The sequence below is a fragment of the Triplophysa rosa genome, unplaced genomic scaffold (assembly GCF_024868665.1).
Source record: "Triplophysa rosa unplaced genomic scaffold, Trosa_1v2 scaffold400, whole genome shotgun sequence".
In the NCBI taxonomy this organism is placed as follows: Eukaryota; Metazoa; Chordata; class Actinopteri; order Cypriniformes; family Nemacheilidae; genus Triplophysa; species Triplophysa rosa.
In genome coordinates this window covers 22747-94835 of record NW_026634400.1, presented here as the reverse complement: position 1 = coordinate 94835, position 72089 = coordinate 22747, and the positions used below count along the sequence as shown (strand labels likewise).

The following is a 72089-nucleotide window of genomic DNA, read 5'->3' as shown; positions in this document are numbered from 1 at the left end:
TAAAAATACCATAGTTTCATTATAGTTTATGTTTGTAGTTAAATTATGGTAAGACAAATGGTAATAAATCCAACAAACACATGGCTTCTACACTTAACTATTTACAAGAACCTTACTACTTACTGGTAAATTGCTGCTAAAACTGGTAAAGGGAATATACAAAATAAAAGAAGACTGCTCATAAATACATATAGGCCTAGGGGGCTAATGAGGATAATTAGGCTAAATGATCATACAGGATTATATCTAAACTAAACATATATGTGCTAAACACATAAATCTCTTAAAGGAGTTGCTCACTTCAAAATTTGCCCCCATTGACTTTCCATAGTAGGAATAAAAATGACTGTGGAAAGTCAATGGGGGCAAATTTTGAAGTGAACTACTCCTTAATAGAACTGATACTGTGAGCTACTCAGTGTATTCAGTAGGTTTCTTCAGAGGCATAAGGTATACGACAATAAAACAATGCACAGCTGACATAAAGGAAACTTACTTTTAATACTTGAATACTTTTAAAAGCACATACTTCTGTACTTTTACTTAAGTAAGAATCTGTCTTTACAACTTTTACTTGTAGTGGAGTAATATTTGACCAGTTGTATCTGTACTTTCACTCAAGTAAGGAAGTTGTGTACTTCGTCCACCTCTGGTTGAAAGTGGAAATCATTGCTTTAAAGCCATCATCCTCCACCATGGACAGTGGCAGCTTGTCTGTGACAATCATGTTTAAAATGCTGTCTGAAAACTCAGCTGCTTGCTCAGTGGAACATGAAGTAGCTGTATGCACATATCTGTCCATACGAAGCTGTGATGTTGTTTTACTGAAAAAGAGGAGAAACAATAACTTGATTGATGATATTTATCACTAAGGCAAAATATCATTATCATACAGTAAGTTCATGGTTGTGCATTTCTAAACCCTATTCATTGCAATCAAACTAAAATTACCACACCTGCTGTATTGGAGCACATCAATGTTATTCAACGTTCAGTATTCAAATGAAAGTAAGTTATCAACTGAGTATTCATCCAGGTCATGGTATAAAGTACTGTATGTTTCAATTTTTTTTTAAGATTTATTTTTGGCAGATAGTAATTTGTAGAGAGGACAGGAAGCGAAGTGGATGAGAGAGGGGTTAGGGTCGGGAAAGGACCACGAGGCGGGATTCGAACTCAGGTTGCCCGGGACGCACCGGCGCCATATGTTGGAGCACGAACGACTCGACCACCTGGCTCCGACTGTTTCATTTTTTTTGACAGTAAATTAGTTCCTTTGGTAAATAGCCGTGGAATAAGATGTTAAATAATCTGGTGATGTTATGCCCCCTCCGCATCTGTCGTGCGGTATATTTTCACAGAATTGCACTGGCCGTCGTGGCTTATCCCTTATTAACGTACATTATTTAACAGCCTTCATCTCGACTAGCAATTACATTGATTTAACACTACATTTACCTTGTCTCGGGTGACGGTCCCACGGTCTCCGAGTAGTAGAGTGGAATTGGATGATTTCTGAAGAGATGCTGCAGCATGGACGACATGCTGTTGTGGTATGCTAGCTTGATCTTGCAATGTACACACACCACTGTGTTCTCTGTACTTTTCAATTTGAAATGATCCAAAACCTTGGACGTTTTCTGTCGTTTTCTACCGTTTGTTTCTTCTCTGCTTATCGCCTTTGTTATCGCTCCCTTCCATTTTGCAGCCCGCGCCTGCGACTTCAAATCAAAACACCGCCTATCCTTGCGTCTCCTTCCGCTTTGTGAGTGACGTAAGCGCAATGCTTCACATAAAAAAAAATCATTGTGAAAAACGTCATTTTTTTGTAATCGAGTTACTCGAGGAATCGTTTCAGTCTAGTCCAATGTCAGCTGGAGCAAAAAGAACGAAGCTGTCATACCAACAGCATGTTGATACGCTACGAGAAAGCAACACAGAATCAGTGTGTGGAATAAAATTTGACTCCGTTTTCAACCAACTGCTTTACTTTCATGTCTGCCAGCCTGGTCTCCCACCATGCCTAGGTCAGGAGCTTTTTGAGGGCATTGTTTCCTGTGATTTAGAATTGTACATCAACCACTTGGTAAACAGAGAGAAACACTTCACGTTTGATGAACTGAACAGAAGCATAAGGCTTAATAAAGTTAATTTACCTTGGAAATGATGCTGGTGACAAACCTCCTGAGTTTTGTCCAAACAGTGGAAAGCTGGGTGGACATGCAGTCCAAAATTGGTGCCTGTTGAGGGTCATCCCTTTATTGGTTGGAGACAGGACAAAAAAAAAAAAACGAAAGTAGTGTATGGAAGTTGATTTTGCTTCTGAGAGACATAGTTGTGCATGTGTGTTCGCCAGTCATTACTGCTGATCAGGTTGCTTATTTAAGTGTCCTCATAGAAGAATACATCCAGTCTAGAGTGGAGTTATTTCCAGAGGTTTCCCTTAAACCCAAACACCACTATCTCTGTCACTATCCAGAGCTAATTCTCAAATTGGGACCTCTGATACATCTTTGGACTCAAACAGTGTGCAAGAAAATTGCACAACTTTAAAAACCTGTGTGCTACTCTAGCAGAGAGACATCAGCAGTCGTACTTAAGTGCTGGGACTCTTTTTCCACCTGTAGTTCAAGTGGAAAAGGGGAATGAATTCCATATTGATGACTACAATGAGAGCATTAAGATAGCAACTGCAGCATTTAATTTCACTCACAACTCCACTGTAGCTGCAAATTAGGTAATCTACAAAGGTACAAAGTTAAAAAAAAACATGTATGTTGTACTAAAACGAGATGAAGAAGGTCTGCACATGGGTGAGATTAAACTGATTTTAATTCACTTCAATGATTTGGTCTACTTTGTTGTGAGGGGGCTACTGACAGTGGAGCTAGTTGATATGGGTATCCATTGTCTAACAGACACAGGTCAAGAGTCAAACTACATGTGTGTAAAGCAAGAGAATCTCCTTGATTATTATCCCTTACAAGATGAATGGCTTACAGTACCAGTGATTATTTTTCATCTCTCTTTTCCAGATTTGTAAAGTCATGTCAGCATAAGGGGAGGATGTACGAGATGCTGTGTTGGCAGTCCTACCTGGGCTGCCAGAGGAGAAACTTTCTTCACTCCTGAACAAGCTGGCAAGCATAGGAGTTGAGTCCAAATCTGACCTGCAGTTCATTAAAGAGGAGGATCTCCCTGATCACATCACACCAATACAGTGCCGTCGACTTCTCAGTGCGTGAAATGTAGGAGGTATTGCTATATCATACCTACCTTTCCTTGCCATTATCAGAGAGAAATCTATTGAGTTGTGTGTCCCACTTTCATCACATCCATTATCCTGGGTGAAAGATGCCTTTTGGTGAGGTGCTGCTGATAATGCCCTTTGTATGGTTCCCATCAATACGACCCATTGTCAGTTGTGCACCTCAGCCTCATTGGGTGTTTCGGCCCTTTAGTACACCCTCAGCCAAGGGAGGCCCACCGCAGGTTGATCAGACCCGGGTGTGTGTCGCATTGTTATAAGGTTATCTGGCAGCCCATGCTGTGTCCATCCGCCTAAACCACAGCCATTGGCTTCTTCTTTCTGCACCACTGGCCAGTTCTTGATTATCCTCCACTGGACCTGTCCTCTGAGAGTGACCTATTGTCAGCTATGGTGACCTCTGCATTTAACCCGTCCAGTGAGTAGTGAACTCACGCACAGCAAGTCGTGAACACATATACACCAGAAGCAGTGGGCAGCTATCACTGCAGCTCAAAGGCACCTCAGTCATTACCCGCCGGCCCTGAGAATCGAACCGGCAACCTTTTGGTCACGAGTCCGACTCTCTAACCACATGCTCAGTGCCCCCGGTCCCGTATGGCATACCATTACAACGCATTACCAAAATCAACGCAACCATACGCGCCAACCCTTTGGCTAAGGCTGTTATAGCCCCACTGGCTCCGTTAATGCAAGCTCAGTGCCCCCGGTCCCGTATGGCATAACAATACAACACACAACACCATTTTATTATGTGGTCACTTCGCAGCCCATATTGCGTCCTTCCGTTTCAACGACAGCCAGTGAATGCTTCTCTCAGCAACAGTGGCAAGTTCTTTGACTACCGTCCGTTGGGCCTGTCCTCTGATCCCCACTTTCTTAAGCAGCCTTGTAGTGGAATTGGAAACAAAGCCCCTGCAGCCCACTTCTACCGGGAACACTTTCGCTGTCCATCCCCGATCTTCAGCCTTTTACCACCCCGATTATGGTTTTCAAATGCTTCGTTAATGACCTCTTCCCAAGGTACAGTCAACTCAACTATGAGGACTGTCCTACTGGAGCTGGACTACAGAACCATGTCCGGACGCAGGTTGGTCGCTGCGATTTCCAAGGGGAAAGTAAGTCTGTGGTTTAAATCAACTCACATTTCCCAATCTCTGGCTGTACTCAGCAGACCTGAATCTGGGGTTAAGGGCTTGGCCCGTGGCTTCTGCCCCTCCCGAAAAAAGGGTTGCCATTTTAGTGAGTTAGCTTTGGCGTTTTGAGTATGGCATTTGCTGCCACTCTCTTGGTCTCTAATGCTGCAGCCAAGCACTTTAGTACTTGATTGTGGTGCCATGTGTATCTCCCCTGTGTCAAGCTCTTCTTACAACCCACAAGAATATGTTTGAGATTTGCTGGAGCTGCACATAGGTGGCAGGCTGGATCCTGTCCACACCAAACATGCAGATTTGTTGGTAAGGGCAGCACATCATATTTAGCTCTTATGATAAAACTTAGCCTGTTTGTTTCCATACTCCACAGCTCACTCCAAGTGATTTTGCGCCGTTCAATGCCTTCCCACCTGATCCAATGGCCTTGCTGGGCTTGAGAGAACGCTCTGGCGCATCTACTTGCTTCCTCTTGACGCCGAACCTCCTCCACTACCAGGTGACGCTATTCCTTTGGTGTCGCTTTTCGTCACGTGGGTATGGTTTATGCCAAACCAAGTCCCCCTCTGCCATGTTGAACTTGTCCCACGATGTCCTTATGTCTGAGGGCTGCCTTTGCATCTCCTACCGCTGTTGTTGGGTTCCATTTCCTTCCTGTCACTACTGTTGGAGCAGCATCTCTTACACAGGGATCACAGGATTCTTTGAGCGTCATCTCTAACCTTGTTTTGGTGCATTTATATTCCTCCACAAGGCTTGAAATGGGAAGAGACAGAGCTCCATTCCCGTACAGCCCTATGTTGCTAAGGCATCGTGGTAGCCCAAGCCATTTCCTCACTTGTGTACTTACCAATCTCTCCAGGTTATTGGCGTGAGACACCGTAAACTCATACATTGAAATTGGCCACATCAGGCGAGGCAACAAGCCAAATTGGAAGCACCAGAGTTTCAGCTTCCTAGGAAGAGCTGTATTATTGAGTCCACTGGCTGTCTCTTGCCTGAGTTGTTCCACCTGTTCGGCCTCTTTAAGGTCTGCGGTGTACCACTGTTCAAAGCTTTTGATGGGCTTTTCCGTGACCGTTGGTATGGGCTCACCCTTTATACAGAACCTGTCATTGGTTAGCCGGCCCTTGACAATAGAAATGCTACGGGATTTGCTAGGTTTGATCTCAATTTGTGCCCAACTAATGTTCTCTTGGAGCTTATCCAGCAACCACTTTGTATATGCTTTGGTTGTTGTGATGGTTGTTATGTCATCCATGTATGCCCTGATTGGAGGTAGGCGCAACCCATTTTTCAAACGCTCTCCTCCAACCACCCAACGCGATGTCCGGATTATTATTTCTATTGCCATTGTGAAANCATTGGTTATTTAATTTTACTCAACAGACTCTAAAAGGTGTGGTTTGCAGTAAACAAATTACTTAACTTACATATGTACAGGATTGTCCAAATTGAGGATGCCTGATTCCATCATAGTCTAAAATAAATATACATATTGCTGCCATCTTTTCGGTAATTATAATCAATCAACATTTGTTAGACACAATTAGCAGATTCAAGCAAATGAAATCCTTACCTCAAATGTAACCTGCCATTTTTTAATCCATGTTTTCTTCAACATGCTATTGAAGAATTCAGCTCTCTAAAAATATGTAATAAAAACAATCCACAAATCACTAAACATTTACACAACACTCCTGCCTGGTTGCACAGACAAGGCTTAAAGGGGTCATATGACACGGCTGAAACAAATATTGTGGTTTGTTTTAGATGTAATGCAATGTGTATACACGATTTAAGGTTCAAAAACGCTGTATTTTCCACATACCATGCATGTTTGTATCTCCTCTTTGCCCCGCCTCTCTGAACCACCCAGATTTTTGACAAAGCTCATGGCTCTGAAAAGCGAGGTGTGCTATGATTGGCCGGTTAATCAGTGCATAGTGATTGGTGGAATACTGCAAGCGTGTGAGGGAAATGTAACGCCTCTGACCATATTTGGAACATCAGGTTCCTCTTCAATTGTACTGACAGGTACGCACACCTTACTTAACCTACATTTGGGCGGTCTTAGTCAAATCGGACCACCAACTGATGTAGATTTGTGGGGGTGTGGTTACACGAGGCGTTTCAGGCAGGTCTGGGTGAGCATTCGCTTTTACATAGAATGACTCTTTTGTTCCCACACTTTCATTTCTGCAGTTTTACACATCTAATACATGCATGGGCAACTTATAACACACCAAAGACACAGGAAAAAACACGTGTTTGCACCATATGACCCCTTTAAAGTGATAGTTCTGTCATCATTTACTAACACTCTTACCATTTCAAACCTGTATGACTTTTTTCTTCCGCAGAACACAAAATAAGATATTTTGAAAAATGCTGTTGACCGAACAGCGATGGCAGCCATTCACTTGCATTGGTCTTGTGTCCATACAGTAGAAGTCAATGGGTGCCACCACTGTTCGGTTATCAACATATCTTGTTTTGTGTTGTGGTTTGAAATGACAAGAGTGTGAGTAAATGATGACAGAATTTTCATTTTTAAGATATTTTTATGAAAGTGACTTAAATCTCCTAATTTAACGAAGGCATAGTACTATCTTAAGCTAAACCTTGTCTGTGAAACCTGGCCTACACGTGTTAATTACATTATGACAATCATTAAGGGATAATGTACAGTCAGCACATTGATATTGTAAAATAATACCAACAGGGTGAACTGAACCTTAAAGTGCTGATACAGCTTAGTACTGTAAAGACTACTTCAGTAATTAATTAATTAATTACTCTAAAATGTATTATAAGTAAATATTTGTATACGAGTATATATTTAAGAACAAATATGATATGAACATGTGCCACAAATAAAAGTTTACCTGATTATGTACGGACTTGCCCACTCTGAAGGAGTCTCGTCCTTGATCACTAGCCTGCCTGAAATGAAATGCCACTTGCATCTGTCCAACAATAAGGTTCTCTGTTCCCCTGTCTGCCCTAACGATTCGTGGGCAACCTAAAATAAAAAAAAAGATTTGCAAGATATTTAAACCCCATACAGATGAAGTTTTGGTCAACTAGACAATTTCTAGCAGTCAAAAATACATACCACCGTGTTCTTGAACAGCATCATAGAAGTACCGTGCAATGAAGCTCTGTTTTCGGTTAGAGGTGCCAGCCTTAAGCCAAATAATTTTTCTAGAAAATCTATTAAGACATGGCAAGTATATCAAAGCAAACAAACGGCACGGGTAATAGAAACACTGCAATATAATAAATACATTTTTATACATCACACTTTTATGTACAGGTTACATACCCATCAATTCCAAGATGCACCCATATTCCAAAGAATTTCAATTTATCATTTCCTGTAACCAATATAAACGATTTTCTTAGAAACATTATAGAAGGCATCTATAATTGAAACAAAGCATCAACAGTCTACTAATATGAACTCATGTCTTTAAAAAACAAATATACTTTCTTCTGTGGACACAAAAAGTTTTCATACAATGAAATTAAATGTTTAAAAGTTTCAAGGCTTACATAAATTATTCCTTTTACAGTTATCTATCCCTTTAATAAAATCCTTACCATCAATGTGCCAAGTATAATTTGGTCCACGACTAAAGTACTTCCTACGTTCAATTTTCTTTATTCCAGGACATCTTCTGATAAGACCACTGGCATCAAGCTCTGACATTATTACACCCACATCATTCCTAGAAATAGACAAAACAATATAAGTATTGGCATAAGGAATGTGTCTGGAATAAATCTGACCATGTTTGTTAAGTTTAAATACATGTACCTGTAGCAAGGCTGGATTCCTCTGACATCACGTACCCGTTTATGCATTGCACGGATACCCTGCCAAGGTGACCAGTGTTTTAACTCACTCTGAAAATAAACACAATTTTGTATTAGACCTATTAATTAAATACAAAGGAATTTTATAAAATGTATTTTCAAAATCAAGTATTTTCAAAATGCAGGTTACTTGAAAATGCACACCATTATAGCTTGCCGTAATTCGGTAAGGGGCCGGTTGTTACTCCTCCGCCTCAAACCAAGAGATTTAAATATTCTTCTTAAATGCCTTTCACTGTATGATGAAAAAAATGCTGTGAACATTTGGTGAACAAGCTTATGTCGCATTTTAAGAAAGCTCAATGTATTTTTGTATTATGAATTTACAGCCTATTCAGTATTATCAGTAAAACGATAACAAACAACAATTTAAAAATCACCTGATTTTAAATCCAAAGCACAAGAACAGAGCAATTTCTTGTGTTACATCCATTGCGAAAAGAATTTTATTATTTCATCTACTAAAGTTAAGCAAATTATTTAATTATATAAACTGCCTAGACATTTAACGTTGAAATTTAATGGAAGTAAAAATACAAATAACAAGAATGATCAATATACCTGGGGTACAAGAAAACAAAGTAGCTACAAAGGTAGTATAATAAATAGTCTATACAGTAAATCTGTTAATGTGTAGTTATAGTAACGTTAGCCTTCAACCAAGCTGAAAACGGATACTTCTTCTCGTCTCCATTCTTGATTGACTGTCATAAAAACACACACACAAACATATAGAGAGATAATGAACGTTAATTAAGCATGCTAACTGCATTAAGCAATTTAGGCTAGAACACGTGCGCAATTAATATAGTAATAACTATATATATATATAAAGTGTAACGATTAAAACTATTACAAACTCGTGGACATCCTACCTTTCGCGTGTACCTGTCTGTCTGCCGTAAAAGTGCTGCTCAAAAAGGGTTTGCGGCATTGACGTCAGTCGGGAGGGCGTGGGCCACTTCTAGAGTCATCTGATGCCTTTCGTCTGAGGCCGTTCGCCTGATGCCTTGTTGCGCGAGAGCTGATGCTTTTAGTCTGAGGCCGTTTTAGCCTGATGCCTTGTTGCGCGAGAGCTGATGCTTTTTAGTCTGAGGCCGGTTCGCCTGATGCCTTGTTGCGCGAGAGCTGATGCTTTTTAGTCTGAGGCCGTTTTCGCCTGATCCTTGTTTGCGCGAGAAGCTGATGCTTTTTAGTCTGAGGCCGTTTTCGCCTGATGCCTTGTTGCGCGAGAGCTGATGCTTTTGTTGAGGCGTTGCTGTGAGCTTTCCGATGCTTTTTAGTCTGAGGCGTTTTGCCTGTTGCCTGATTGGTCGAGACCTTAGCCCCGACGCTGTTTTGTTGAGAACTGATGCCTTTTTGTCTGAGGCGCGATGCCGTTTAATCTGATACCGAGTACTGACGCTGGGTCTGACGATGTCCTAATATGTATGCCGTACTCGTGCACGAGAGACGGCTCACAGAAAGAGCGCAACCTGAGATGGAACGAGTCCAAACTGATGCTTTTTTGGTAACTTTAACAGTCACTAGGCAGCGCGGCCGCCATTTTGGGGTGACAATGCGAACTGGATAACAGAAACAGACAGAAAGCCAACGAAAGAGATGTTAAAGTGGAATAAAAGAAAGCAATATTCAGCAATCCATTGCAAAAACTATCAGTGTGACAGTACAAACCTTGCCTTTCATCGTTTTCCCCAAGTCCCTGACAGGTAATTATTCACAAAAGTGTAAAAATATTGTCTTATGCACCTGCTAACTTTTTACGTAGTAAACTACTTTTAGGAACTGCAGGTCCTAGCCGTAGAAACCATAATATTGATTTATATAAAAATGACACTAAATTAGAATGAGGCTTATTAAATTAATTTGCTGAATTAAGTTTTTTCATTGATAACTTTTTTTGTATTTAACATTGTGTACCTTCTGGGAGATGATAACGTTACGTTAGATTAATTTATATCACTTACTTACCTGTCATACTTAATTTAGAGAGAAATCTAATTAAATTCTTGAACAATATCCCTAGCAACTTATTTTACCTCACAAGGTCTGAAATATAAATTGTATGCAGTAATGGACGATATATAATTTTTGCAGATATTTTTCAAGTCATTTTGGCCGATATCAATATACTGTTCGTCTATAAGTGTTTTTTTGATGATAGAACAAAAGGTGCATCTCTTTTAAGTTTTTTTTCTATCATGGCATTTCCAAAAGTGCTTTACTTACAACCACTTATTAGTTATTACCCAAAATTGTTAGCCTGTAATAAAAAAGCAATCATATATTTATATACGTGTCTCTGTTATATTTTACCTTATGTAAATATCTGCAAAACTTTTGTTAAATTTAAAATTTTTACCTAATTATATGAAGTTTGTAAAGGGAGTTTTATGGATTGACAGCAATAAAACAGCCCATAGTAATAATGTCTAATAAAACCTTTAAGGAAAAAAACAAACAGCTTTTAACAAGTACATATAAGTGTTTTACATACAGACTAACTGAGAATCATGATCAAAGAAATCACTTGTTTTAATGGCCAATAGCTTTAGCTGCAGCTTAGCATCAGTGTAAAAGTCTGCTGTGGAAAGCCTTCACACAGCAATCTGCCATAAACAATGAGCTTTTGTCCTCATAATATGCATTCATAAATACCTGCAGACTCTGTGCTGACTGATTATGGCTCACTGATAGAGCGAATTTGGATGGACACGACAGGAGTACAGTACTGTGCTATAGCATTAACATATAGCTGACAAACTAACAACACAGCTGTGAAATAACAAATTTATCGTGTGCTTGTAGAATATGAATCGTGTGTGTGGGCTCATTATATACATTAGACTGACAGATCAGATTGCGATCGGTTTGTGAGATCGGCCAAGTTAGTGAGTACGGATCGAGTCATAAAATGTGATCATCGGCCGATTCCGATCTGTGGCCGATAGATCGGAGCATTCCTAGAAGACATACTGCAAAAACTGTTTACAGTCAAGCTGTTATATTACCGTTATATAATTATTTATTGTCCAACATTCCCAATTTTTCTGATGCATGTCCTTACATTAATTATATATGTTAGTGTTAATTTAGTGTTGTTATTATGCTTATACTTGAACTTAAAAGAAACTTAATCGAAACTGACAGGGTTTTGAAAGCAAAGGTTTTGTGAAAAATGGAAGACTTCTGTAAAATGAAGTGTTAAAATGATTTAATGATTAGTTTAGTAAGTTTTTCTGTGTTGTCATCATTCTGGTTGGATTTCAGTTGTAATGTGCATTATTTTTCAAAACAAAACAGCTGATATTGCCTTAGCGACAGCAAAAAGCTATTGGACTGTAGAGTCGCTTTTACCCCAAAATGGCTTATGCGCTGGTGTTGCAATGGAACGTTCAATTGACTTTCACTTCTTGTCAATATAGTTCTTTGGCGTGGCCATTGAAATAGATGACGAAAGAGCGTGGCTAAGTTATGTCAATTCCAAACAGAAGTGAGCATCCCTATGCCCTACTCCCTTTGAAGGGCAGAGCCATTGAAGTGTGTTCTTTGAAGGGTGTATATAGGGCTGTGCGATTTGGAGGAAATATCTAATTGCGATATTTTTGACAGACATTGCGATTGCGATTTGATTTGCGATTTTAACTTTTCTAATTCAAACTTGAGCTCAATATTGTTGTGTGGAGCACAGTATGGGTATAGTTACCCTGCTGAAAGAAAACAAAAAAAACATTACAGAAATTCTAATTGTTTCCATTAAAACCATTACAAAATTCATTTTTGTAGTGTATTTTGGGCATTATTCAAATAGGGCTTACTGTTGTTCAATTGGTTCCCAACTTCCAGATTACATCACACTAATAGAATCCAAATACCAGTGTACACTATTATAGTTTCCATTAAAACAAATACAACTCCAATTGTAAACCTTAAATCCATAACATTTTCTATTGTGTTAGTGAATTATTAAAATAGTTCATAGGTTACATAGGCTTATTTATAATTTTTTAAGTAGGCCTATGTGGGATTTTTTAAAACAAGTAGAAAATGTGCTGAATGTTTAATTTCATCGAAGTGAAATTAGCAAAACAGTTCGATAGAATTTACATTTGTTTGAAACGGTGAGCTAGGCGTGAGTTGACACAGGGTGCGCGCGTGCGTCAAGCCTCGTCCATATTGCCAGATGCCCGTGTGGAGCCCGACTCAAGTACTATAAACGTCATTACGAAACAGGCTGTGTGTGCGCGTCGAGTTTAAACGGCTCGTCCGCGAGACGCGCAACGCGGGGAAGAGTCGCGCGAGTATGACACAGGCTGTGTGTGCAGTCTTCTGAATTGGACGGTTCTTTAGTATTTATTTGCCTAATATGATCGATCTGACTCTGCAGATGCCATAATAACACACTCTCTCTCCTGCCTTCTGTTTGTTTGTTTTTTAATGTCGGACGTCGGAATGTTAGTTTGGCTAGGGCAGTGCTGATTGGGCATAACGGAGGTGCGCTCACTCAGTTGGTTAGCAAGAATGCCACTCAAAGCGGGCTTGGAACAGACGCGTTTCCTATTTTTCACATCGCAGCCTCTTGCGATTAGCAAATCGCAACGTCTCACATCGCGATTGCGATTCGATTTCGATTAATCGTTCAGCCCTAGTAGGATAGTGTAATAAAAGACCTACCTTCCGGTTACTATTCGTCAATTTTGTTGTGTATTTGCTATTCAGAAATAAGAAATATTAGCATAATTACTACATCGTAAACCTCATTATCATAATGTGTTCTGGGTTCATTTTTTCTAATTATTTCATTAATAAATAACAATTTCAGTAACTTATTTTGTTGCACATACAACTTAATAAAGAATTTTACATTTTAAGGCTTAACTGAAATTAGAATTAAGATCAGTGTCAATTTTGACAGCAAATTTTGATTTAGTTTTAGTCATAGTCTTTTGACTAAAATGCAATTTAGTTTTAGTCATCCCAATTTATCATAGTTTTAGTCTATTTTTAGTCGACAAATCTACATTATATTAGTCCTAGGGCTGGGCAAAAAAATCGATTAATCGTTTTTTTAAACGGATCAATTCAATATCGATTCTCAAAAGCTGTGAATCGATTTTCTTCTTTCATATTTACGCAAGCACTGAACATTCATTTACATTAATGTTATTGCTACTACTATCCACTAGATGTCACTTTTCTTTTTACAACGGGTGGATGTTACAACAGGGAGTATCCTTCATTCATTGCTTCATTAACATGGGATCCGGGTGTGTGTCGTGGAATTTAACATCACCTTCATATAAAAGGCAGCGGTTCACATGATTGCAGCCTCTATTTACAGCTATTATGTGAAATTTTGTTTGTTATACTGCATCTTAAATTTAAAATAACTGTTCTGTTTCAATATACCCAAGTAGGGCTGCAGCTATCGAATATTTTAGTAATCGAGTATTCTACCGAAAATTCCATCGATTAATCGAGTAATCGGATAAAACGTATTTTTGCTTAATTAAATAACAATATTAAATATACAAAAGAAAAAAAGACAGGTCTCTTAATGAACAAGTAATTGATTTCCTTTTTTAGAAAAATCTACATTTTCATTTTTTAAATGCATAGTATGCCATGCATACAACAATATTTTCTATCAAAAATAAACATTGTTATTACCCATTGTTTTACTGTCTGTACTTGTACTGTGAACAATAAAGTTGACTGAGTTGATTTAAGTGCATTTAAGTGCTTTACATTCTGGGTTTAAAATAAAGCATTTTCTGAGAGGCAAAAAACAAATAAAAATAAATAACTATCAAATGACTTTAAAGTATCCAAACTAAGGCCTACATGAAAATAAATAGTTATAATACAAAAGCACTGCCTCTAAGTCATGCAACTTAACTTTCAGAACCAAATGTTTTCAAAAATATACAGCTCAGGCATTACATAAGCCTTTACTGTCTTCTTCTTAGAATGCTTTGTGGCAATTAGGAGGCAAAAACATGTGGACAGGAACTTGGAACAAGAGTCCATGCATGGTTTCACACTGAGTGCTTTAAGCTTATATATTCAGGAGAATATAAATGTCTCTCTGTGTGTGTGCGTGCGTGCGTGTGTGTGCGCAAGTCTTCAAAGGAGCATGGGATTGCAATGAAGAAATGTAAGCATATTAACATGCTCAGAACTGAGGCTTGCCCTGCGCTTTGAAGCAATGTTTCCTGCTGCTGAAAACAGACGCTCTGATGGCGTGGATGTAGCCGGAATACACAGCATGGTCTTTGCCAGCTTTGCCAGCGTCGGATAGCGTGCTGCATTCATTTTCCACCATAGCAGTGGATTCTCCTTCTTGGACAGGGGATGTTCTCCAAAATACATCAAGATCTGTGGAATAATTGTGACAACATAAGAATTAAAAGAGTGTTTTGTTTTTGTCATTTATCTTTTGCAATACTTTTACAAAAGTCATTTTCTGTTTCTGTATTAAAACATTTCTATTATGTATACTGCCTTATTGTAGAAATTGTTAAAGAGGACTAAACCAAACTTGCCTACCTCCCTCTGCACAGTCTGGTTTAACTGCTGCTGATCATCTTCTTCATCACTGGTGCTGGAGTCTGATCCCAGTATGTCGAGAAACGAAGTGACCCTCTTTGCATGTGCTTCTGGGGAGTCGTGTGCTGTGCTGGATGCTCCATTTTCACTTGGAGTGGGCTGCCTTGCTTGCTTTTTGGCAGCAACAGCAAGTGCCATTGTTTGTACTGTGCTTTGGACCTTAAACACTTGGTCAGCAGGCAAGAACTTCAGTTTTCGAAACCTGGGATCCAGAGCAGCAGCAAGCAGGGTGATGTTTGGAGATTCAGGTGTAAATTCCATCAGTCCTTGCCATCTTGCTGTGATCTGTTCTGTTGCATGAGCCTGGAATGACCTCACTGGTGCAGACTCAAGGTCTGGACGCTCTATGTTCTTCTTAAGTTTGTGCACTAGTTGTGGAAGTGCAGAAAGTGTAACATATTGCTGTCCGCTCAGAAACACTGTAGAAGCTTCAAAGGGCTCAAGGACCTGGCTCAGCTCCTCAATCAGGTTCCACTGTTCAGGCTTGAGATCAAGGTAGTGTTTCCCTCGCTGAGTCACTGCTGGATCAGAGAGTGTAGCTGTTACTGGCCACCTTTGTTCCAGCAGCCTGAACAACATATGATACGTGCTGTTCCACCGTGTACATGCATCTTGCACCAGCATGTTTGTCTCTGTGCCCATTTGCTGTTGCTTCTCCTTCAACTTGGTGCATGCCAGTTCACTCTTCTTAAAATGCTCAACAAGGCATCTCACAGCAGCCACACACTTGGAGATAGCTTGGTGGATCTTTAGAGAGCTTTGTACAACCAAGTTGAGTGTGTGCCCTGCACACCGCACTGATGTCCATCCATGCCGTTCATGCAAAATCTTAGCTGCTGCTACAACATTAGCACCGTTGTCATGAACAACAGCCTTGATTTTTTCTGGTGGAATGTCGAATTTGGCAGTTACATCCTGAATCCACTCTGCAATATTGGCAGCCGTGTGTCTCTCCTCAAGGGGCATCGTTGTCAGGCAGTGGGACAACATTTCCCAATCCTCCCCAAGATAGTGACACGTCACCCCCAGATAAGCCTCCGTTGCAACACTCGTCCAAATATCAGTTGTGAGTGCAATGCTGTCAGTCTCCTGCAGTGCTTTCTTCAACTTGCCTTTGATGCATTCATACTTTTTCTCCATCTTTTTCATGAAGAAGGTTCTTGAAGGAAGCTCGTACTTGGGGTTGAAAGTGGAAATCATTGCTTTAAAGCCATCATCCTCCACCATGGACAGTGGCCGCATGTCTGTGACAATCATGTTTAAAATGCTGTCTGAAAACTCAGCTGCTTGCTCAGTGGAACATGAAGTAGCTGTACGCACATATCTGTCCATACGAAGCTGTGATGTTGTTTTACTGAAAAAGAGGTGAAACAATAACTTGATTGATGATATATTTATCACTAAGGCAATACACCTGTATTGGAGCACATCAATGTTAATCAACGCTCAGTATTCAAACGAAAGTAAGTTATCAACTAAGTATTCATCCAGGCCATGGTATAAAGAAAGTATCTATATTTCATTTTTTTGACAGTAAATTAATTCCTTTGGTAAATAGTCATGGAATAAGCTGTTAAATAATCCCTCCGCATCTGTCGTGCGGTATATTTTCACAGAATTGCACTGGCCGTCGTGGTTTATCCCTTACATAATTAATGTATATTATTTAACAGTCTTCATCTCGACTAGCAATCACATTGATTTAACGCTACATTTACCTTGTCTCGGGTGACGGTCCTCCGGTCTCTGAGTAGTAGAGTGGAATTGGATGTTTTCTGTTGAGATGCTGCAGCATGGACGACGTGCTGTTGTGGTATGCTAGCTCGATCTTGCAATGGACACACATCACTGTGTTCTCTTTACTCTTCAATTTGAAATGATCCCAAACCTTGGACATTTTCTGTCCTTAGAGGCAAAAAACAAATAAAAATAAATAACTTCAAATGACTTTAAAGTATCCAAACTAAGGCTACATAAAATAAATATTATAATACAAAAGCACTGCCTCTAAGTCTGCAACTTAACTTTCAGAACCAAATGTTTTCAAAAATATACAGCTCAGGCATTACATAAGCCTTTACTGTCTTCTTCTTGGAATGCTTGTGGCAATTAGGAGGCAAAAACATGTGGACAGGAACTTGGAACAAGAGTCCATGCATGGTTTCACACTGAGTGCTTTAAGCAATATATTCAGGAGAATGTGAATGTCTGTGTGTGCGCAAGTCTTCAAAGGAGCATGGATTGCAATGAAGAAATGTAAGCATATTACATGCTCAGAACTGAGGCTTGCCCTGCGCTTTGAAGCAATGTTTCCTGCTGCTGAAAACAGACGCTCTGATGGCGTGGATGTGGCCGGAATACACAGCACTGGTCTTTGCCAGCGTCGGATAGCTGCTCATTCATTTTCCACCATACAGTATTTTCCTTCTTGGACAGGGGATGTTCTCCAAATCATCAAGATCTGTGGAATATTGTGACACTAAGAATTAAAAGAGTTTTTTGTTTTTGTATTTATCTTTTGCAATACTTTTACAAAACAGTATTTTCTGTATTAAAACATTTCTATTATGTATACTGCCTTATTGTAGAAATTGTTAAGAGGACTAAACCAAACTTGCCTACCTCCCTCTGCACAGTCTGGTTTAACTGCTGCTGATCATCTTCTTCATCACTGGTGCTGGAGTCTGATCCCATATGTCGAAAACGAAGTGACCCTCTTTGCATGTGCTCTGGGAGTCGTGTGCTGTGCTGGATGCTCCATTTTCACTTGAGTGGGCTGCCTCCTTGCTTTTTGGCAGCAACAAATTGCCATTGTTTGTACTGTGCTTTGACCTTAAACATTGGTCAGCAGGCAAGAACTTCAGTTTTGAAACCTGGGATCCAGAGCAGCAGCAGCAGGGTGATGTTGGAGATTCAGGTGTAAACTCTTCAGTCCTTGCCATCTTGCGTATCTGTTCTGTTGCATGAGCCTGGAATGACCTCACTGGTGCAGACTCAAGTCTGGAGCTCTATTTTTCTTAAGTTTGTGCACTAGTTGTGGAAGTGCAGAAAGTGTAACATATTGCTGTCGTTCAGAAACACTGTAGGGCTTCAAAGGGCTCAAGGACCTGGCTCAGCTCCTCAATCAGGTTCCACTGTTCAGGCTTGAGATCAAGGTAGTGTTTCCCTCGCTGAGTCACTGCTGGATCAGAAGTGTAGCTGTTACGGCCACTTTTGTTCCAGCAGCCTGACAACATATGATAGGTGCTGTTCACGTGTACATACATCTTGCACCAGCATGTTTGTCTCTGTCAGAGGTGGACAGTAACGAAGTAAATTTGCCTGAGTACTGTACTTAAGTACACTTTTTGAGTATCTGTACTTTACTTGAGTATTATTTTTTCTGAGTACTTGTACTTTAACTTGACTACATTTGAAAGACAAATATCATACTTTTTACTCCACTACATTTATAAAAAGGTCCAAAAGTAGAAAATGGTTTCTATGCAGCGGGGTTTCCTGTGTGCAATCTGGCTTGCGATCTGCCAGGACCTTTTACTGTTGCCAAGTATTTCAGTTTTTCTAAGCTCGCGGTTTTCCGGCAAGCTTTGAATGGCCATTTGGCAGATTTTTTTAACGCAAATCTGGCAACTCTGGGATCTTCCCCGCTAAACTAATGTAAACGTAGGCGCTGCTACATCGTTGATAGCGCTCTGAAAAGGCAAATAGAACATTAAAAGAGGAAAAAGGCACATGTTAAAGTGTGGTGTAATCATCTGTGGGTTATGATCAGTCAAAGATCGTTGAAACATTGTCATGAAAATGATCGGCATAACGGCTAAACGGTAAATAAGCATCACATACACCTTGAGCTACACGTGCGTGTTAACTTCTGATCTGCTGTTATATCATTTAAAGCGATTTGGAAAATGAATGATGTTTTTACTGAAGTAACTATAGTTGAAGTATTCCTGTTGAAATAAAAACAATAGAACCCTGCCCAAAATACAACATAAAATGTAATGGATTTAATGGTTATAATGGGAATTGTACTATGGATACTTGTTGTCTACTTGTATGTGATGGATTCTATTGCTGGGATGGTAAATCCTATTGGAATAAAACCCAAAACACACTACAAAGAGGAATTTAATTTAAAAATCTCATTCTAATTAAAAAATTCATTGTTTTTTTTCAGCAGGGATGGTATTTGCATTAAAACCACAGTATCCACAAATTTACCATTTTCTAAATATAGGAACCATACTCCAATTAATAATCTTTAGTAAAACCACAGCAACTAAACATACCATAGTTTCATTATATTCTTTATTATACTAGCTATAGTTTATGTTTGTAGTTAAATTATGGTAATACAAATGGTAATAAATCCAACAAACACATGGCTTCTACACTTTACTATTTACAAGAACCTTACTACTTACTGGTAAATTGCTGCTAAAACTGGTAAAGGGAATATACAAAATAAAAGAACACTGCTCATAAATACATATAGGCCTAGGGGGCTAATGAGGATAATTAGGCTAAATGATCATACAGGATTATATCTAAACTAAACATATATGTGCTAAACATATAAAGCTCTTAAAGGAGTTGCTCACTGCAAAATTTGCCCCCATTGACTTTCCATAGTAGGAATAAAAACTACTATGGAAAGTCAATGGGGGCAAATTTTGAAGTGAACTACTCCTTTAATACAACTGATACTGTGAGCTACTCAGTGTATTCAGTAGGTTGCTTCAGAGGCATAAGGTATACGACAATAAAACAATGCACAACTGACATAAAGGAAATTTACTTTTAATACTTGAGTACTTTTAAAAGCACGTACTTCTGTACTTTTACTCAAGTAAGAATCTGTCTTTACAACTTTTACTTGTAGTGGAGTAATATTTGACCAGTAGTATCTGTACTTTCACTCAAGTAAGGAAGTTGTGTACTTCGTCCACCTCTGGTCTCTGTGCCCATTTGCTGCTGCTTCTCCTTCAACTTGGTGCATGCCAGTTCACTCTTCTTAAAATGCTCAACAATGCATCTCACAGCAGCCACACACTTGGAGATAGCTTGGTGGATCTTTAGAGAGCTTTGTTCGACCAAGTTGAGCGTGTGCCCAGCACACCACACTGATGCCCATCCATGCTGTTCATTCAAAAACTTAGCTGCTGCTGCAACATTAGCACTGTTGTCATGAACAACAGCCTTGATTTTTTCAGGTGGAATGTCGAATTTGGCAGTTACATCCTGAATACACTCTGCAATATTTGCAGCCGTGTGTCTCTCCTCGAGGGGTATCGTTGTCAGGCAGTGGGACAACATTTTCCAATCCTCCCCAAGATAGTGACACGTCACCCCCAGCTAAGCCTCTGTTGCAACACTCGTCCAAATATCAGTTGTGAGTGCAATGCTGTCAGTCTCCTGCAGTGCTTTCTTCAACTTGCCTTTGATGCATTCTTACTTTTTCTCCATCTTTTTCATGAAGAAGGTTCTTGAAGGAAGCTCGTACTTGGGGTTGAAAGCAGAGGTGGACAGTAACGAAGTAAATTTACCTGAGTACTGTACTTAAGTACACTTTTTGAATATCTGTACTTTACTTGAGTGTTATTTTTTCTGAGTACTTGTACTTTAACTTCACTACATTTGAAAGACAAATATCATACTTTTTACTCCACTACATTTATAAAAAGGTCCAAAAGAAAAATGGTTTCTATGCAGCGGGGTTTCCTGTGTGCGCAATTTATCTGGCTTGCGATCTGCCAGGACGTTTTACTGTTGCCAAGTATTTCAGTTTTTCTAAGCTCGTGGTTTTCCGGCAAGCTTTGAATGGCCATTTGTCAGATTTTTTTAACGCAAATCTGGCAGCTCTGGGATCTTACCCGCTAAACTAATGTAAACGTAGGCGCTGCTACACCATTGATAGCGCTCTAAAAAGGCAAATAGAACAATAAAAGACGAAAAGGCACATGTTAAAGTGTGATGTAATCATCTGTGGGTTACGATCAGTCAAAGATCGTAGAAACATTGTCATGCAAATGATCGGCATAACGGCTAAACGGTAAATAAGCATCACATACACCTTGAGCTACGAGTGCGTGTTAACTTCTGATCTGCTGCTATATCATTTAAAGCGATTTGGAAAATGAATGATGTTTTTACTGAAGTAACTATAGTTGAAGTATTCCTGTTGAAATAAAAACAATAGAACCCTGCCCAAAATACAACATAAAATGTAATGGATTTAATGGTTATAATGGGAATTGTACTATGGATACTTGTTGTCTACTTGTATGTGATGGATTCTATTGGTGGGATGGTAAATCCTATTGGAATAAAACCCCAAACACACTACAAAGAGGAATTTAATTTAAAAATCTCATTCAAATTCTTTAGTAAAACCACAGCAACTAAAAATACCATAGTTTCATTATAGTTTATGTTTGTAGTTAAATTATGGTAAGACAAATGGTAATAAATCCAACAAACACATGGCTTCTACACTTAACTATTTACAAGAACCTTACTACTTACTGGTAAATTGCTGCTAAAACTGGTAAAGGGAATATACAAAATAAAAGAAGACTGCTCATAAATACATATAGGCCTAGGGGGCTAATGAGGATAATTAGGCTAAATGATCATACAGGATTATATCTAAACTAAACATATATGTGCTAAACACATAAATCTCTTAAAGGAGTTGCTCACTTCAAAATTTGCCCCCATTGACNATTGTTACTTGTTTGTTTCTTCTCTGCTTATCGCCTTGTTATCGCTCCCTTCCATTTTGCAGCCCGCGCCTGCGACTTCAAATCAAAACACCGCCTATCCTTGCGTCTCCTTCCGCTTTGTGAGTGACGTAGCGCAATGCTCACACTAAAAAAAAATTTTGAAAAACGACATTTTTTGTAATGAGTTACTCACATTGTAAATTACCAGAGGCTAAAATAACTGTTCGACCTCTAGAATGTTTCACCCCTTCAGAGTTCTAGCATTTGGAAATGCCTAGTTTATAAAAGCTTTATATAATGGTCTATTCTTAAAAATGTTAAATTACTAGGGCTGTCACGATTATGAAATTTGGTGACGATTAATTGTCTAATAAATCATTGCGATTATGACGATTAATTGTCTGTTTTAGAGCTTTGACTTTAATTCTCATACATTTTTGATTCAGCTTGAAACGACCATATTGTCTGAATATAAAGACTATGTTTTTTTCTTGGAAATACATTGGAAAAAATTGGGTCATCATATTTAAGGTTTAGGCTTTTACCTGTCAATAATACAACCCAAATACTTGTAAATGTTTCCATAGTAGGAATAAAAATGACTGTGGAAAGTCAATGGGGGCAAATTTTGAAGTGAACTACTCCTTAATAGAACTGATACTGTGAGCTACTCAGTGTATTCAGTAGGTTTCTTCAGAGGCATAAGGTATACGACAATAAAACAATGCACAGCTGACATAAAGGAAACTTACTTTTAATACTTGAATACTTTTAAAAGCACATACTTCTGTACTTTTACTTAAGTAAGAATCTGTCTTTACAACTTTTACTTGTAGTGGAGTAATATTTGACCAGTTGTATCTGTACTTTCACTCAAGTAAGGAAGTTGTGTACTTCGTCCACCTCTGGTTGAAAGTGGAAATCATTGCTTTAAAGCCATCATCCTCCACCATGGACAGTGGCAGCTTGTCTGTGACAATCATGTTTAAAATGCTGTCTGAAAACTCAGCTGCTTGCTCAGTGGAACATGAAGTAGCTGTATGCACATATCTGTCCATACGAAGCTGTGATGTTGTTTTACTGAAAAAGAGGAGAAACAATAACTTGATTGATGATATTTATCACTAAGGCAAAATATCATTATCATACAGTAAGTTCATGGTTGTGCATTTCTAAACCCTATTCATTGCAATCAAACTAAAATTACCACACCTGCTGTATTGGAGCACATCAATGTTATTCAACGTTCAGTATTCAAATGAAAGTAAGTTATCAACTGAGTATTCATCCAGGTCATGGTATAAAGTACTGTATGTTTCAATTTTTTTTTAAGATTTATTTTTGGCAGATAGTAATTTGTAGAGAGGACAGGAAGCGAAGTGGATGAGAGAGGGGTTAGGGTCGGGAAAGGACCACGAGGCGGGATTCGAACTCAGGTTGCCCGGGACGCACCGGCGCCATATGTTGGAGCACGAACGACTCGACCACCTGGCTCCGACTGTTTCATTTTTTTTGACAGTAAATTAGTTCCTTTGGTAAATAGCCGTGGAATAAGATGTTAAATAATCTGGTGATGTTATGCCCCCTCCGCATCTGTCGTGCGGTATATTTTCACAGAATTGCACTGGCCGTCGTGGCTTATCCCTTATTAACGTACATTATTTAACAGCCTTCATCTCGACTAGCAATTACATTGATTTAACACTACATTTACCTTGTCTCGGGTGACGGTCCCACGGTCTCCGAGTAGTAGAGTGGAATTGGATGATTTCTGAAGAGATGCTGCAGCATGGACGACATGCTGTTGTGGTATGCTAGCTTGATCTTGCAATGTACACACACCACTGTGTTCTCTGTACTTTTCAATTTGAAATGATCCAAAACCTTGGACGTTTTCTGTCGTTTTCTACCGTTTGTTTCTTCTCTGCTTATCGCCTTTGTTATCGCTCCCTTCCATTTTGCAGCCCGCGCCTGCGACTTCAAATCAAAACACCGCCTATCCTTGCGTCTCCTTCCGCTTTGTGAGTGACGTAAGCGCAATGCTTCACATAAAAAAAAATCATTGTGAAAAACGTCATTTTTTTGTAATCGAGTTACTCGAGGAATCGTTTCAGTCTAGTCCAATGTCAGCTGGAGCAAAAAGAACGAAGCTGTCATACCAACAGCATGTTGAAACGCTACGAGAAAGCAACACAGAATCAGTGTGTGGAATAAAATTTGACTCCATATTCAAGCAACTGCTTTACTTTCATGTCTGCCAGCCTGGTCTCCCACCATGCCTAGGTCATGACCTTTTTGAGGGCATTGTTTCCTGTGATTTAGAATTGTACATCAACCACTTGGTAAACAGAGAGAAACACTTCACGTTTGATGAACTGAACAGAAGCATAAGGCTTAATAAAGTTAATTTACCTTGGAAATGATGCTGGTGACAAACCTCTTGAGTTTTGTCCAAATAGTGGGAAGCTGGGTGGACATGCAGTCCAAAATTGGTGCCTGTTGAGGGTCATCCCTTTATTGGTTGGAGACAGGACAAAAAAAAAAAAACGAAAGTAGTGTATGGAAGTTGATTTTGCTTCTGAGAGACATAGTTGTGCATGTGTGTTCGCCAGACATTACTGCTGATCAGGTTGCTTATTTAAGTGTCCTCATCGAAGAATACATCCAGTCTAGAGTGGAGTTATTTCCAGAGGTTTCCCTTAAACCCAAACACCACTATCTCTGTCACTATCCAGAGCTAATTCTCAAATTGGGACCTCTGATACATCTTTGGACTCAAACAGTGTGCAAGAAAATTGCACAACTTTAAAAACCTGTGTGCTACTCTAGCAGAGAGACATCAGCAGTCGTACTTAAGTGCTGGGACTCTTTTTCCACCTGTAGTTCAAGTGGAAAAGGGGAATGAATTCCATATTGATGACTACAATGAGAGCATTAAGATAGCAACTGCAGCATTTAATTTCACTCACAACTCCACTGTAGCTGCAAATTAGGTAATCTACAAAGGTACAAAGTTAAAAAAAAACATGTATGTTGTACTAAAACGAGATGAAGAAGGTCTGCACATGGGTGAGATTAAACTGATTTTAATTCACTTCAATGATTTGGTCTACTTTGTTGTGAGGGGGCTACTGACAGTGGAGCTAGTTGATATGGGTATCCATTGTCTAACAGACACAGGTCAAGAGTCAAACTACATGTGTGTAAAGCAAGAGAATCTCCTTGATTATTATCCCTTACAAGATGAATGGCTTACAGTACCAGTGATTATTTTTCATCTCTCTTTTCCAGATTTGTAAAGTCATGTCAGCATAAGGGGAGGATGTACGAGATGCTGTGTTGGCAGTCGTACCTGGGCTACCAGAGGAGAAACTTTCTTCCCTCCTGAACAAGCTGGCAAGCATAGGAGTTGAGTCCAAATCTGACCTGCAGTTCATTAAAGAGGAGGATCTCCCTGATCACATCACACCAATACAGTGCCGTCGACTTCTCAGTGCGTGAAATGTAGGAGGTATTGCTATATCATACCTACCTTTCCTTGCCATTATCAGAGAGAAATCTATTGAGTTGTGTGTCCCACTTTCATCACATCCATTATCCTGGGTGAAAGATGCCTTTTGGTGAGGTGCTGCTGATAATGCCCTTTGTATGGTTCCCATCAATACGACCCATTGTCAGTTGTGCACCTCAGCCTCATTGGGTGTTTCGGCCCTTTAGTACACCCTCAGCCAAGGGAGGCCCACCGCAGGTTGATCAGACCCGGGTGTGTGTCGCATTGTTATAAGGTTATCTGGCAGCCCATGCTGTGTCCATCCGCCTAAACCACAGCCATTGGCTTCTTCTTTCTGCACCACTGGCCAGTTCTTGATTATCCTCCACTGGACCTGTCCTCTGAGAGTGACCTATTGTCAGCTATGGTGACCTCTGCATTTAACCCGTCCAGTGAGTAGTGAACTCACGCACAGCAAGTCGTGAACACATATACACCAGAAGCAGTGGGCAGCTATCACTGCAGCTCAAAGGCACCTCAGTCATTACCCGCCGGCCCTGAGAATCGAACCGGCAACCTTTTGGTCACGAGTCCGACTCTCTAACCACATGCTCAGTGCCCCCGGTCCCGTATGGCATACCATTACAACGCATTACCAAAATCAACGCAACCATACGCGCCAACCCTTTGGCTAAGGCTGTTATAGCCCCACTGGCTCCGTTAATGCAAGCTCAGTGCCCCCGGTCCCGTATGGCATAACAATACAACACACAACACCATTTTATTATGTGGTCACTTCGCAGCCCATATTGCGTCCTTCCGTTTCAACGACAGCCAGTGAATGCTTCTCTCAGCAACAGTGGCAAGTTCTTTGACTACCGTCCGTTGGGCCTGTCCTCTGATCCCCACTTTCTTAAGCAGCCTTGTAGTGGAATTGGAAACAAAGCCCCTGCAGCCCACTTCTACCGGGAACACTTTCGCTGTCCATCCCCGATCTTCAGCCTTTTACCACCCCGATTATGGTTTTCAAATGCTTCGTTAATGACCTCTTCCCAAGGTACAGTCAACTCAACTATGAGGACTGTCCTACTGGAGCTGGACTACAGAACCATGTCCGGACGCAGGTTGGTCGCTGCGATTTCCAAGGGGAAAGTAAGTCTGTGGTTTAAATCAACTCACATTTCCCAATCTCTGGCTGTACTCAGCAGACCTGAATCTGGGGTTAAGGGCTTGGCCCGTGGCTTCTGCCCCTCCCGAAAAAAGGGTTGCCATTTTAGTGAGTTAGCTTTGGCGTTTTGAGTATGGCATTTGCTGCCACTCTCTTGGTCTCTAATGCTGCAGCCAAGCACTTTAGTACTTGATTGTGGTGCCATGTGTATCTCCCCTGTGTCAAGCTCTTCTTACAACCCACAAGAATATGTTTGAGATTTGCTGGAGCTGCACATAGGTGGCAGGCTGGATCCTGTCCACACCAAACATGCAGATTTGTTGGTAAGGGCAGCACATCATATTTAGCTCTTATGATAAAACTTAGCCTGTTTGTTTCCATACTCCACAGCTCACTCCAAGTGATTTTGCGCCGTTCAATGCCTTCCCACCTGATCCAATGGCCTTGCTGGGCTTGAGAGAACGCTCTGGCGCATCTACTTGCTTCCTCTTGACGCCGAACCTCCTCCACTACCAGGTGACGCTATTCCTTTGGTGTCGCTTTTCGTCACGTGGGTATGGTTTATGCCAAACCAAGTCCCCCTCTGCCATGTTGAACTTGTCCCACGATGTCCTTATGTCTGAGGGCTGCCTTTGCATCTCCTACCGCTGTTGTTGGGTTCCATTTCCTTCCTGTCACTACTGTTGGAGCAGCATCTCTTACACAGGGATCACAGGATTCTTTGAGCGTCATCTCTAACCTTGTTTTGGTGCATTTATATTCCTCCACAAGGCTTGAAATGGGAAGAGACAGAGCTCCATTCCCGTACAGCCCTATGTTGCTAAGGCATCGTGGTAGCCCAAGCCATTTCCTCACTTGTGTACTTACCAATCTCTCCAGGTTATTGGCGTGAGACACCGTAAACTCATACATTGAAATTGGCCACATCAGGCGAGGCAACAAGCCAAATTGGAAGCACCAGAGTTTCAGCTTCCTAGGAAGAGCTGTATTATTGAGTCCACTGGCTGTCTCTTGCCTGAGTTGTTCCACCTGTTCGGCCTCTTTAAGGTCTGCGGTGTACCACTGTTCAAAGCTTTTGATGGGCTTTTCCGTGACCGTTGGTATGGGCTCACCCTTTATACAGAACCTGTCATTGGTTAGCCGGCCCTTGACAATAGAAATGCTACGGGATTTGCTAGGTTTGATCTCAATTTGTGCCCAACTAATGTTCTCTTGGAGCTTATCCAGCAACCACTTTGTATATGCTTTGGTTGTTGTGATGGTTGTTATGTCATCCATGTATGCCCTGATTGGAGGTAGGCGCAACCCATTTTTCAAACGCTCTCCTCCAACCACCCAACGCGATGTCCGGATTATTATTTCTATTGCCATTGTGAAAGCCAGTGGTGAAATTGTGCAACCTGCCATTATTCTAACCTCCAGCTGTTGCCACGCTGTGGTACTATCCTGTGTGGTAATACAGAATTGGAGATCCTGAAAATATGTCTTAATCAGCTTTGTTACCTGCTCTGGAATGTGCAAAAAGTCAAAGGCTGTCCACAGCAGCTTACGTTTCACTGATCCAAAGGCATTGGCAAGATCTAGAAAAACCACATGCAGGTCTTTCTTCTCCTTTTTTGCCATTTGCAACTGGTGCCAGAGAAACAAACATCCAGAGAAACCCCCTATGTCTGCCTTCTGCACTGAAGTGTCAATGAAGTTGTTTCTCTTCAGAAATCCTGAGGGTCTATTGGCCACAATGCTGAAGAAAATCTTACCTTCTACATTCAAGAGGCTAATTTGGCAAAACTGGCCAATAGTTGATGAGTTTTTCTTCTTGGGGATCAGTATGCCTCCTTCCCTTCTCCAGACCTTTGGTATCACCTGCTTTTTCCATGCCACAGCCATTAATCTCCAAAGGTACCTCAACACCCCAGGGGCTTTCTTGTAGAGCTTGTATGGTATACTGTTGGGTCCAGGAGATGAAGCTGATCTTGCCCGTTTTACTGCACTCTCAACTTCGCTCCATTTAGGGGGCCTTGTGTCCATCTGGTGTTCTGATAGCTGAATTGGTGGCATGTCCTCTGGAATAGAGATTGGCTGATGCCTCTGATTGTCGGTATACATTTTCTGTAGGTGTTCCTCAAGATCTGTTATAGGTACTTTAAGGGTCCCAGTTTTCTCCTTGCTTAAGATGCTACTGACAAACTTGTAAGGATCTTTGTAGAAAGCTGTCCTGGTTCGCTCCTTCTTCTTATGTTGCTTTCTCAAATTCTCTGCTCTTTGCAATGAGGCCAGGCAACTTTTAATATCGCCATGTAGTGCCTCTAGGCCCTGTCACGAATGCGACGTGGAAGAACCCAGATGCAGGCAGCGGCAGTGAAGGGGTTAACAGATTTTATTTAAACACTAAACAGAAACAAAAACCCTCGATGGGGGGAAACAAAACTAGAACAGAAGCCTATAAAAGATAAACAAAAACTTCCCACAATGGGGCAGAACGAGAACTAACAATAATCAAAAACTCAAACTAACTAACACGGGCAAGACAACGCAGGACAAGGCAGGAACTCGAGGAAAACACACACAAAGAACATCAGCACATACATACACAATCCAAGAGCACAAGACAATGAAACATGAGGGCAATTTAAAGGGAAGACAAATTAAGGATAATTGACGAGGGCAGGTGGGAAACATAAGACATGGCAGGGAAGCAATACATGAAACGAGAGGGGTGGGGCCAATGACAAGACACGAGAAAACACATGAGATGTCATAACAAACAACTCATGGCTTTCTCACATAGAACCTAAGGGCTCCGTCCTGATCCTGCCACATGACTAGAAATACAGAACCAAGAATGCAGGACCGTGACAGGCCCTTCCTTTCCTCTTCTGTGGCCTTCTTCCACTGTTTCCTCAGGCTCCACCTTTCTCTCACAAATCTGTCGATTTCATTTTGTCTCCTGGACTTAGGTCGGCCCGTCTTCTCCTTCTGTGACCTTGGGTTCTTGCTTTTCACTTCAAATCTCTTCACCCCATAGGTGTAGATGATCCCCCCATCTTCTCCAGTTTTCTTTCGACATCTCCATTGTGGCCTGCTAAAAACTGGACGAGATCCGAGTCAATGGTTGCCCATTCTTTGTTGCAGGATTGAGGCCAAAGTATCTGAGGTCTTCTTCCATCCATTTTCCTTTCTACTGCTTGCTACGGCTGGATAGTCTTCGGGTTGCTGATTGCTGGTAAGTTTATGCCTGGTTGGGCTTTGTCTGGGGTCCACTGGGCTTCACCTGACTGATTTTCCCTACCTTTTGTGAAGTATTGGTCAATGCGAGGCCCCTCACTAAGCTCTCTCAGGCACTTCTTCCTGCCCTGATGGATTTTAAGACCTTTCTCTAATGTTACCTTTGTCCAGCCGCGAATGCATCTCTGTAGTTTCTGTCCTGTTGTCCCAACTTCTGCTGTGCTGATCTCCTGGTTCCTTGTCATTTCCATTCCGAGGTCTGTTGCCATGTGATCCACAGATGAGTCATCTTGTGCCCCCGCTCTTGCTGACTCCAGGGGTATTCTTTCTCTTGTGTTTTTCGTATCCATAGATGGGTGGACCCATTACGCTTATGGTAACGGATCCTGCCGACATGGGTTGCTACCCCAAGTCTTCCCCGGTGGGGTCTATTCCCACCTGCCAGCAGTCTCTCCAGGCTGTCACCAGGTCTTTCCCTGGTTGTAAACTGCCCTTTCACAGCAGTCACTGGTTTTAACCAGATTATTCAGATTCGCTTAATTGGACTAGGTGTTATAATCCCACTATTTCAGCACAGTTGAATTGCCCAATAGGACATTTCCCACGTCTTATGCATGACAGGGGGAAGCAGTCAAGAATATGAATAGAGGAAAGGAGGTCTGAGGTTTCACTGGGTTCGTCGGGTAGGCATCCTTTGTGTTTGGGGATAAATGATTATAGAAATACATAGCATACTTACGTTTCCTTGCCATTATCAGAGAGAAATCTATTGAGTTGTGTGTCCCACTTTCATCACATCCATTATCCTGGGTGAAAGATGCCTTTTGGTGAGGTGCTGTATGGTGTTTGTATGGTTCCCATCAATGCGACACATCGTTGTGCAAATTTCGGCCCTTTATCACAAGATACTCTCAGCCAATGGAGGCTTTTTGATCAGACCTGGGTGTGTGTCGCATTGTTACAAGGTCATCTGGCAGCCCAGGCTGTGTCCATCCGCCTAAACCACAGCCATTGGCTTCTTCTTGATTATCCTCCACTGGACCTGTCGTCTGAGAGTGACCTATTGTCAGCTATGGTACTGTAACATGTAATACAGGTATGTTTCGGTATTTTTACACAACAATTACCTGTAAATTGCTTTACACTTAAATACTGCAAATGATTTTACAGCAATTAAGAAAAATTTTACAAGACTTTATTGCAACTTTTTTTGCCAGCTAATTCCTGTAAATTCTATAGTACATTTTTTACAGTGTATTTGCAACCTACAGAGGATGTACAGTATGCAGTGATGTAGTCGGGGCCATACACACACATACACCATATGCATACTTTTTACAAAGGGCTGTTTGCGTATAACCACTTCTAAAGATCTATATTAGCGTATACCCACTTGTTCTCCTGCTTAACGGCTCCAAGCTGCTTTTGTGGTTGCTTTACCATTAACTGTATCGCGTTTACAATTTGTTCATACAATTGGTGCATTTCTAAAAAAATACACAATATTTCCGCGGTTCCGCCTCCGACAACCACGTCAAGCGCATCATCTTCAGTGTTGGCAACACGCCAGTGAGGAGTTTGTCCTTTCAGTGACTGAAAGAGTCCTGTTGAAGCCGCTCTGAATCTGTTACGGGACTCCGGCTCGAGAGAGATTGGCTGAATCCGAAATGGCATACTCAATGAGTAGGTACTCAATTTCAGTAAGTACTTACTTAACGAGGGCTAAACGTTACGTACTGTTTTGCCTGAATGGGTGTACTATGAATGCGATCCGGCATACGGGGTACGACGGCAGCTTCTCCAGCCAACTCGACCGCTCTCCTATCTGTATTTTGCCATTGTCAGTCAAAGCAGGATACAGCTCAGTTAGTCGTGCCAAAGAGACATCAGGAAATGCTTTTCCAGGTGGCTCATTCTAAACAGATGGCCGGACATTTAGGGCAGGCAGCGACATTGAATCGTCTAATGACCCGATATTTCTGGCCGGGCATTCACGAGAACGTCCGCAGATGGTTCGCGTCTTGTCGTCAATGTCAGCTGGTAAACCCACCGGCCACCCCAAAAGCACCAATGTGCCCTCTCCCTCTCGAACAGGTCCCCTTCGAGAGAATTGGAATGGACCTGGTCAGGCCGTTAGAGCGATCTGCATGAGGGCATCGCTTTGCATTGGTCATAGTGGACTATGCAACGCGATACCCCAAGGCAGTGGCGCTCCGCAATATTTCCGCGAAAAGCGTAGTGGACGCCCTGTTCAAGTTAATCTCCCGCATGGTAATTCCAAAAAAGGTTCTTAGGGATCAAGGGACGGCGTTCATGTCACGGACCCTCCACAAACTTTACGGGTTATTGGGCATTAAAACGATTCGCACCAGCGTCTACCACCCACAAACGCACGGCCTGGTCGAACGTTTTAACCGCACGTTGAAAACCATGATCCGAAAGTTCGTTCAAGAAGACGTAAAAAATTGGGATAAATGGCTGGAACCCCTGTTATTTGCCGTGCGCGAGGTCCCCCAAGCCTCCATGGGGTTTTCCCCCTTCGAGCTTCTCTATGAACGGCAGCCTCACGGAGTGCTGGACGTCCTAAGGGAAAATTGGGAGGACGGACGGTCCGATAGTAAAAACCAAATTCAGTATGTTATGGACCTGAGAACAAAACTCCACACTTTGGGGCGGCTGTCTATGGAGAATTTGTTACAGGACCAGGACAGACAAAGCCGACAGTATAACAGGGGTGCCAGATTGTTCCAAGTTACACCGGGAGAGAAAGTACTCGTATTGCTCCCAAAATTACTTGCCAAGTGGCAAGGGCCCTTTGTGGTCACACAGCGAATTGGGGATCTCAATTATGAGGTGGTGCGTTCAGACAGGAGTGGGGCACATCAAATATATCACCTCAACCTCCTAAAAAAATGGAGTGAGGTGGATGCGGTGATGCTGGCGACGGCGGTGAGTAGAGAGGAAGATCTCAGGCCAGAAGTGAGCACTAAAAGTCAATCTCTCTCTCTGGCCCCAGGTGGAGATCACCTCTCGCCCTCCCAGATCACTGACGTTGCCAAGTTGCAAGCGGAGTTCACGGATGTGTTCTCGCCCCTGCCTGGCCGCACTACTCTGATCCAGCACCATATTGAGACTAAGCCGGGCGTGGTAGTCTGCAGCCAGCCGTATTGGTTATCTGAACACACAAAAAAGTGGTTCAGACTGAATTAAACAACATGCTAGACATGGGAGTAATAGATGAGTCCAGCAGCGATTGGGCGAGTCCGATAGTTTTGGTACCTAAAACAGACGGCTCGGTGCGATTCTGCGTGGACTTTCACCAGGTGAATGCTGTGTCGAAATTCGACGCATATCCAATGCTGCGGGTTGACGAATTGCTTGATCGGTTTGGTTCGGCTCATTTTTATTCGACACTGGATTTAACAAAGGGATATTGGCAGATCCCCTTATCTCCCTTATCCAAAGAAAAGACGGCCTTCACCACGCCGTTCGGTTTGCAACAATTTGTCACCCGTCCTTTCGATTTATTCGAAGCTCCGGCCACCTTTCAGCGTCTCATGGACCGCATACTGCAGCCGTGGGCAGATCATCCCATAAATGTGGAACCGATCCAGAGAAGGTACGTGAGAGAGATTTTTTACCTTTTTGGGATGGCACCACAAGACGTCGTTTGATCTCACAAATAAACGAGTGTTTAGGGCGCCATCTTGGAAACACCTCTCATTTTTTAAGGCACTTACCATGTTCGAAAGGTCAAGAAATTTGGCACACTTGTCTTGAAAATAAGAAAATTCAATTCAACTTTATTTTTATAGCGCTTTTACAATTTGCATTGCACCAAAGCACCTCTACAAGAAAACCAAAACCAAGAATAATAAGATAAGTTGAACACACAAAATATAAGATAAACCTTTAAAGTAATACGACATAGAGAAGGTAACGGAAAAAATCCAATACATACACGCATGTACACACATACACGCATGTACACACATATATAGACATTGTATACATATATTATACAAATCTCATGGTATTACTTTAAGTCTTACAGAGCTAGAGATACTTTAGATATACAGTATTATCAACAGATCAACAAGAAAATTTGCAATAATATCATAGATTGCAGTTGCAACTAGCAGCTAGCATCCTAGTCTTTACGATTTTATTCTGACTAATATTGTCAGTTACCAGCTGCAGTGCCCCTCATGCTCCACCAGAGAGCACTCTTATCAACAACCAGACTCCAATAATGTGTCATTTTTAAATGTATAATATTTTATATTATCCTAAAATGAACTATTTATGGTCATCCAATGAACACCCATGGGCTCTTTTTATTTGTATATGTTTTATTAAGTTTGGGAACACAGTCAACACACACATAAAGAAGAGTTGATAAGCAGTTCAGTCTATAGTTTTCACTGTTTAGTTCTCCATAGTTGAATACTGAAAGTGACCATCGTGTTATTGACTGTTTTTTTTAAAGGCAAAAGGCAAGGTCACTAACCGCAGGGATAGACATCTGTGCATGTGCTGGATTACCTTTGTGCAACTAGTCATCACTCAGTCTGTATAGAACATATCAACCCTGGGAGGTATCCAAGTATCCAGAATTTTAAGTCTCAAAGGAAAAAGGTAGAATGTGTATAATTACTTAATCTGTAGTTGTGATTTTAAAATAATAGTTTGTATTTCTATTTCTTCATTACTGCATTATTGCTGCAAAATGCAATACATGTACAAAATAATTAAATAATAATAATAATAATGCTTGTCATTCATATTTAGGTTACTAAACACTCTCTTCTTGAACCAACTCTTTATCCAGGTTAAGAAACAATCCATTTGTCCGCCATGTGTACTGGAAAGTGTGCAAAATGCATCGGATGCCTTCTGTTTCCATTGGGTCTCTTATCCATAGTCTCAAACATCTTGCTGTTTTTTCCCAATGGTGGTGTGTGGAGAACTGAGGAAATCACAGAAAAGATCTGGTTTTTTCCTGGGGTTATCGGAGGTGGATTATTGGTAGGTTTATAAGAACCAACATTGAATCATTACCCACAAAACTGTAACATTCATCATTTAGATATTATTCTTCAATAATACTCACTCTTAGTTTATTATTTAAATTACATAATGTCATGATGCTAACAACTACAACAAACGTCTAGTGTGTTTCTTTTACGACATTTACACTGTTTACATTTTTCTGTAGATTTCGTCAAAATTAGAATAAGAACTGCTAAATAAATAAAGAGTAGAATAGATTATGTCTGGACCTGACTTTAAGTGTTAGGAGTATAATAAAAGCTTCTTTCTTAGACTTATTAAAGAAAACATCTCATTTATTTACAGATTTCTTCTCATGTAATCATGTGTGCGATCTACTGTGTGATTAGTAGCACAAAGGTTGTAGGTTAGAAGCGTCTGCCAAATGCACAAATGTAAATGTACTGTATGTTGCAGGTGTTATTACCTGCTTCAGTGATGTTTACTGCAGGGGTGGATAGGAGCTGCTGTGAAAACAGATGTGTGGTGAGTAACTGATCTGTGCACGAGTGTGTGCACAAAGTTCAGCTCTGTGATGAGCCACTGAAGCAATGTGTTTTATGTGTAAGCATGCAAACTATGGTAGGTGTGATTGATTTTGTTATAGCGTGACCTTTTTTCGAATGTAGTAATGTTGTAATGTGAAGCAGTTATCCATGAAGTTACATCTAAAATGTTATTTTCTTTAGTTTTTTTTTCTAAAGCGCACAGGTCACTGCAGAGGTGGCATTGGACATCAGCAAAACAAGAAAAAAATACAGCTGTGAGAACACAGCTGAGACAAAGCATCCAAATTATGTTTGTAACTATGCTTCATACAAAAATGCATATCGCCTTGCACAATGCAGAAAAATCACACAACTGCAGAATAGATTCTTGACGCTGTTATAGGTGTGTCAGTAGTGATATTCACACAGGCACCAATTGTGTAAGCCGCACACAAGACACTAGAGGTGTTGCGAGTTTTGGTCACACGTCACCTCAGGTGTGTGTGTGGGTGTATGTCAGATGACCCCCTTCCTCCTTTTACTGCAGGACACCATTTACATTTATGCATTTAACGACTTACATTTCATTATACTACACATTTGTATCAGAGTATGTGAAATCCCTGGGATCGAACCCATGACGTTGGCGTTGCTAGCGCCATGCTCTAACCACTGAGCTAAAGGAAACGTCTTGGTTACGTATTTAACCTCAGTTCCCTGATGGAGGGAGCGAGACGTTGTGTCGAACCGACAGATTGGGGTTTGTCTTGAGAACCTATCATCTTCTGAGTATTTTGAAAAGGCCAATGAAAATTGGCGAATGAAATTTGCATGTCGGACTCCTCTCCAGATGTCCGGGTATAAAAGGAAGCCGGCGTGCTAATTCATTCACCGTTTCATCTGAGGAGCCTGCCGCATAAAGGACACAACGTCTCCTTCCCTCCATCAGGGAACTGAGGTTATATACGTAATCAAGACGTTCCCTTTCTGTCGGTCTCTCGACGCTGTGTCGAATCGATAGATTGGGATTCCTATGGAAAACGCCACAGCGCTGAGCCGCATCACAATCTATAATGGAGCGACGCTGCTTGGCCTGGGCGAGTCAGACGTAAGCGCTAGCGCGAAATTGTAACCGTCCAGTGGAGAGGTAAGAGGTCCCAGAGCTCTTTGCGAAAAGATGGGAAGCCCCTGCCACCGGCCGTCACAGGCGGAGGCCTTAATTCTCTAACAGTGAGAAGCCGCCCGGCACCGTACGGGCCACTGGGTAAGCATTATTCCCCCCTGGGGGAAAAACACTGCAGAGACCACTACCTACCGTAGGGAGGAATTAGTGGAGACACCACATGGTCTCACCATCAGGGGAGAACTCATAGGAAAATGTGTGGACTGAAGGAGTTAACTGCAAGGTGGAAGTCCACCTAGGGAGGTCATGGGTTGCCGAGGTGGGAACCATTCATGAGGATACATCAGACGGAACCACCCATGGTGGGGGGGTTACCACGTCTGGATCAGTAGGTCCGGTTAGAGCTATGCAGATGGCTCAACTATTCCCCGACCTAAGGGGGCAGGGCTGCTCTGCCCAGCCTGCCCCCAGGAAGGTGCTTAGTGATGGATGGAATTCCTGTTCTTTACCCAGTGGGGAAAGAAGGGAGGCGGAAATAGCCGCTGACCCACCTACGGAAGGGGGGAAGGGCTTTCGCAGGTGTATGCCCTACCGGCTGCCGGTCCTACCTGTTGCCCTGCAGGACGCGGGCTGACACCGGTTCTACGCGGAGGTTGTAAAACCTCGCGAAGGTATTGGGCGTAGCCCAACCCGCCGCTCTGCAGATGTCTGCCAGAGAGGCGCCCTGAGCCAGTGCCCACAAGGAGGCTACACCCTGAGTGGAGTGTGCCCTCACTCCAAATGGGCAGAGGCGATCTTGCGATCGGTATGCCGTGACAATGGCATCCACGATCCAGTGCGCCAGTCTCTGTTTGGAGACAGCCCTCCCCTTCTGCTGACCTCCAAAACAGACAAAGAGCTGCTCAGAGCTTCTGAAGCTCTGCGTGCAGTCCAAGTAGAGGCACAATGCGCGTACTGGACACAAAACGGATGGGGTTGGGTCTTCCTCCCCAGTGGGGAGTGCCTGCAAGTTCACCACCTGGTCCCGGAAGGGAGTGGTAGGAACCTTGGGCACGTAACCGGGCCATGGTCTCAGGATCACGTGAGAGTCTCCAGGCCCGAATTCTAGGCAACCCGTGGACACAGAGAATGCTTGTAGGTCCCCTACCCTCTTGATGGAGGCAAGCGCCACCAGGAGAGCCGTCTTTATCGTGAGGCGAGAAAGATCGGCCTCCCCCAGGGGCTCGAAGGGTGGCCTCTGGAGGCCCGCCAGGACCACTTCGAGGTCCCAAGAGGGTACGGGACGCAGGCGAGGCAGATTCAACCGTCTCGCACCCCTAAGGAATCTGATGACCAGGTCGTGCTGTCCTAGAGACTTGCCAGCAACTGGTTCGTGATGTGCAGCAATCGCGGCAACATACACTTTCAGTGTGGAAGGGGAGAGGTTTTCCTCAAGCCTCTCCTGTAGGAAGGACAGCACGTACCTGATCGAGCATCTCTGTGGGTCTTCTCCGCGAGAAGAGCACCAGGACGAGAAGAGGCGCCACTTGAAGGCATACAGCCTCCTAGTGGCAGGGGCCCTAGCCTGAGTGAAGGTCTCTACCACCGCCAGGGGTAGGCCACTCAGGATCTCCTCGTCCCATGGAGGTTCCAGAGGTCTGGCCTTAGATGCCACAACGTGCCCTTCCCCTGAGAAAGAAGGTCCTTCATCAGGGGAATCGGCCAGGGGGATTTGTTGCCAGAAGCACCAGCTCTGAGAACCAAGTCCGGTTGGGCCAGTAAGGCGCAACTAGTAACACTTGATGCTCCTCTTCCCTGACCTTGCACAGGATCTGTGCAATGAGGCTCACTGGGGGGGAAGGCGTACTTCCGCTTGTTCCGCGGCCAGCTGTGCGCAAGGGCATCCGTGCCGAGGGGACCGTCGGTCAGGGAGTACCAAAGCGGACAATGGGTGGAGTCCGGGGAGGCAAACAGGTCTACCTGCGGCTGGCCGAACTGCTCCCATATGAGCTGGACTGCGCGGGGATGGAGTCGCTACTCTCCGCGAGGCGTCAAGGGGACCCCTGTCCGCAAGAAGGTCATTGAAGACCAGGGGGTCAGGGTGCACCGGCAGAAAGGCGTGATGACCATACGCCTGCTGCCGGTGTGCCACGCTCTCAAGGGAACCCGACTCTGTAGCCAGTGTTGGAGTGGTCGCATGTGCATCAACCCGAGGGGGACCACCCTCGCCGAGGATGCCATGTGTCCCAGGAGCCTCTGAAATTGTTGAGTCACGCTGTCATGGAGTCAGAGTCGAGTTCCATACCGAGAAAGGAGATGCTCTGCCCGGGGGAGAGCTTGCTCTTTTCCCAGTTGACCTGTAGCCCCAAACGATCTAGGTGCCGGAGCACCAGGTCCCTGTGTGTACACAACAGATCTCGTGAGTTAGCCAATATGAGCCAGTCTTCGAGATAGTTTAGTACCCGCACACCTCTTTCCCTGAGGGGAAGGAGGGCGGCTTCCACGATCATCATGACGACCCGGGAAGACAGGGACAGACCGAAGGGGAGGACCCTGTACTGATATGCCCGCCCCTTGAACGCGAACCGTAGGAATGGCCGGACGTCAGGATGCGCTTCTGCATGATCATCCTGAACGGCAGCTTGTGCAGGTGCCTGTTCAGAACACGCAGGTCTAAGATAGGGCGCAGCCCCCCGCCTTTCTTTGGGACAATGAAGTACGGGCTGTAAAACCCATTGAACATCTCGGCTGATGGGACGGGCTCGATGATGGGACGGGTGGTGACCTCGGCCCGAAACTTGGGCGGGTGTCTGGCGAACTGGATCGCGTAGCCGAGACAGATCTTCTTCCCTAGCCAGTCTGACGGTCTGGGAAGCCGAAGCCAGGCTCCCAGAAACCGTGACGGGGGACTAAGGGTTTGATATTCTTCATCGTCCCCCCGGGGGGTGTTTCAATGGCTAGCAGTACAGATCCCTTGCTGGGGGAGACCCCCCGGGGAGGAGATCGGCTCTGCTGTTTTTCCTGCCTGGCGATTACGCAGCTTAACGCACTGTCTGACTGAGAGTGCTGAGGGCTGGTGTTTATACTCAACATTGTGCCTCGCCGTGACGCAATGTCGAGTTGCCGTCCACCGTCGTGCCGAGGGTGGGAGCGGCTGTGATAACCCAGAGAGAGAGGAAACTCTTTTTGTGAGTAGGTGGGCGCCAGCCCCCCGGGGGGCCAGCAGCTGGTGAGACGGGGCAGCAACAGTCCCTATCCGACCCCCCAGCGATGGAGTGGCTGGGGTCAGGGCCCGATGGTAACCTCGATCTCCCTGGGGTCTCTCCGTCAGGGCCGCTTCTGCTTCCGCGACAGCCTGCTGACGGGGAGGTGGTTTTCTCTTTGACGTCCTTTTCCAGGAGGCTGCCTGGGTAGGGGGCACTGGAGCCGGTGTCGAAGAGGGCCGGGGCTGCCGGGAAGCAGACACCGCTCGGGATCTCAAAGGCCTGAAGGCGGCCTAGTCGCGGCGGGGCAGGATGTGTTTGATGGCCTCCCTCTGCTTGGGAGAAGTCCTCGACGGTGTTACCAAACAGCCCACCCTGCGAGATGGGGGTGTCAAGAAAGCGAATCTTCTCGGCGTCCAGCATCTGCGCAAGGTTAAGCCAGAGTTGCCTCTCCTGGACCACCATAGCGGACATCGCCCGACCCAGGGCCCGTGCCGTCACCTTAGTCGCCCGTAGAGTGAGATCGGTGGCGGTGCGGAGTTCCTGCATCACCGCTGAGTCGGTCTTGCCCTCGTGGAGCTCCTTCAATGCCTTGGCCTGGTGGACCTGCAGGATGGCCATGGCGTGGAGTGAGGAGGCAGCCTGGCCCGCAGCAGCGTAAGCCTTCGACACCAAAGAGGCCGAAAACTTACACGCCTTGGATGGGAGTCTAGGCCGAGCTCTCCAGGTGGCCGCCGTCTGTGGGCATAAGTGCACTGCGACGGCACGCTCCACCTGGGGAATCTCGAAATAGCCCCGGGCTGCCCCACCATCGAGGGAAGTAAGGGCGACAGAGCCGGTCTGACTGGAATGGGCCGTGAGGGGCGCGTTCCACGTCTTACTGAGCTCCTCTTCCGGGAAAAAAATGGGACCGGGGCTGGGCGCAGCTTGGAGTCGTGCTCAGACCCCAGGTACCACGTATCCAGCCGCGAGCACTGGGGGAGAGGCGGTGTGGTGCACTGCAGCCCAATGTTCGCGGCTGCCCGGAAGAGCATGGTTGACATCTCGACGTCCGACTCTTCCTGGGCTCAACCTCCCAGGGGAGGGAGCTACGAGGAATCATCGGGGTCGGATGCCAATAGGTCGCCCTCCGATGCTGCAATCGACATTTCATCTTTGTCACGCACTCCCGAGTACGTGGCCGAGGAACAAGACGGGGTAGGACCGTCTCTTGAGGAACGGTCAGACGAGCGAGATGGGGTGTGAACGGTCCGTGAGCCTGTGGCTGATGGGTTAACGTTTACGGTAATCCCCATATCCTCCCCCAGTGCTAGCCGAAGCGGATGGCGGGGCCGTAGCCACCACGGTCTCAGAACGGGTAGCAGACGAGGTGGCGGCTGTGTCCATAAAGAACACAGATACCCGTGACCGCAACGTCTGGATCGCCATCCACCCGCAGTGCGGGCAGGCTGTATCCACAAAGGCTGCCTCAGCGTGCCGGAGACCCAGACACCTGAGGCAGACATCGTGTCCGTCCCCTTCCTCAATGAGCGTGTTGCACCCACGAGAACAGCGGGCCATGCCACGCTGGAGAAATTTGCTCTTTTAGAAAAGGAAATTTGCTCGAACACCTCCGGAACTGCCGAGACGCCTAGGGGAGAGTCACTGCAGGAAGGGACTGTCTGCTGCACCACGTCGTAAATTCCAGCAGAAGTAGATCACTGAAGATCGCTGTATCGCTCATCAGATGCACAGGGGTTATGTAATAAGATACTAGTATATGAAAATGAAGTAATAATATTAACTTCTCAATCGTTGTGTATGATGGTTGGTCAATGTAGTGTTTGTCCCACCTCTTCTCCACTGTGATTGGACGTGTAAAAATGCTCTGCATTTTCATGAATCTGAAAATGTATGTTAGAATGACTTTGCGAATGATTTACACAAAAAATCTTTCTGGGGTGTGTTTCCCGAACAACGACATAACTTGCTGGTTAACCACACTGTAAAAAATTATCCTGTAAAAAAACGGTAAACTACTGGCAGCTGTGGTTGCCAGCTTTATACTGTTAAATAACGTCTTGGTTATGGATGTAACCTCGGTTCCCTTTCTGTCGGTCTCTCGACGTTGTGTCGAACCAACAGATTGGGGTTTGTCTTGAGAACCTATCATCTTCTGAGTATTTTGAAAAGGCCAATGAAAATTGGCGAATGAAATTTGCATGCCAGGCTCCTCCCCGGATGTCCGGGTATAAGAGGGAAGCCGGCGTGCTCATTCATTCACCTTTGGTCTGAGGAGCCTAAAGCATCCTCCCCCGACCGCTGGGGTGGGCGGCCAGTGTTGTGGCATGAGGGACACAACGTCTCGTTCCCTCCATCAGGGAACCGAGGTTACATCCGTAACCAAGACGTTCCCTTTCTGTCGGTCTCTCGACGTTGTGTCGAACCGACAGAATGGGGTTCCTATGGAAAACGCCACAGCACTGAGCCGCGTCACAATCTCTGCGGAGCGACGTTGACTGGCCTGGGCGAGTCAGACGAACACGCTAGCGCGAAATTATGACCTTCCAGTGGAGAGGAAGGGGGACCCAGAGCTTTCCACAAAAAGTTGGGAAGCCCCCTAACGCCGGCCGTCACGGGCGGAGGCCTGATTCTCTAAATGGCGAGAAGCCGCCCGGCACCGTACGGGCCACTGGGTAAGCATTATTCCCCCTGGGGGAAAAACGCTGCAGAGGCCACTACCTACCGTAGGGAGGAATTAGTGGAGACACCACATGGTCTCACCATCAGGGGAGAACTCATGGGAGGAATGTGCGGACTGCAGGAGTTAACCGCAAGGTGGGAGTCCACCTGGGGAGGTCATGGGTTGCCAAGGTGGGAACCATTCATGAGGATACATCAGACGGAACAGCCCACGGAGGGGGGGTTACCACGTCTGGAGCACTAGGTCCGGTTAGAGCTATGTGGGAGATAACTCAACTGTTCCCCGGCCTAAGGGGGCAGGGCTGCTCTGCCCAGCCTGTCCCCTGGAAGGGTGCTTAGTGATGGATGGAATGCCTGTTCTTTACCCGAGGGGAAAGAAGTGAGGCGGGATCGCCACTGCTCCCCCCGGAGGGGGAAGGGCTTCCGCAGGCGTACGCCCTACCGGCTGCCGGTCCCACACCTTGCCAGGATGCGGGCTGACACCGGTTCCGCGCGTAGGTATTAGAACCTCACGGAGTTGTTAGGCATAGCCCAACCCGCAGCTCTGCAGATGTCTGCCAGAGAGGCGCCCTGAGCCAGTGCCCACGAGGGGTGTGCCTCACCCCCAACGGGCAGGGGCGAAATGAGATCGGTATGCCCTAACGAGGGCATCCACGATCCAGTGCGCCAGCCTCTGTTTGGAGACAGCCCTCCTGCTGACCTCCGAAACAGACAAAGAGCTGCTCAGAGCTTCTGGGCTCTGCGTGCGGTCCAAGTAGAGGCGCCGTGCGCGTACTGGACACAACACGGATAGGTTGGGTCTTCCTCCCCGGTGGGGAGCGCCTGCAGGTTCACCACCTGGTCTCTCGGGAGAGTGGTGGGAACCTTGGGCACGTAGCCGGGGCGGGGTCTCAAGATAACGTGAGAATCCCGGCCCCGAGTTCTAGGCAATCTGTGGACACGGAGGGTGCTTGTAGATCCCCTACCCTCTTGGAGGTGAGCGCCATGCGGAAAGCCGTCTTTATCAAGACTGAGAAAGAGCGGCAACCCCGAGAGGCTCGAAGGGGGCGGGGCCTCTTGAGGCCCGCCACCTAGGTCGCAAGAGGGTACGGAGCGCGGGTAAGGTGGTCACCCTCTCGCGCCCCTTAGGAACCTAATGACCAGGTCGTGCTGTCCCAGAGGCTACCCAGCACTTGGGTCATGATGAGCGGCCGTAGCGGCTACATACATTCCCAGTGTGGAGGGGGAGAGGTTACTCCCCCGTCTCTTTTGAGGACGGGACAGCCCGTACCCGACCGAGCAACTCCGCGGGTCTTCTCGCCGAGAAGAGCACCAGGACGAGAAGAGGCGCCACCTATGGGCGTATAGCCGCCCAGTGGCCGAAGCCCTAGCCTGAGTGACGTCCCAACCGGACCGGGGGTGGGTCACTCAGGATCTCCTCGTCCCGTCCAGACATGGAGACCAGGTTTTGCCTGGGATGCCGTAACGTGCCCCTTCCCCTGGGGAAGCTGTCCGCCAGGGGGAGCGGCCAGGGGGGAGTTGTTGTCAGAGCCTCAGCTCCGAGAACCAAGTCCTGGTTAGGCCGAAGGGGCGTAACTAGTACCACTTGATGCTCCTCTTCCCTGGCCTTGCACAGGCCCTGTGCAATGAGGCTCACTGGGGGGAAGCGTACTTCCGCTTGTCCCGCGGCCAGCTGTGCGCAAGGGCATCCGTGCCGAGGGTACCTCGGACAGGGAGTTCCCAAGCGGACAATGGGAGGAGTTCGGGGAGGCAACAGGACCACCTGTGCCTGGCCAAACTGCCCCCAAATGAGCCGGCTGCGCGGGGAGGGAGTCGCCACTCTCCGCAAGGCGTCAACTGACGAGAGAGCACATCGGCTGTCTGGTTCAGGACGCCTGGGATGTGTGTGGCTCGCAGGGAGCTGATCACCTGCTGACTCCAGAGGAGGAGGCGTCGGGCGAGTCATGTTAGCTGCTGTGAGTGAAGAATACGCCACAGCAGCTGTGCTGTCCGACCGGACCAGCACGTGCTTCCCTGCACGAGAGGAAGTCCCTCAATGCAAGTAGCACAACCCACAACTCTAGGCAGTTGAATGCCAACGCAGGCGGGGGCCCGTCCACCGCCCCGACACTGCTTGCCCGTTGCACACGGCACCCCTTAGGGTGTGTCGGCAGAAAAGCGTGTGACCAACGCCTGCTGCCGGTGTGCCACGCTCTCCAAGGAACTTGACTCTGCCGCCAGTGTTGGAGCGGTCGTATATGCATCGACCCGAGGGGGGGCCACCCCCGCCGAGGATGCCATGAATCCCAGGAGCCTCCTGTTACAGGGGGACCGCTGACTGTCTGATCTCAGGCAGTTCAACACTGACCGGGCGCGCTAGTCCTCGCGCCCCCCCCTGGGGGTGAGCGGGGCCGCTCGTGAGGACAGAGTCGAGTTCCATACCGAGAAAGAGGATGCTCTGCCCGGGGAGAGCTTGCTCTTATCTCAGTTGACCTGTGGCCCCACCGATCTAGGTGCCGGAGCACCAGGTCCCTGTGTGTACACCACAGATCTCGAGAGTGTGCCCAAACTTGAGCCAGTCGTCGAGATAGTTAGTACCCGCACACCTCCTTCCCAACGGGGAAGGAGGGCGGCTTCCACGACCTTCGTAAAGACTCGTGGAGACAGGGACAGACCGAAGGGGAGGACCCTGTACTGATATGCCCGTCCCTCGAACGCGAACCGTCGGAACGGCCGATGTCGAGGGAGGATCGAGACATGAAAGTACGCGTCCTTCAGGTCGATTGCCATGAACCAGTCCTGACGCCTGACGGACGCCAGGATGCGCTTCTGCGTGACCATCCTGAAAGGCAGCTTGTGTAGGTGCCTGTTCAGAACACGCAGATCCAAGATAGGGCGCAACCCTCCGCCTTTCTTGGGGACAATGAAGTACGGGCTGTAGAACCCGCTGAACATCTCGGCCGGTGGGACGGGCTCGATCGCTCCCTTCACCAGAAGGGAGGCGACCTCCGCCCGAAGTACGGGGGCATCCCTGCCTCTGACTGAGGTAAAAAGGATGCCCCGGAACTTGGGCGGACGTGTAGCGAACTGAATCGCGTAGCCGAGACGGATCGTCTTCCTCAGCCAGCCTGACAGTCTGGGCAGGCTCCCAGAACTGTGACAGGGGGACTAGAGGTTTGATCTGCTTCATCGCCCCCGCGGAGGGTGGTTCGATGGCTAGCAGTACGGATTCCTTGCCGGGGGAGGTCCCCCGGGGAGGAGATCGGCTCTGCCATTTTTCCTGCCTGGCGACTGCGCAGCTCAACGCACTGTCTGACTGAGAGTGCTGAGGGCTGGTGTTTATACTCGACATTGCGCTTTGCCGTTCACCGTCGTGCAGAGGGTGAGAGCGGCTGTGGTAACCCAGAGAGAGAGGAAACTCTCCTTTTTGAAAGTAAGTGGGCGCCAGCCCCCCCGGAGGGGGCCAGCAGATGGAGGGACGGGGCAGGATCCGTCCCTATCCGACTTCCCAGCGATGTGGCTGGGGTCGGGCCCAATGGTAGCCTCGATCCCCCTGAGGTGTTCCCATGAAAGCATGGCCGACATCTCGACATCCGCTTTTTCCTGGGCTCGACCCCCCGAGGGAGGGAGCCCGAGGAATCGTCGGAATCGGATGGCAGTACGTCACCCCCCGATGCTGCAAGAGACATCTCATCATCACGCATCGTGTCCGAATACGTGATTGAGGAATAAGACGGCGGACCGTCTTTTTGGGGAACGGTCAGACAAGCGAAACGAGGTGTGAACGGTCCGTGAGCCGTGGCTGGCGGATTATCGCTCACAGTAATCCTCATATCACCCTCGCTGCTTGCCATAGCGGACGGCAGGGCCGTAGTCCTGCCGCCACGGAACGGGGAGCAAACGAGGTGGTGGCTGAGTCCCCTGAGAACACAGCCACCTGTGACGCAACGTCTGAATCGTCACCGCCCGCAGTGCGGGCAGGACGTATCCACAACGTCTGCCCCAGCGTACTGGAAGCAGGCATTGTGTCCGTCCCCCTCCTCGATGAGTGTGTTGCACCCATGAGAACAGCGGGACAAGCCACGCTGGAGAAATTTACTCTTTTAGAAAAGGACATTTTTGCTCGAACACCTCCGGAACTGCCGAGACGCCCAGGGGAGAGTCACTGCAGGAAGGGACCGTCCGCTGACCACGTCGTAGATTCCAGCAGAAAGAATGATCACCCAGATCGTAGAGAAGCTCACCAGATGCGTAGGCTCTGAAGAACAAAAGGTGAATGAATGAGCACGCCGGCTTCCCTCTTATACCCGGACATCCGGGGAGGAGCCCGGCATGCAAATTTCATTCACCAATTTTCATTGGCCTTTTCTAAATACTCAGAAGATGATAGGTTCTCAAGACAAACCCCATTCTGTCGGTTCGACACAACGTCGAGAGACCGACAGAAAGGGAACCTCAATTAAACTACGAAATCACACACATACGTTACCCGTAAGATACGGTTAAATTCAAACCAACACGGACAAAAATGGCAAGTACAGTTCAAAGAAAATAATACAATTGTTCACACTTTTCGCGACAGGAATAAAATATTGTCTCTTTTTTCAAAGATAATTATCCACCATTTCACGATCAAAAAGCATCATACGTAATTCAACATACACTGATCGGATAAAGGATACGATGCTGGATGCCGCTGAAGTAACACGCAGTCCAAATCACACAGTCTCTCTCGGTGAACAAACATCCAAGACGAATAAAAGTGTTCCGGAGAGAAATCTAGTTGATCAGAAACTCAAACTGTTCACCGTTCCTTTCTGATGAAACAGATAGACCCGTGAAGTCCCGCTAGCATGTAGCATCCACACTTGAAGGTGGCGAAGAAGGCCTGGGAGGTAAAATGGCGAGTCGTCATGCAACCACGGCGATCTGCGAAGCGCTGACCCGGAATGGTCACGGCACCACGTGTAACCGGTGTAGTTCTGCGTTGTGTTTTTTTTCTTTTATGGGGTAGTAACCACTCGGACATCAGATAACGTTTCGACTCTTCATTTAATCACTCTGATGGAAAATAATAAAACAGTCTTACAGTATGTCCTGCCCTTTTGTCCCTTTCTCCCATGCACAGCCAGTGTGAAAAGGGAAGAGCAGGTGAACAGAAAATAGCATAAAACAAATGACAATTGTAACATACCTGATGGAAAATAATAAAACAGTCTTACAGTATGCCCTGCCCTTTTGTCCCTCTGTTAACAGAAAAGATGTGTAACATTTAGCCCACGTGCTCCACATGCACCGGTTAAACAACCGAAATGTTAAACTAAATGAAAGTATACCAAAACCCTGATAAAATACACACGAGACAATATCCCCAATATAACCAAAACCGAGCATAAAAGAATGACTTTTAAACAAATACAACAAATTAGTCGGAGCTCAACAGGAACCTACCTCTCCCATGCACAGCCAGTGTGAAAAGGGAAGAGCAGGTGAACAGACAGGAAGTTACGCAAAACACCGTTCACAGAATATTTAAAAGGGAAGGCGCACACAGACAGAATATCAGGTAAACAAATACACTTTGTGTAATTCTAATACATGAAATAAACAAGTTACATTCATTACCTGTTACACGGAGAACTGGCTCTTTCTTTCTTTATTTATAAAGCACTTTCACACAACTACCAGTTGACCCAAAGTGCTGTATAATACAGCTCAAAACAACAAAGCACAATAGACAAAACAATTGACAAGGCTAGATAAAAGCTATTGACAAAAGATGTTTTTTAAGCAGGTATTTAAATACAGGCAATGAATGCATAGCTCTAATGGAAGCTGGTAGTTCATTCCATAGACTAGGACCAGCAGCAGCAAAGGCACGATCACCTCTGTAGTGGAAACTTGTTCTAGGAACAGTGAGGAGACCAAGATTGTTGGACCTTTGCGACCTATTTGGTTTATAATTAGAGATAGCCTCGGAGAGATATGATGGCGCTTTATTATGCAAAGATTTATAAACAAAACTTAGACTTGTAGCCAATTTAATGAAATAAGAATGGGCGAGATATGATTGAACCTCCGTCTGCCTGTCAGCATCCTTGCAGCAGCATTTTGGACCATCTGTAAAGGCATTATAGAGGACTGACTTATACCATAATAAAGTGAATTACAGTAGTCTAAACGACTTAGAACAAACAAGTGAATGATCTGTTCAAACTGTTTAACAGAGAGTAGAGGTTTGATTTTAGATAAATGCCATAAATGGAAGTAACTTGATTTGACAACTGCACTAATTTGTTTCTCAAAACCCAAGTGGCAATCAATAAGAACACCAAGATTTTTTGAACAGGATGTAAAATAGGAAGAGAGATGACCAAAGTGAGGAGAATAGTCATCATTTGATTTTAACCCAAATAGAATAATTTGTTCTGTTCTCGTTTAACAACACAAGATTCTGCTTTAACCATGTTTATAATTCATTTAGACAATCCAACAAAGGTCCTAAGAATTCCTTACTTCTATGCTGCAAGGGAAAATACAGCTGCGTATCATACGCATATAGGTGGAAAGACACTTCATGTTTCTCAAATATAGCTCCCATTGGTAACAAAAATAAAGAGAATAAAACTGGAGTGAGAATGGAACCTTGTGGTACCCCACAAGCAAATGGTTGTGAAGACGAACTATGTTGGCCAATGGAAACACTAAACTTTATGTTTGTTAAAAAAGATTGGAACTATTTCAGCACATTGCCCTGTAACCCAACACAGCTCTCTAGCCTGGAAATCAAGATATTGTGGTCAACCATGTCAAATGCAGAGCTTAAGTCTAAAAGCATCCGTTTTTAGTAAGATATCATTTGCAACAAGTTAGGCTGTCAGGAACAACTCCAGTATTTAGACTAGTATTAAAAATAGTTATAAGATCATGACCAACGGTATTAAAAATCTGAATTTAGAGTATTGTCAGTCTTTGCACCCTGAAATTGAACTGTAACATAAAAGTTCATGGGTCCAGTTCTCGCACCCGCGTTTGGTCGCGGGGTCTAAATGAAAGTGGGTGACAAACACTTTGCCTAAACGACGGCGCATACTGGCATAGAACGAGTCTGAAAGTCTTGTTTTGGGGATGCGGGTGTTTCCGTGAGCCGAGCTCCCGACCGCATACTGTCAGGGTTCTGGTAGACGGAGAGCACACCACGGAGGTAGATAAGAAAAAGGAGTTTATTTCAAAAACAGGAATATCCAAAAACAGGTAAGTATTTCAAAAACGGGAATATCCAAAAACAGGTAAGTATTTCAAAAACAGGAATATCCAAAAACAGGTAAGTATTTCAAAAACAGGAATATCCAAAAACAGGTAAGTATTTCAAAAACAGGAATATCCAAAAACAGGTAAGTATTTCAAAAACAGGTAAGTATACTTATCGGGGTAAAGAATTGCAGTGAAGACAACAAGACTGAACAGGGAAGAACAAAAAGGTGCAAACTTAAATAGAATCCTGATGATGTGATGCAGGTGTGGACTAATCAAAAATGGTGGATGTGCGGTGCATGCTGGGAAACTGAGTTCAGAACTCCGGGGAGAGGGAACGGGTGAAGCGAGCTGGCGGTGATGACATGGGGGGCGTGGCCGGTGGTGCTGAAACCGTTACACATACAGACGCTAATTAGCTTACATCATTAGCCAGCGCTGTTGCTTCTGTCGCCGGTTTGGTAAATGTTAAGCCCCCGTACGTGATCAAAACGGCGAAAATCTCCCAAAGAGGACAAGGGTGCAGCTCGCTGATATAGTGTCTTTCTATAGAATCATGCAACTGATTAATAGATGCCGTCTAGAAACTTGCCATTTGGAGGTTGCATACACAACTGACTGTGTAAAAAATCTGAGGGGGCACGTCTGCTCCGCGAGCACGCGCTGCTTACGCATGCGGTATGAATGCTCTCATCTGTTAAAATGTGCGCCGAAAAAAATACGCTCTGCTTACGCTTGCTGTGTGAAACTGCTGTAAGGCATAAATGCATAGTTTATTTTTAGGTTGTCGTGTCTTTTCACTGGGGCATTCTCGAGTGAATGAATCTCTTGAATCGATTCTTTTGAAAGCATTAATTAAACAATTAGCAAAACTGTCTGAATAGGTTCATGAATCAGTTCAGATGATTTGTTCATTTGTTCAGTTTGCAGCACGATCTGAATTTTCTGAAGCGGCCGGTTACTCACTCTGTCACGAATGCGAGGTGGAAGAACCCAGATGCAGGCAGCGGCAGTGAAGGGGTTAACAAAACAAGACTTTAATAAAGGCAAAACAAAAACTCCCACAATGGGGAACAGACAAGATAACTTAAAGACTCTTTCAAAAATGTAAACAAACTTCCCACGAGGGGGCAAAACCAGAAACAACAGTAAATAACTAAACTAGACAGGATCTTTAGACAGCGCTAGTCTTACTACACACTGGTAAGCACAAAGGTACAAGTACATACACACACAATCCAAGAGCACAAGACAATGAAACATGAGGGCAATTTAAAGGGAAGACAAACGAAGGATAATTGACGAGGGCAGGTGGGAAACATAAGACACGGCAGGGAAGCAATACATGAAATGAGAGGGGCGGGGCCAATGACAAGACACGAGAAAACACATGAGATGTCATAACAAACAACTCATGCTTTCTCACATAGAACCTAAGGGCTCCGTCCCGATCCTGCCACATGACTAGAAATACAGAACCAAGAATGCAGGACCGTGACACACTCTTCGTGGCGGGAAACTTAAAGGGGACATTTCACGAAAATACATTTTTTTCTGTGTTTGAGTGCTATAATCAGTTCCCCGGTGCATCTACCAACACAGAAAATGTGAAAAAGTACAATCTAGTCATTTTGCTTTGTTACGCCTTTCTCTGAAAGCATGAGAAAAAATCAGCGCTTCAGATAACGCACTTCTTCTAACATATGAGAATGATCTTATTGTAATATCACTGCCCCTTAGTCTGCTCGGTTCCACCCATGGCGCGCCATTGTGGTTTTGCAAGCGACACGAGTGTATCTGTAATAACGCAATGGCAAAAGTTCGTGCCAAGTGTTCTGTTGTTGCACAGACCAGCACAGATCATTATTTATGTTTAGAGGCGTGGAAATGTCTCCACAGTAACAGACTGGTGTACATTTCCGAACGTGTCAGAAGTTAACAGCAACAATAATGATTATAAGTTTATGCCGTGAACCTCGCATATGTTTAAAGAATTTAGCGTTTAGTCAATCGTGATGAATTCTTATTGCAACCAATGTAAACACAACCTCTTACTTCGATCAGGCTTCTTGTTTCCAGGTGGACCATTAAAGAAGACAACACATCTCCCGGAAATCCTGTAGAATTCAAACAATCAGATGGCAACTTGGAACGAGCTGAAGTGTTTCAAAGAAAGTGTGCCTTATGCATCAGACATTCAGCCAACGGTCCGTGGACGTGACCGTCTGAGGCTGAGACCAAGGCTAAATTGACATTGTGACTTGTCACAGAAATGCTTTTCTCTTCTGTGTTTGTCTATTCTTCAGTCACTGTGTGTATATTGCAAAGATATCTGCTTATGATAATAATAATAATTAAAAATAACGATTACAATGTAATATAAATATGTTGATATACAAGTATTGGCATTAATATTATTAATAGTATATAATCAGATACAAAGTAACTAGTAACTAGCTACTTGAGTAGTTTCTTAAATAGTTACTTTTACTTGAGTAAACATTTTTCTAGTAACTTGTACATTTTCTTGAGTAAAGATTTTGGCTACTCTACCCCCCACGCTAAGTATATACAAATTTCATTTGATCTCTTTTAATTTGTCAAAACAATTAAAGTGCTGTGTTTGAAAAGTGCGCCTGTGCCCAGCCTTATGGCTCTAGGACACTGGGGGAGTCCCTGGGCAGAGTGATGTAAGAGGAAACTTGTGAATGAATGAAACTGACAAAAAACTGAAAAGAAAAACTAATTACAAAAGTAGTCTTTAAATGCAATGTACGTTCTTAACAGCAATAATTAGACATCAATTAGGTCTAAAAATATTTATTATACAGCTGTGTGATGTCATCAACTGAATCAACTTGGTTCAAACAATTGATAAGTTTACTATGCCAAACAGTCGTAGCCACATAGTTAATTTCCCCAACAATGTATCATCAGAGGTGGGTAGAGTAGCCAAAATCTTTACTCAAGTAAAAGTAGAAGTAACTAGAGAAATTGTTGCTCAAGTAAAAGTAAAAGTCACTATTTTAAAATTTACTTGAGTAAAAGTAAAAAAGTATGCAATGAAAAAACTACTCAAGTAGCTAGTTACTTAGTTACTTTGTATCTGATTATATAGGCCTACTACATAAAATTAATATTAACGCCAATATTTTAATATTTTTTAATCAATATTTGTAATGATCATAAACAGATATCTTTGCAATATAGAGAGACTAAAGAATAGACAAACACAGAAGAGACAAGCATTTCTGTAAATTTCATCTAGTCCTGATGTCAATGTAGTTTACACAACTTATTTAGAATAATATACCACGTAAAACTAAAGCATGAACTAAACTCCGAGCATTTCCTAAGATGATCTAGAACATCTGCACTGCTCTCTTAAATGAAATACACATTTTTGATCAAAGCTCATGTTTTCTCGTGTTGTGTCATGTGTGTGTTGTGAAACGCTCTTACTTGTAAACAAACAGTAAACAGTGAACCACACGCCCATCAACAAGTTTTCTTCCTTCTGTTCTTCAAATGTATATTTCTGCAAGCCCACGTCTCTGTGTCTGACGAACAAGTCGCGCGGGTGCGCGCATATGGCGGGCATTTATCATTGCTGGCAAACAATATGACACATTTGCAGTTTTGATTGTATAGATATAGATTAATATCTACTTCATCCTCTTTGTGTTCTGTGTGTTCTTAAGTTTCGCGCTACGAGGAGTGAGTAATCCTGCTTCAGATGATTCAGATCGTGCTGCGAACTGAACAAATCATTTGAACTGATTCATTAGCCTATTCAAATGGTTTTGCCCATTGTTCAATTAATGCTTTCAAAAGAATCGACTCAAAAGAATCGACCACTCGGGAATGCCCGTAAAAAGAGACGTCAACCTTGAAATAAACAACGTGTTTTAAAAAGCATATTTTAAAATGAAGGAACGAAGGAACGTCACGCAATGTAAGTTATGTAACGAAGTAAAAGTACAGATTTTCTATTAGAAATTTACTCAAGTAAGAGTAAAAGTACACACTTTTAATTTTACTTAAAAAGTACATATTTTCCAAAATGTTACTCAAGTAAATGTAACGAAGTAAATGTAGCGCGTTACTACCCACCTCTGTGTATCATGCTACGGTGGTTAATCAGCGAGTTACTTTGTTATTTGGGAAATGCACCGCTGGCCAAGTCTGGTTTCTCCAAAGGTTTTTTTCTCCATTTATATTTACTGTATATCATTGGAGTTTTGATTCCTTGCCACTGTTTGCCAGTTTTGGAAATGCAAGGCTTTATACTTGAATATAGCTTTTAACATTATAGTCTGACTAAAATCATTTAGACACTTAACCAGTTTTTATAATAATTAGGGCTGTCAATCAATTAAAATATTTAATTGCGATTAATCGCATGATTGTAATGAGTTAACTCGTGATTAATCGCAACTTAATCGCACATCTTTATCTGTTATAAATGTACCTTAAATGAATACTTTTCAAGTTTTTAATACTCAAATTAACATGGGCATGGACAAATATTGATGCTTTATGCAAATGTATATTGTTTATTATTAGTGAAACCATACTCAACATAGAGCATGAAGACTAGACATGTTTCAAAGGTCATAGATGTTTTTCAAAGACCTTGTACATGTCTATTAAACACATGAAAAAAAAACAGGAAAAACACAGGTTCCCATTACTTCTTTCTTTGCACTGAGCTATTTACTTACACAGGCATGTTTACATTTTCGCAACTGTGATAGCTCGGTGGAGGCTGTGTGCAATGCAAGGCATATGCTCGAACGGAAGCTGCCTGGCCCGCGGCAATCATGTTGCGTGCACTATCGGTGGTCAGTGGGCTAATTTTGAATTCAATATTCCACTGTCTGGCTACCTGCAGAAAGTGCTCAGCGCAAACGTCAGCATAGTGCCTCTCGTCTGTCTTCATGATGGTCAAAGCGTACGACCGTAGTTTCCAGTGTGTGTCAAAATAATGAGCCGTGACCCCCAGGTAGCTATGGTTACTGAGGGAAGTCCAGTAATCTCTGGTGAGCGCAACCGTGTTTGTCTGTCTTATCGCCTCCTCGACTTTCGCTTTCTCCTCTTCGTAAGAGCCGTGAATCTTGCTTGTAACAGTGGCTCTCGAAGGTAGTTCATATGTGTAATCGTTAGATGCGATGCGAATAATTTCAAGTAGACCCTCGTCCTCCACTACATTAACTGACCTACATGCTGTAGCCACCTATTTAGCTATCGATGTGGTGAGTCTGTTGCTTGTGGAGTTGTCCATCCGTCTCTGCTGAAAACAATCTAGTGTGGTCTGCCGCGAGGAGGAGAGCTCTCTGCGTCAGTTGTATGCTTCGCCATCAAGTGATATTTTAAACTCGACGTGCTGCGGTGATAGCTTAATTCACATCGACAATAAATGCAGATCACTTTAGTCTTGTCGACAGAACCATCAGACATCGTTTTTTATTTGAATTTTACGTTCAGAAGACCTATTTATTTCTTCATTTCTGTTTGCTGCTGCATCGTTTACTTTCTCAAACTACGGGAAAGGCCAAGGGTCAAACAGAAAATGCGCGCTGCGTTAATCGCACATTAATAAAATTAGTGCCGTTAAAAGGAATTTGCGTTAACGTGTTATTAACGCATTAATTTTGACAGCCCTAATAATAATGTGATTGGATCAAAGTCAATATACAGTGAGGAAACTATTTATTTGATCCCCTGCTGATTTTGTAAGTTTGCCTGCTTACAAAGAAATGAAAGGACTATAATTCCTATGGTAGGTTTATTTTAACTGATAGAGTCAGAATATCAAAAATAATCAGGAGAAAATGTGTTATATAAAGGTTATAAATTGATTTGAATTTCAGTCAGTGAAATAAGTATTTGATCCCCGGGCAAAACATATCTTTGTACTTGGTGGAGAGACCCTTGTTGGCAAGCACAGAGGTAAGACATTTCTGATAGTTGGTCACCAGGTTTGCACATGTGTCAGGATACATTTAGTCCACTCCTCTGTCAATCTTTAAGGTTTCTTGGCTGTCGCTCAGCAAATTGGAGTTTCAGCCTCCTTCACAGATGTTCTATAGGACTAGGGTTAAAAGACTGGCTAGGACATTTAATGTGCTTCTCCTTAAGCCACTCTTTGGTTGTCTTGGCAATATGTTTTGGGTCTTTGTCATGTTAACGGCACATCCACGACCCATCTTCAGTGATCTAGTTAAGGGGAGAAGGTTCTCGTCCAAGATTTTATGGGCCTGTCCCTCAGCCCCTCAATGCGGTGAAGTCATTCTGTACCCGTAGCAGAGAAAAAGCCCTAAAGCATAATGTTTCCAACACCATGCTTCTCTGTAGGGATGGTGTTCTTGGGGTCATAGTCAGCATTTCTCTCCCTCCAAAAACAGGAGTCAATTTTGGTCTCACATTACTTTCTCCAAACCTTTTCTGAATCATCTTGATGTTCATTGTCAAACTTCAGACGAGCCAGGCGGGCCTTCTTGGGGAGGAGGACCTTGAGGGTGCTTCAGGATTTCAATCTATTGTGGCATAGCGTGTTACCAATGGTTTGCTTGCTAACTGTGGTCCCAACTGTCTTGAAATCATTAACAAGCTTCTTCCGTGTAGTTCTGGGCTGATCTTTAACATTTCTCATGATCATCAGTACTCCATTGGGGAAATCTTACAGGGAGCTCCAGACCAAGGGAAATTGATAGTTATTTTGTATTGCTTCTATTTCCAAATAATCACACTAACAGTTGTTTCCTTCACACCAAGCTTCTGTCTGTAGTCTATTCAAGGTTTGTGCAGGTCTACAATCTTGTCCCTGATATCCTTTAAAACCTATTTTGTCTGGACCATGGTGGTGGAGAGGCTGAAATGGAAGATATAGATTCTGTTGGCAGGCATCTTTTATATACATAACAAGCTGAATTAGGAGTACTTTCTTAAAGTGACAGGACTAATCTGTGGTCCATAGAGGCACATAACCAATCTGTGGAGCCAGAATTATTGCTGGTTGGTAGGGGATCAAATACTTATTTCACTGACTGAAATGCAAATCAATTTATAACCTTTATATAACACCTTTTCCCCTGATTTTTTTAAATATTCTGACACTTAAAAATTTTAGACCCTTCATTTCTTTGTAAGCAGGCAAACTTACAAAATCAGCCGGGGATCAAATAATTATTTCCCTCACTGTACATCGGCAAGGGCTTCAAAGTCATTTACAACAGCACAATGGTGAGAAGAATGCAGCAGCTGCTTGGTATGACAAACTCTACTAGAAACTCAGCACACAAGAAGGTGATAAAGACATCTATCCCCTGATGATCGCCAAACTGAGGATATCAAAAAATTATTCTGTATTAAAGATAAACTGGGTTGTTGCAGAGTGGCGGACACTCGCTGCCAGACAGGCTAGTAGCATTCCAATCTGCAAGAAGAAAGGCAGCCCAGCTGAATGTACCTACATTCGCTTGCTGTCCCACTCAACTCAACTCAACTTTATTTATATAGCGCTTTTTACAATTTTCATTGTTACAAAGCAGCTGTACATGAGACATATTGACTATAAGCAAAACAATTAAAGCTGTACCTGTAAAAACAAGAAAAAGGTGAAAACACAGAAGACAGACATACCCACATACAAAACACTGCACACACACAATATGCAGACGTACTAACACACATAGACACACACACACGGACGCACAGACAGACGGACGCGCACGCACACATACACCTACACAGACAAGTACGCACACACACAGACACGCACGCACGCACACACACAGACACGCACGCACGCACAGTGAGAGCACACATTTAAGGAGAGAGAATCACAGGTCAAATATAACAGACTATAAATTCCTATATGCAATATTAATTAAGTAAAACTTTAAAATTCTAATTCTAAAGCAGCCCCCCCCGGCCAGGCAAATAGTGCAAAAAACAGTATGCAAATGGTGACGAGGAACCCAAAACTCTAATCGAGAAAAAAAACCTCAGGAGAACCCAGGCCCAACCAGGGGATTCCAGTTCCCCTCTGCCGCCTCTGCACAAGCTCGACAGAGCTTGCACAACAAGGCTAAATAAAAATAAATAAACTTACTAATAAGGTAAATTATAGTTTTAAGATTATCATTATTAATCTAATAGCATTTTAAATTTTGTGGTGAAGACTTGTCAAGTGACCGCGTCCTTCTTTATCCAGCTCTATCATCTCAGCTCTTGTCAGGTCGCCACTTTCCATTCTCTGCTCTACCATCAGGTCTGGCCATGAACTGCATCCTGCTCGCTGTGGTAACCTTGGAACAATGAGACAAGACTGGCTGAGAGTAGAGTTGTCACGACTGGCTTGGTAGAACCCAAATGCAGGCAGCGGGGATTAAGGGGTTAACAGAGAATTTATTAAACAAGGAAACAAAACACAAAACAAAAACCCACGCGGGGATAAAACACAGGAACAAGAAAACAATATACAAGAACAGAACGAGGACTCACTAAACACTAAACTGGACTAAACAACACTTGGCAAAAAAACTAGACTAAACACTTACTACAGGACTGGGGACTACACAGCAAACAGGAACATGGAGTACATGGAACGCAAGGCAGACATTAAGACAGGTAAGCATGACAAACGTAATACAAGAGCAACAAGACAATGAAACAAGAGGGCATTTTAAAGGAGAGACAAATGAGGGATAATTACACAGGGCAGGTGGGAAACATTAGACACGGCAGGGAAGAAATGACAAGACACAAGAAAACACATGAGGTGTCAGAAGATAAACATCCCATGGTCTTCTCACCCAAAACCTAAGGCTTTGCCATGGCTCTGCTACAGGACCAAGAAAAACATGACTAAATGAAGCAGAGCCATGACAGAAGCCCCCCCCCTTTAATGAGCACCTCCAGGTGCTCACCAAGGGGTAGACGGACGAGACAAGACCGACTGGGTGACAGACAGGACAAGGCAAAACAGAGGAAACAAAATCAACAGCAGACATGACAAAATAACAACAGGGCTAGGGTGGAACAATCAAAATAACAAACATGGGAGGGGGGGTGGGGCCAAACAAGGGCTCATAGGGGGCAGTCCATGGGGGTAGGGAGAAGGGGGAATAGTCTTAGTCCCTGGCTGCGCTCGAGGGCGCGGAGTCCTGGGGGGGACCGCCGACCTGAGCGTCGGCAGGACAAGGCTGGGACCCGGCTGGAAGGCCGGCTGGACAGGGCTTGACGCCGGCTGGAAGGCCAGCTGGACAGGGCTTGACGCCGGCTGGAAGACCGGCCGCTGTACTGGCTGGAAGTCCGGCTGGAAGGTCGGCTGGAAGGCCGGCTGGACAGGGCTTGACGCCGGCTGCACCGGGCTAGATGCCGGCTGGATCACCGGACTGGACACCGGCTGGATCACCGGCTGGGATACCGGCTGGATCACCGGCTGGGACGCTGGACTGGACACTGGCCGCACCGGACTGGGCACGACACTGGACACCGGACTGGAGACCAGACTGGATGCCGGCTGCACCGGACTGGATTCCGGCTGCACCGGGCTGGATGCCAGCTGCTGCACCGGACTGGATTCCGGCCTTACCGGACTGGGCGCCGGCCGCACCGGACTGGATGCCGGCCGGACCGGCCTGGATTCCGGCTGCACCGGACTGGATTCCGGCCGCACCGGACTGGGCGCCGGCCGCACCGGACTGGATACCGGCTGCACCGGCATGGACGCTCCCCCACTGCGCCTCTCCCTCCTTCTCCGCACCACCGGATCCATTGCCGACTTTGGCGAATCTGTGGGGACCAAAGGGAGTTCCGCAGCGGAGGAGTCAGCCGACGTCATCCCCGTATCCCCCCTTCCCTGCCCGCTACCGGCACTGCCAGAGTGAACGGGGACCGTGGAGTTCAAGCCGGAGGGTACTGAGTCCCCCCGGGTAGCGGCAGCCAGGTCGAGGCCCTCCGGTGTGATCGACCGCGAGGTGGAAGTCCCACGTGGAACCCCACCCCCGGGATCGTAACCCACACAGGGGTAAAACACAGGAACAAGAAAACAATATACAAGAACAGAACGAGGACTCACTAAACACTAAACTGGACTAAACAACACTTGGCAAAAAAACTAGACTAAACACTTACTACAGGACTGGGGAATACACAGCAAACAGGAACATGGAGTACATGGAACGCAAGGCAGACATTAAGACAGGTAAGCATGACAAACGTAATACAAGAGCAACAAGACAAAGAAACAAGAGGGCATTTTAAAGGATAGACAAACGAGGGATAATTACACAGGGCAGGTGGGAAACCTTAGACACGGCAGGGAAGCAATACATGAAACGAGAGGGGCGGGGCCAATGACAAGACATGTGAAAACACATGAGACGTCAGAAGATAAACATCCCATGGTCTTCTCACACAAAACCTAAGGCTTTGCCATGGCTCTGCTACAGGACCAAGAAAAACATGACTAAATGAAGCAGAGCCATTACAAGAGTACTGTTCTGCACTCTTTGATGCAACAAGTACATCAGTTGTGTTTTTGGTTCCGATTGATCTAACTAATGCAGCCTAAACCCTCGGAGGATTTATATTATGGAAGTGTAGTGTATGCAAGATTAAAAAGATGCGTCTTTAGTCTTGATTTAAACTGACAGAGTGTGTCTGCCTCCCGGACAGTGCAGGGAAGACTATTCCAAAGTTTAAGCGCTAAATAAGAAAAGGATCTACCACCTGCACTTGATTTTGAAATTCTAGGTATTACCAACTGACAGGACACCTGAGAGCGTAATGCACGTGAAGGACTGTAATACAAGAGGAGTTTACTCAAGTACTGAGGAGCTAAACCATGTAGGGCTTTATAGGTAATAAGCAAGATTTTAAAGTTAACGAGATGCTTTATAGGTAACCAGTGCAAGGTTGACAGAACCGGGCTAATATGTTCATACTTTTTTGTACGTGTAAGAACTCGAGCTGCCACGTTTTGGACCAGTTGGAGTTTTTGTAATAAGCCTGCAGGGCAACCACCTAACAGTGCATTACAGTAATCTAGTCTTGATGTCATGAATGCATGAATTAACTTCTATGCATCTGAGATTGACAGCATATGACGTAGTTTGGATATATTCTTAAAATGGAAAAACGCAATTTTACAGGTGTTGGCGACGTGGCTCTCAAATGACAGATTACTATCGAATAGAACGCCAAGATTCTTTGCTGACGACGAGGGTTTTATGGAACATCCGTCAATAGTTAAGCAGTATTCTTGGTTGTTACGTATAGCAGTTTTCGGTCCAATAAGTAACACTTCCGTTTTGTCCGAGTTCAGTAATAAAAAGTTGTTACTCATCCAGTTTTTTATATCGACTATGCATTCCATTATTCAATGGAACTGCTGTGTTTCATGAGGCTTCGAGGAAATATAAAGTTGAGTATCATCAGCATGACAGTGAAAGCTAACTCCGTGTCGCTCCGAGAGGTAGCATGTATAATGCGAAGTGCAAAGGCCCTAAGACTGAGCCCTGTGGTACACCGTACTGGACTTGCGATTTGCGTGACACCTAAGATTTAAACCATTTCAAAGCTATTCCTTTAATGCCGACGTAATTTTCGAGTCTATGTAGGAGTGTGCTGTGGTCAATGATGTCAAATGCAGCATTAAGGTCTAGCAGCACCAATAACGAGATACAACCTCGGTCAGACGCCAATAGCAGATCATTTGTAACTCTGATCAAAGCAGTCTCTGTACTGTGACATGCTCTAAATCCAGACTGGAATTCTTCATTGATGTCATTCCTTTGGAGCAAGGAGCATAATTGAGTTGAAACTACTTTTTCCAGAACTTTAGATATGAAAGGTATATTCGATATAGGCCTGTAGTTCCCTAGTTCTCTAGGGTCGAGTTGGGGTTTTTTGACAAGGGGCCTTATAACAGCCACCTTATATGCTTTAGGCACATCATGAAGATCTTTGAGTGGCTCCTGGATAAGCGAATTCGGAGCATTGTTCACCTTACAGTCAACCAATCTGGTTTTGTGAAGAACTGTGGGACAGTTGACGCAATTCACACTGCATGCCTGGCTCTCAAATCCATCAAATACTCGGCTGTTTTGTGAATTTGACCTCTCTATTAGTCTTCACACGAGACTGTTTCAGACCTCAAGTCTCCTCCCGAGTTCTGCCACAAGTTTGCTCCAGAATACCATATATTCTTTATATCAAGTCTCTTTGAGAATCTCCTTTGTCATGCGCTTCCTTCAGTTCACTGTGACACATTTTCAGTATTACTGGACTGCGACAGTCTGCACATGCCAAGTTCAAATTAGTAAGGAGGCAAGTCCGAACTTCGCATTGGGAAATGGCTCTTGTAATTACAGTTTGTAGGCTGGGAGCTTCTAATAGAAAGCCATGTAAACTTTTTTTGCATATGGAGCGAGGTCTGATTTGCTACGCCCCTGAGATGTATCCTGTGTTGAAATGTAAACATAAGTAAACCTTGTAAAGGGCAGTTGTGGCCTAATGGTTAGAGAGTCGGACTCATGACCAGAAGGTTGCCGGTTCGATTCCCAGGGCCGGCGGGTAACAACTGAGGTGCCCTTGAGCAAGGCACCTTATCCCTACTTGCTCCCCGGGCGCTGTAGTGATAGCTGCCCACTGCTCCGGGGGTATGTGTGTTCACTACTCTCTGGATGGGTTAAATGCAGAGGTCACATTTCGTTGCCTTGTACATGTGCAATGACAATAAATTGAATCTAAATCTAAATCTAAAATCTAAAGCGACCTTGAGCATTTTTTATCCAAAAATGCTACCATTTTATTTAAAGATCTATAAGTGCTCTGTTTAAATAATAATATGCAATTACTAAGTTAAATAGCGTGATACTTTAATGGAATATAGCAGTATGATTATTTAATACTTTACAAACCTACAAACTGAGCCACTGACTTGAAAGTTCTGGGTATTTGAACTAATACGTGTTTGTGGATGTGTTACAGATGATGATGTCCATGTTGATGTCTGTGCTGGGTGTAGCTGGAGCACTGTACTGTATGATCGTCTCTGTCGTTGGTTTACAGGATGGCCCTCTTTGTGACACAGGAGATGGAACCTTTATCTACCCCTTTTTTAACCAGACTGCAGAGTAACACCCAAACACACACACTTCTACATATACTGTAGTCATATAGGAATGAGTGCATGTTTCAATTTAATTTTAAAGAGATTTCTTTACAACTAAATATGTATACATTCTATTGGAAATGTAATCAAGACTTCACTTCTTAGAACAACTGGTTTTGTGCACAACTTTAACAGCTTACTTTATTATTATTATTATTACAATTATTCTTATTTAAAATGTATTACAGAGAAAACAAGAAAGAAAGTGATAGAGTAGGCCTGTAAGTAATAATGTGGGCAAGTTCTGGGCTTGGTCTAGCTGTCACAAAGACTCTCAAGTCAGTTGTGTGTGTTTGCCTGGTGGTTAGAGGGCTGATACTTTCAGCCCCTCACGTGGACCCCATGTGGGAAATATAAGAAAATGCAAAGTCGCTCGGGAGGTCAAAATAAGTTGCTGTGTTCTCCCCTGATCTATGTCTTAGTGCCAAAACACTAAGATTTGACAGATTGGTAAAGGCAGGAATGAGGTCAGATTTGCTCGGAAATCCCACAGAGAAGAAAAAAGACTATGGTGACACAGTATCAATGGATATCTAGATTTGTGTGTACTGAAGCCACATGTTTAAGATGGATCCAGTTAGCTGTCATTTGTGTCCAAATATTTTCCGTATTTTAGGACTCTCCACTGACTGCATGGAAACAAACAGGCTGAGTTTTATCGTTAGAGCCACATATGATGTGCTGGTGAAGATCTCTGTCTGATCATCCCTGTCCTGTTTGTTGTTTTGTGTGGAGCACATGGCCTTTGTGTTGACAGTTTGCCATGTGCTGTGGCATGGCGTCTGCCCACCCTCTCACCCATTAGGTTGCTGGTTTGTGTTTAATGTTCTCACCTTGGTTCAATTACTTGCCTTCATTTTGTTCCATTTATATTTCCTGCGTTTCTATTGTTTTCTGTCAAACCGAATTATCTTGTGTTCTTGACCCACTGAGATTATAATTTAATTTGTGTTCTTGCCCCGCTGAGATTATTCTCCTTTCTAGTCTTGCCTTGTGGATTTCTACTTGGATATTTCCCTAGTATCTTTAGTCTAGCCCGGTTTATCTAGTTCTTCTCTAGGTTCTTCTAGTTCAGTGCTCGAATTGAAGGGGGCCTGGGGGATCTGGGATCCCCCATAAAGCATTAGGGACCCCCCATAAGAAGTAAAAAATAGACTTAGGGGATCCCTCAGATATTTTTATTTGAGTAAAAATGATAATGAAAAATGTGATTAAATTCATGCAATGAATATGGTAAATTTCGTGAATTAATTATTTACAATAATTTATATTAAGTTTGTTTATGGGCTAGTCGTCATGTCTCTTTCAATTTTAAACGCCCCGCCCCACGTCTAAAGGCCGTTAAGTGCAGGACATCGTTGACATGACTGCTTGATTGGCGCCGCTCCGGTGAAGCTAACTTCAGCTAAAAAATGGAGAATAAAAAACCTCCACTCGCAGTCGGGAAGAGGAAGCTTCTTACATACTTTTTTGAGGGATAATTTTCTCTCTATATATATTTTTCCACTATATTTATCAACTCCATGTCGGGGCTTTTGTATTCCTTGAGTAAATTATTATTAGGCCTGGATCTGGGGTGCTAGACATCTCGATGAAGATGAGTGACATCTTTTTAGTAATTATAAAGGGAGTGCTCGTTGTGCGGTTTCTGTGCTATATATAATCCATTCAGAATTGTATAAAACTTGTTTTTCATGTTGCTAAGACCAACGGCCACATACACACTGCGAAGTTTTGGGAATTTCTTGAAATAGCTATGTTATTGACATATTGATAGCAGTTCCTGAATAAAGCAGACTTTTGACTGAAATGGTTGAATAGTCTGCTGACTGACAGACTCATAACAGTCCCTTGCCGCCACCTACTGGACGTAACTATGTAAATGCACTGAAATTGTTGAAAAATCCCTAGACACTAACACACAGACTGACAGCTGGTCTTGTCACAATTTATATTTAAATATCTAATAAACTAGTTTCTTGCATTTAAACAAGTCTTTTGTAACAAATATTATTATCACAAACTGTTATGGATAAATGAGTTGACTTTTGAGAATCGCCTGGACATGCCTATGTTAAACTTATGAACTATTATAAAGACTATATCCTGTTTGCCCAGTTGTCTTGCACTCTTTGAATAATACCTAATCTCATCTATCATTACAGCCTGATAGCATTTTTTCCATCCTTTTGCTACTGTTTAAGTAATAAAAAAGCCCTTAAACAGGTCCAGTTGAAGTTACTGACTGCTCCTTTATCACTGCTTTCTGAGACATTATGAAATAATTATTCCTGTGCCACTGCTGAATCTGAATACCATTCAGTGAGTCTGGAAGCCATCTGAATATTTTCTACTGTTTTTTGATGATTTCACATGCTTTTACGGATCGTCAAGTGCCTTATATGTATAGTCCCCTGGTATAATTTGCCATAGATGCCCTTTTGGGTCTGCTGCTTTGTCACCCTCTAAATCCAGTATTACTAAAAGTAAGAATTAATAAATAATAAAATAGAAGAATTAATAAATAAGAGTTTTTAATAAATAATATATAGTTATGCATATTATGATCAAATATATTGTGTATTTTGTATAAATTGTATATTGCGAGACTAACCCCCACCAAAAAAAGTCTTATGGTGGGACCCCTCAAAAAGTATGTAAGAAGCTTCCTCTTCCCGACTGCGAGTGGAGGTTTATTATTCTCCATTTTTTAGCTGAAGTTAGCTTCACCGGAGCGGCGCCAATCAAGCAGTCATGTCAACAATGTCCTGCACTTAGCAGTCTTTAGACATGGGGCGTGGCGTTTAAAATTGAAAGAGACATGACAACTAGCCCATAAACAAACTTAATATAAATTATTGTAAATAATTATTTCATGAAATTTACCATATCCATTGCATGAATTTAATCACATTTTTCATTATCATTTTTACTCAAATAAAAATATCTGAAGGGCCCCCCAAAGTCTATTTTTTACTTCTTATGGGGGGTCCCTAATGCCTTATGGGGGTCCAGGATCCCCCCAGTCCCCCTTCAATTCGAGCACTGGAAAATTGTCTCTAATCTCAATTCTTATGTTTACTCAAGTAGCAAGGCACCAAGATCATGCCATTGACTGAGTTCAAGTGCCAAAAAGTGGGGCTGTTCAGGAAAGCCACTATCTGTATCTACTGCAGTGACCATATTTGCTGCTTCTGTGTCTGTATTTGAATACTAAAAAATTTACTAATTAGCTTGAAGCAAGTAAAAACTTTACAAAAATTTTCCCCCTCCAGGGAGAGTTACTTGTTTAACCACACAGCTTGGACAGAATGTGAGAGGCCACAAAATGTAGTGGTGTGGAATGTGGTTCTATTTTCAATTCTTCTGGGCGTTGGTACCGTGGAGGCTATGCTTTTACTAGCACAGGTGGTCAATGGACTCATCGGATGTCTGTGTGGAACGTGTATGAACAATAATCAGGTATGTAGCCATGCAAAAATGTGTTACATACAGTCTAAAACAATGGTAGCTACATACATTTTCTATATTGTACACTATATTGCTTTCTTTCAGCAAACTCAGACGGCCTGAACTAAACACCTGGAACCTTCAGATCTACAGAAAATATATGAAAAACCAACTCAAGTGATGAATATTGTGTAAATACTTTTTCTCCTAAGTTGACCATTTGGTAATACTGAAACAATAGATGATCAAAATAATGACAATCATATTTTATAATTATCATAATTAACAAATCAAGAAAAATAAAGTTTTACATAAATGTCTCACCATCAAGATTTTTTGTTTTAAGTGGAAAACAATAGAACTACTTAGGAAGAAAGTTGGCTGTTTTTTGTTGGTTTGTTTAATGAACGTGAAAAGGTCACTGTAATTCTGCGGATCATTTTTTTGTGTTCTTTCCTCTGTAGAGCACAAACAGAGAGGCTAGACTGAACATCAACGGCATGTTTAGTATGGGTTTGAGACAAAATAATGGTGATAAAAGTAAGCACTGCATTCATTTTTGTCAAGGACATGGAACAACTTGATTCAGTATTATCAGAATGCAATCTACGGATTGCTGAACTGAAAATGGTTATCATCACTTCTAAGGAGAGTATTTGATAGAGATGCTGCTGATTATTCTAATAATCGGGTTTATCAGGGGAGGTCTAACTCTGTTCATCCTCCATCTCAACAATTCACTTTCCCTGGGGCTCGAAAGCCATCGCGGTATGATGGCAATAGGAATCTGTCTGCTCGGTCTTCCTTGTCCTTTGATTTGGATTCGGATTCAAGCAATATCGCCCAGTCCACACGATTTTTGGAAGGACGACAATTAAATACATCTCGTCCAAGAACTTTACATGTAGGGACCCACTCACAGAATTTACCCTCAAAGAGAGAGAAAATATCTCATTTAGGGTATAGGATCACCAAATTACGAAACAGTAATAACTGTAATGCTATTTGGAGTCCTGGGTTCAGGGTCTCACACTTTTCAGTTGAAATAAAATATTTGTGTGTCTGCACTTGAAAATCTCTGTTGTTACTTTTGATACTAACTGCATCAAGTAAATTATGAATGAAGAACACAACCACTTTAAACCAGGGGTCTTCAACAGGCAACTTTTTTTTTTTTAATGTAAAGCATGGGTACACTCAAAAAAAATTTTAACCCCAAAAGTTAAAACTTATGTATTTCAATTACATGTCAATTTTCCATTCAATTTAGTCACATAAATCCAACGTGAAATGTAAAATTGTTGTTTAAGCTTTACAATCACGTTCAGTTTACGTGAACAAATTAAATAAATTTTATGTGAACAAATAAAGTGTGATTTAAGATTGTGTGATGCATAATCTTTACTCTTTTTAAATAACTTCTTGTTACTTGCTTTATATAACTATTATACATATTTAATTCTATTAAATAAATGGTCAAAAACATAATTTAATTAACAAGCATTTATTGTTGCAATTTCTCCATGAGTCAAAGTAACATCCATCTTAATACCTGGCAACCCAGTCTCTCTCACAACAACCATGTTCAGATGCTAAAATGAACGAAGCTGAGAAGATAAGAGACCAGACAAGCATAAAGTCCACAGTACTGTGTTTTCCCAACCCAATCTCACAGAATTTCCCCCCAAAAAAATCTTTTACTTCCAAGGTAACCAAGTTATCCCTGCTCAGTATACAGTAGTGTATTTCAATAAACAATCAAGTCACTTAAAGAAAATAAAATGTACAAATATATATAAAAAATAAAGAGGAACACATTTCTAACTTGACAGTTTACAGTAACACATTTTTAACATTTAAACTTGCTGCTTTATCTGCCTAAACAAGCTCTTAGTTAGGTATGCAACATACCTAAAGATTTCCTGAGCCAACCCTTCAAGGCGGTCTTATTTTAGGTGCGGTAGCAAAGTTTCCTTACTCTGTTTTGACACAACGAAGCAGAATATTACCAGAACATAAGAACTAAAAAAAGGCCAAGAACAGGTTCTTGACTCGGGAGACGAAACTACGACAGTATCAGCACTGCTGCATACTGAGTCATCAGACAAGTTGACTTCTTGGGCTGGGTCAATAGAAGAGGGGTTTACATCTCTCACGTCCAAGGTCGGATTAACCATATGGGCAACTGGGCAATTGCCCAGGGGCCCACAACCTCTAAAGGGCCCAGGGCGTTGACGCCAATCAATGTGCACTGAGCCGGTCGCGTGACGGCAAGCGCCGCTACACAACACAACTCAAAAAATGCAAACACGGAGAAGCTAAGTGGGAGCGCTAAACGGAAATTAAAAAAGTAGAAGGATATCAGGAACGCAGAAAATTTAAAATATATACCGAAAATAGGGAATTTCTTCACGCTAGTAAACGTTAGCAACTGTTCTGCTAAGGCAGCATCCGGCAACAGCTCAGCTAGCCAGGACATTTCTTCACTGCCGGCGCTAGCTAATGTTCACAGCCCCGAGAGCGAAGAGCCCCCGGCAGCATCTTCAACCGACGGCCCGGATTCTGCTGCGAGTGCGACCGTTGAGGGAAGCGGTGATGGGTCTCGAGTCTCACCGCCACTTATCCGACAGATCTGGATGGTTCCTTGTCAGACGAACTTATTCAGTTCAAGCACTTGCAGAATGCAGAATGAGACTTCACCTGTACAGCTGCTGCAAGCTCTTGAGAGACATGGACTTAAGACAACGTTTCCAAATGTTTATTTGTTGCACTAAGACTGTTTTTAACCTTGCCTGTGTCTAACTGCGAGGGTGAGAGGTCGTTTTCTGTTTTGAAACGAGTTAAAAATGAGCTGAGCACCACAATGTCACAGACACGGCTCTCTGCACTTTCTCTCCTGGCCATCGAAGATGAACTTGTTAGTGCCCTTGATTTTGAAGATATTGTACACCAGTTTGCACATTCAAAGTCCAGAAAAATGCCAGTGTAAGATGTGTTTGCCAAATGAAATCAAGCATTTCCAATTTAAACATGCTCTCCCCCATTATTTAGAATTAAAATTGTGTATTTTGCCAGATTATTTAGCTTTTCTTTTTGTCTTGTCTAATTGAGAGAAATTGACAGATTTCCAAATGTTTATCTTGCACTAAAATGTTTAACCCTTGCCTGTCTTGTTGAACTGTGATGTGACGGGTTGTTTTCTGTTTTAAAATGAGTTTAGGAGCAGATGATACTGCATTTTATTTATTTTTTCCTTGTGGTGGCTCCATGAAAATGCTGTAAATTGTTTATTGTTGTTGAGAGAAAACAGCAGATTTCAAAGTGTTTATTTTGCACTATAACTTGATTGTCCTGTTGAATTCTGAGGTGACAGGGTGATTTCTGTTTAAAATGAGCTGAGGACCAAAATGCTACTTGATTCTAGGAGATTATGGATTTTTATTTGTGTCTTCTCTGTGGACATCCTCTGTGATGGCTCTATCAATTCAATACATTTGTGTTGGGAGTAGGTGTTGTTAAATAAATATTGGATGCTTTGAAAGTGGTTGCTTATTTATTTTTTTGTGAAAATGGAGGACACTTCCTTTACTCTCTATGTAGTGGGTCAATTTTGCCAGATTATACTGATGCCGATGCGTTTTGTTTTCATAACATCATGAGTGAGTGGCCTTGACAAGAGAACATAGTGGTGCATTTGTAGTTCTATGAGCATTTGCACATCTGTACATCAAAATGCACTTGATGACAGTTAATTATTGAAATATTGAGTATATTTACTGTATTACTGTAATTTATTCTGTATTTTGCCAGATTATGGTGATCCTGGGGTCGTGATGATGGGGCCCTTGAATATTGTTGCCCAGGGTACAGTGAAGTGTTAATCTGGCCCTGCTCACGTCAGCAGTATCACAGGTAGCTGTACTAAATCCACTGGGTGAAGGTGTGGTGGAGCAGTAAGGTAAAGCAGGCTCAGTCTCTTGCATGCTGGAATTAGAGTCTTCAGTTGATAGAAAAATCAGTTTCAGGGTATCCCCATCTTCAATTCATTTCCAAAGTCCTTATCTTTGTACTGCAGCCTGAACTTTTGCTTCACCCCAAAAACTGTGATTATGTCATGGACAAGGTCATCGACAGACATTGGGATTCCTTTCTTGAGTACAAGTTTTCTTGCATCATCCTACCCACCAAAAACAATCCTCAGAATCACTGGACTTGACATTTTTCTTTTCTTTTCTAAAAGAGGGAACAAAGTTGAAAAAGAAATGAACACAGTTTTTACATTGTTACTGTACTAAATAAACACTTAAACGCTAGCACATAAACGCTTTACCTTATAGGAGAATGTGCCTCTTCAGGGTTACCATTCGTCTTCCTCCTACCATATAATCATACAGTGGATAAGCATCAGTTAGCTGTTCATGTCATCAACTGCTATGGGACATGCAAAATGTTTTCCAATTTTAATAAAACAAGGGCGATATTCAAAACACTTGCCATCATTATTAATGTCACTGCATAACAAAGATTCTGAAAATGAATCTGTTGAACAAGAGGGAAAATAAATAGGAGGATTGGCTGACTGCTGACAATCTGCAGAGATTGTGACAACGTCTGATTTAAAATCGGTTAGACAATGGGGATTGTGCTTCCTATTTTTGTGTGTATGAAAGGTATTATAAATGTTACTTTTAAATGTACATTCTTTAAACACACAAGTCACAGTTTCATGGTTGCGCAAATGCTCATTTACATGTCTGAAGTAATCTCTTTCATTTGACTCAATGCATGTACACAGCTGACATGAAAATGTGGCTAATTGGCCTTGTTTTGGAGATGATTTATCTCGTTGGGCACAGTATATGTGATTTAAGAGATTTTTCCACGATTTAAAAGTGCAAGGACAATTACTATATACACAAGGATGTCTAAACCTTGACCCAAAATGTCCGTGTTTAAGCTTTGAATGTTTTAGTAAATCATACCTGCTAGATACCTCTGTGCCACAGACTTTTTGCCACATTCCCAGAACTCGCCTGCAAGTACAAAAATACATCAATACATCAACAACTGAAAACAACACACTGAATTACAATTACAATTAATTACAAAAAAACACACATACCTTAATTGAATGATTTTCTCAAACCAGACTTAAAAATACATTGGAAAATATATATTTTTAGAGGTCTCTGAAATAGTAAAGATGACATCTGTCACGGTCCCACCGTCTTGTTTATGAAATTCTAGTCGTGTGGTGGGATCGGGGCAGAGTTCTTGGGTTTTATGTGGGAAGACCATGAGATGTTTATGCCTCTCATGTGTTTTTCCAGTGTCTCGGCTCTGTTCCCGCAATCTCGTTTCCTCGTTATCCTTCCCTAAGTGTTTGATTACCCACACCTGCCCTGTGTCGTTATCCCTCGTTTGTGTTCCCTATATATACCCTCTTGTTTCTTTGTCCTGTGCTCGTTCGTTGTTCTTGTTCCTGTCCGTACCAGTGTTCTGTTTAAAGTTTCCAAGTCAAGTCAAGTCGAGTTTTGTAAGTCTGTTATTTAGCGTTTGTCTAGTGTTGTTCAGTTTACCCTGTCTTAGTTCATCTGTGTTCTGTCTGCTGCATGTTATCTTGTTTTCTTGGATTTTCCCCATCGTGGGTGTTTTAGTTTCTGTTTTTGTTTCTTTGTTAAAATAAAGTATCTGTTAACCCCTTCACTGCTGCCTGCATTTGGGTTCTTTCTGCCAGACCGTGACAGAATACACGAGCCATACGAACCCAGTAGGCAGCATGGGCACGAGACGGTCCCACCAGGCTCGCCTCCTCTGCGGCATTCGTCAGGGGAACGATGACATCGAGGACTATCTGTATAGGTTCCTGGATGCCGCAGAGGAGGATGTCTTCGGGGAGGAGGAGGTGGCGGTGCTTTTTAACGCCGGTCTCAGGGACCCCCTGTCGCGGGCGGAGATGCGGTCGTTGAGACCGCTGGACTTCGATGTCGTGTGGCGTACGTCATGAACCGACCGGAGTCCAGGGTCTCAACACGCACTACCACCCATCTCCGCTGGCCGCCATACAGGAGGGTCAGACCCTGCAGATCGGGGTTTTAGGCATTGCCACACCGCTCTCCTCAACCCCTGCAGCCTCCCCACCAGTAGCCTAGAGGTAGGCGAGGGGAGACGTGAG

The 72089-nt window shown here is 43.5% G+C and overlaps 2 protein-coding genes and 1 long non-coding RNA gene across 3 annotated transcripts; 1 reads left to right on the top strand and 2 right to left on the bottom strand.

The window, feature by feature from the left end:
* Positions 1-5811: 5811 nt before the first annotated feature.
* On the bottom strand, positions 5812-9252 carry LOC130550694 (uncharacterized). The gene is made up of 9 exons (XM_057328192.1): positions 9177-9252; positions 8446-8536; positions 8243-8331; positions 8026-8153; positions 7748-7799; positions 7538-7635; positions 7308-7444; positions 5999-6064; positions 5812-5899 (listed from the first exon to the last, which is right to left on the bottom strand). The coding sequence occupies exons 1-9, from the start codon at positions 9233-9235 to the stop codon at positions 5849-5851; spliced, it is 771 nt and encodes a 256-aa protein (XP_057184175.1). The 5' UTR covers positions 9236-9252; the 3' UTR covers positions 5812-5848.
* A 24861-nt stretch (positions 9253-34113) lies between these two features.
* Positions 34114-66037, top strand: LOC130550693 (transmembrane 4 L6 family member 1). The gene is made up of 6 exons (XM_057328191.1): positions 34114-34156; positions 34350-34546; positions 34988-35056; positions 62281-62426; positions 65740-65926; positions 66020-66037. The coding sequence occupies exons 2-6, from the start codon at positions 34376-34378 to the stop codon at positions 66035-66037; spliced, it is 591 nt and encodes a 196-aa protein (XP_057184174.1). The 5' UTR covers positions 34114-34156; positions 34350-34375.
* A 3387-nt stretch (positions 66038-69424) lies between these two features.
* On the bottom strand, positions 69425-71011 carry LOC130550695 (uncharacterized). The gene is made up of 3 exons (XR_008962470.1): positions 70897-71011; positions 70245-70289; positions 69425-70147 (listed from the first exon to the last, which is right to left on the bottom strand). It is a non-coding gene; the product is annotated as an uncharacterized LOC130550695 (long non-coding RNA).
* Between the last annotated feature and the right edge of the window lie 1078 nt (positions 71012-72089).

Bases quoted from the DNA above. Each gene is read 5' to 3' on its own strand.
- LOC130550694 (XM_057328192.1), bottom strand. From the start codon at position 9,235: ATGCCGCAAACCCTTTTTGAGCAGCACTTTTACGGCAGACAGACAGGT. The intron at 8,332-8,445 runs GTGTGCATTTTC...GTTTATTTTCAG, and splicing joins AATTACGGCAAGCTATAATG to AGTGAGTTAAAACACTGGTC. The intron at 7,445-7,537 runs GTATGTATTTTT...TTTTTATTTTAG, and splicing joins TGCTGTTCAAGAACACGGTG to GTTGCCCACGAATCGTTAGG.
- LOC130550693 (XM_057328191.1), top strand. From the start codon at position 34,376: ATGTGTACTGGAAAGTGTGCAAAATGCATCGGATGCCTTCTGTTTCCA. The intron at 34,547-34,987 runs GTAGGTTTATAA...TGTATGTTGCAG, and splicing joins TTATCGGAGGTGGATTATTG to GTGTTATTACCTGCTTCAGT. The intron at 35,057-62,280 runs GTGAGTAACTGA...GATGTGTTACAG, and splicing joins GCTGTGAAAACAGATGTGTG to ATGATGATGTCCATGTTGAT.